Source organism: Gorilla gorilla, chromosome 7 (genome assembly GCF_029281585.2).
Source record: "Gorilla gorilla gorilla isolate KB3781 chromosome 7, NHGRI_mGorGor1-v2.1_pri, whole genome shotgun sequence".
Taxonomy (NCBI): Eukaryota; Metazoa; Chordata; class Mammalia; order Primates; family Hominidae; genus Gorilla; species Gorilla gorilla.
This window is the reverse complement of record NC_073231.2, coordinates 64,305,569-64,377,657: the sequence shown is the minus strand read 5'-3', so window position 1 is coordinate 64,377,657 and position 72,089 is coordinate 64,305,569. Positions and strand designations below refer to the sequence as shown.

General features: G+C 39.3%; 1 protein-coding gene across 1 annotated transcript; it reads right to left on the bottom strand.

Moving 5' to 3' along the window:
* Positions 1 to 17,572: 17,572 nt before the first annotated feature.
* LOC101124010 (short-chain dehydrogenase/reductase family 16C member 6-like) lies at positions 17,573 to 40,333 on the bottom strand. Its single transcript, XM_019032079.3, is given in 6 exon segments — positions 17,573 to 17,699; positions 19,223 to 19,348; positions 26,464 to 26,608; positions 27,011 to 27,131; positions 35,105 to 35,236; positions 40,013 to 40,333. Coding segments are annotated over 6 exon segments (972 nt in total).
* Positions 40,334 to 72,089: the final 31,756 nt, after the last annotated feature.

Below are 72,089 nucleotides of genomic sequence, written 5' to 3'. Positions count from 1 at the left end.
CTGGGTTGAAAATTCTTTTCTTTAAGAATGTTGAATATTGGCCCCCACTCTCTTCTGGCTTGTAGAGTTTCTGCCGAGAGATCTGCTGTTAGTCTGATGGGCTTCTTTTAGTAGGTAACCTGACCTTTCTCTCTGGCTGCCCTTAACATTTTTTCCTTCATTTCAACTTTGGTGAATCTGACAATTATGTGTCTTGGAGTTGCTCTTCTCGAGGAGTATCTTCGTGGCATTCTCTGTATTTCCTGAATTTGAATGTTGGCCTGCCTTGCTAGATTGGGAAAGTTCTCCTGGGTAATATCCTGCAGAGTGTTCTCCAACTAGGTTCCATTCTTCCCGTCACTTTCAGGTACACCAATTATACATAGATATGGTATTTTCATATTGTCCCATATTTCTTGGAGGCTTTGTTCATTTCTTTTTATTCTTTTTTTCTCTAAACTTCTCTTCACTCTTCATTTCATTCATTTCGTCTTCCATCGCTTTTACCCTTTCTTCCAGTTGATCTCATTGGTTACTGAGGCTTGTGCTTTTGTCACGTAGTTCTCGTGCCGTGGTTTTCAGCTCCATCAGGTCCTTTAAGGACTTCTCTGCATTGGTTATTCGAGTTATCCATTCTAGTTATGCATCTAATTTTTTTTCAAAGTTTTAAACTTCTTTGCCATTGGTTCGAACTTCCTCCTTTAGCTCAGAGTAGTTTGATCTTCTGAAGCCTTCTTCTCTCAACTCATCAAAGGCATTATCTGTCCAGCTTTGTTCCTTTGCTGGTGAGGAGCTGCACTCCTTTGGAGGAGGAGAGGCACTCTAATTTTTAGAGTTTCCGGTTTTTCTGCTCTGTTTTTTCCCCATCTTTGTGGTTTTATCTACCTTTGGTCTTTGATGATGGTGATGTACAGATGGGATTTTGGTGTGGATGTCCTTTCTGTTTGTTAGTTTTCCTTCTAAGAGTCAGGACCGTCAGCTGCTGGTCTGTTGGAGTTTACTGGAGGTCCACTCCAGACCCTGTTTTCCTGGGTATCAGCAGCGGTGGCTGCAGAACAGTGGATATTGGTGAACCGCTAATGCTGCTGGCTGATTTTTCCTCTGGAAGTTTTGTCTCAGAAGAGTACCCAGCTGTGTGAGGTGTCAGTCCACCCCTACTGGGGGGTGCCTCCCAGTTAGGCTACTCGGGGGTCAGGGACCCACTTGAGGAGGCAGTCTGCCCATTCTCGGATCTCAAGCTATGTGCTGGGGGAACCACTACTCTCTTCCAAGCTGTCAGACAGGGACATTTAAGTCTGCAGAGGTTATTGCTGTCTTTTATTTGTCTGTGCCCTGCCCCCAGAGGTGGAGCCTACAGAGGCAGGCAGGCCTCCTTGAGCTGTGTTGGGCTCCACCCAGTTTGAGCTTCCTGGCTGCTTTGTTTACCTACTCAAGCCTGAGCAATGACGGGTGCCCCTCCCCCAGCCTCGCTGCCACCTTGTAGTTTGATCTCAGACTGCTATGCTAGCAATGAGTGAGACTCCGTGGGTGTAGGACCCTCCGAGCCATGTGCAGGATATAATCTCCTGGTGTGCCATTTGATAAGCCCATTGGAAAAGCACAGTATTAGCGTGGAAATGACCTGATTTTCCAGGTGCCGTTTGTCACCCCTTTCTTTGACTAGGAAAGGGAATACCCTGACCCCTTGCACTTCCTGTGTGAGGTGATGCCTCTCCCTGCTTTGGCTCACATACAGTACACTGCACCCACTGTCCTGCACCCTGTCTCTGGCACTCCCCAGTGTGATGAACCCAGTACCTCAGTTGGAAATGCAGAAATCACCCATCATCTGTGTCGCTCACGTTGGGAGCTGTAGACTGGAGCTGTTCCTATTCGAACATCTTGGCTCCACCCATCTTTTGACTTTTTGATGTGGATGTTGAGCACTATAAACATTCGTCTTAAGATTGCTTTAGCTGTGTCCCAGAGACTTGGGTATGTTTTATGTTTGTTTTCATTCATTTTATAATGAAGTTGGTTAGTTGCTCCAAAGTTTACTGGACTCAGCCATGAAACAAAAGGATGAGCTGAGGGATTATGTCTCCTGGCTCCAGAAGCATATAACTTAGCCTCAGTTTCTAGGGGTGCCCTGGATAAGAGTCTTCTTTTCTGTAGATAAAGTGCTGAAATTGCTGAAAATCAGACACAAACTCTTATCATATAAGTGGCTAATCTGCAACAGAAGGTGTAACTCAGCCTTGCCAGGTGTCTACTGTTAAAGTGACATCAATGAGTCAGATTTGGTCTATTTATGTAATCCTATATTTCTCAAAGGTTTTTTTCATTAAAGAATATTTTTTCTTTACTTTTTTCTGACTTAGTTCAAATAACCAGTCTTTGAGCCCTGAGAGCCTTTCCTCAGCTTGCTCATTTTGCTGTTATACTTTTGATTGTGTTATGAAATTATTGTAGTGAGGTTTTCAGTTCTATAAGCTTGGTTTTGTTCTTTCTTAAAATGGCTACTTCATCTTCTATCTCTTGAATAATTTTACTGGATATTTTGGAATGGGTTTCAATTTTCCTCTGAAACTCAATGATCTTTATTGCTATCCTGATTCTGAATTTTATGTCTGTCATTTCAGCCATTTCCTTCTGGTTAAGAACCCCTTGCTGGGGAACTAGTGTGACCATTTGGAGGTAATGAGACACTCTGGTTTTTAGAGTTGTCAGAATTCTTGCACCAGTTTTTTCTTATCTGTGTGGGCTGATGTTCCATTAACTGTGGTGTAATTTGAGTACAGTCACTGACTTTGATTCTAGATATTTTCAGAGGGTCAAGACTTTGTCTAAGACCTTTATGTGTGGTTGAATTCTTGCTCTTAGTTTCACAGAAGGTATATTAGCAAAGCATTTTTGGTGTTGAAGCTTGGGCTGTGATCTAGTACATGGCACTTGAGCATAATGGCTGGTAAATAGGTTCTTGTTTAGTCATGTGGCTCCTTTGTATTTCTTTGAATTTGTAGCCATGCCCCCTCTCAGTCTTCTGAGAGTTTGGGCTCCTTTCCCACTTGAGGCCTGGAAGATCTTGGCTTAGGACTTTCTGGCATGAGCTAAGGCTCTTTGTTCCCTCCCCAGCTTGGGGCCAGCAGGGACAAGAACCTTGACAGTCACAATAGCAGAGGACCTTTCACTTTTCTCTTGGGACTCCACTTCAGAGAAACACTGAGCTGCTGTTAATTGGAAAGATAAGCCTGGGATGGGGCAATTGTTGTGGGCCCAATTCTGGGGGCTCCATCTGGTGATGAGCCAAAAGGATGGGGGCCTCACAGGGAAGACAGACCAGCCTCTTCTTTCTAGGGTGGCTGTGGCATGCTGGAGATGTGAGTATAGCACTTAGGGTCTTTGTTGCTTTCCAGGCTGAGGTCAATACACTGCAATGACAATGACAGAGGGGCTTTCAGTTGCTTCTGGGAGCACCAGCCCAGAGAAGTGTAGAGCTGCTGCCAATGTGAATGTTTATCTGGGTGGGGGGCTGCTGCACTGCAGGCCTGAACCAGGGGTTCTGTCTGGTGAAGAGCAGGGACCTAGGGGCTCACAGGGAAGAGTGACTGGGGTTCTTTCTGTGTGGCAGCTACAGCATGCTGGAGGTCCCAGTGAAGCAACCAGGTCCTTCCTTCCCCAGTCTGAAGGCAGTAAGGACAGTATTGCTGCAACTCCGATGACAGAGGAGCTGTGGGTTGTCTATGGGATTTCCTTCCCAGAGAAATGCATAGCTGCCAGTGACAAAACAAATCTGGAGGCGGCAGGATAGTTGTGCTGGAGACCCAGGTCAACAGGCCCTGTCCAGTGAGTAGTAAGGCCCAGGGACCCATATGGAAAACAGTCTGGCCACTTTTCCATAAGGCAGCTGCAAATATCATTTTCCACCCCTTTACTTTCAGTCTATATGTGTCTTTTCAGGTAAGGTGAATTTGTTGTGGGCAGCATGTAGTTGGATTTTATATATATACATGTATATATTTTGAAATGGAGTCTCGCTCTGTTGCCCAGGCTGATTGCAGTGGCACAATCTCAGCTCACTGCAAGATTCGCCTTCCTGGTTCACACCATTCTCCTGCCTCAGCCTCTGGAGTAGCTGGGAATATAGGCACCTGCCACCACACCTGGCTAATTTTTCATACTTTTGGTAGAGATGGGGTTTCATTGTGTTAGGATGGTCTCAATTTCCTGACCTTGTGATCCACCCACCTTAGCCTCCCAAAGTGCCAGGATTACAGGCATGAGCCACCGCTCCTGGCCGTATTATATTTTTTTATCCATTCCACCAGTCTGTATCTTTTAAGTGGAGCATTTAATCCATCTACATTCAAGGCTAATATTGATATTGAGGCCTTGTTCCTGCCGTATTGTTAATTGTTTTCAAGTTATTTCATAAATTCTTTGTTCCTTTCCTTTTCTCTTTTTGTCTTTGTGGTTTGATGAGACTTTGTTGTGTTGCCATTTGATTCCTTTCTCTATGTCCTTTGTGTGTTTGTTCTTTATAAGAACTGTGAGTTTATATTTCACTGTGTTTTCATGGTGGCGAATATCAACCTTTCTTTTCATATTGAAGACTACTTTGAGCATTCTTGTAGAGTCAGTCTGGAGGTGAGAAAGCCCCTCAGTATTTGCTTGTCTGGGAAAGACTTTATTTCTCCTTCATTGATGAAGCTTATTCTGGCAGCATATAAAATTCTTGGCTGACAGTTTTTTTTTTTTTTTAACATTTTGAAAATCATATCTCATCCTCTTCTGGCCTGTAAGGTTTCTGCTAAAAAGTCCACTGTCCATCTGATCAGGTTTCCTTTATAGGTGACTAGATCCTTTTCTCTTGCTAATTTTAAAATTCTTTTTTCACTTTGACTTTAGGCATTCTAAATGTAATATGCTGTGGTGAAGTCTTTTTTGCAGTGTATTTTACTGGGAATTGTTGAGTATCTGTATCTTGATGTCTGACTCTCCTGCTGGTCTTGGGGGAAGTTTTCATGAAGTATTTTCTTAAATAGGTTTTCTTAACATTGTGATCTCTCTTCATCCCCAGGAATACTGATTATTCATATGTTCTGTCACCTTATGCAATACCAGATGTAGGGAGACCCCTTGAGACTAGTGCTACTGAATAAAAGATGAAATGCTTTTGATTATTGTAAATACAAAGTTGCATGCAGGATTGTGTAAAGACAATGCCAGGTTGGACTGCCAGATGAGCCAACAGCATGTGATGTGCTTTCCCCTGCAGAGAGCCTATGAATGGACGTGCCGTCAGGGAGGTTTCACATCACCAAGATTCCTATCCCAGAAAAGCAGATGTTTATAGTTCTGGGAATGGAATGCGACCCTTGTGGAGAGCCTATAAATGGATGCATGGGGGGGGGGCTCCTTTCCATATGGATAAGATAGGGCTATAAATGCCCTCATCTTGCCACAGCTCTTCTAGGCCTCTTCAGGGTTAAGGCATACTCCCTTCTGAGAATTTCTGGTCTAACCGGTTGTCTAGCTTCATGTCCTGTTTCTATGGATTGTTTTTAATCAGCTTTTGCTGCAGCTGTTACTGCTGATTAATATCTTGCTAATCATAGGTTATGGAAAGACTGTGTTTCTGTTTTAAAGCTCTGTTAGAAATTACTGATGCACACACTATATTATAAATTCTTATCCCTGTATACTGTACTTCTGCATTCAGATGTTATGTTAAAGAATTACTTCATTCCCATGAGACCATCTCACCTCATAGTCAAATGACCCTAAATCCCTCACTAACCTACCCCCGCCCTCACTAAACTTAATAATAAATGCTGGTATATCCAGTGCATTGTTGGCACCGTGGGACCAGAAGGTGGTGACCCACTGGACCCAACTTTTGCCATCTTGTTTGTGTCTATTATTTCCTGACCTGCTGATCCACCTGGGAACAAAGAGACAGCCCCATTGCATTGCAGGCTGCGGGCCAGATCCCGCAATAACCAGACATCTGAAAGTCTTTTTAATTCCTGTTATCTTATTTTTGTCTGGCTGAATTATATCAAAAGATCTGTTTTCAACTTCTGACATTCTTTTGTCTGCTTGGTCTAGTCTATTATTGAAGCTTTTGAATGTATTTTTTCTCTCAATTAACTTTTTTTAATTCCAGAATTTCTTCTTGTTTTTTAAAAATATCTATCTCCTTGGTAAATTTCTCATTCATTTTCTGAATTGATTTTCTGACTTTGTTGTATTTGTTTTCAGATTTGTCTTTCATCTCATTGGGCTTCTTGAAAATCAATATTTTGAATTATTTATCTGGCATTTCAAGGAATTTTTTTGATTGGGATCTGTTTCTGGACAATTATGGTCCTTTGGTGGTGTCATATTTCCCTGCTTTTTCATGTTTTCTGTTTCTTTCTTTTGATATCTGTGCATTGGTTGTAGCAGTCACTTGTTCCAATTTTTTGAAATTGCTTTTGTGGGAGAGAATTTTTCTTGAAAATATATGTGGGTTGGTTGAGTAGAATACTTTGGATTTGATTTGGTTGCCTGCAATAGTGTGATCTTTGTATGACTTCTTTGCCAATACACAGGTCAGTGGTATCTTGGTATCTGTAATTTCCTTGGTGGCTTAGAGTTAGTTGAGATTGTGTTGAAGTTTTGCTGGGAACTTGGATGCCAATTGTGCCAGCCTTTGGGCCCAATAGTGGAAGCAATGGGATGAATATGCCTGTTTTTATGCCACAGGGTGGCTTACACTGGCTCCATTGTTAGTGGGTCCTAGAGGGCTTATTCTTGGGTTTCTAGATGGCTTGCTTAGAAGGTAGTATGGGGATTGGTGGGCCAAGTGTGTAGGTATGTTCTGAGGCTGCTGGACAGCTGTTGTCACAGCAGTAGTGGTGGAGAAACCCATGGGTATCCAAGTGGTCCATGTTGGTGTTCCTCGTAGCTGCAATGGGTTGGGCAGGCTAGTCCCCTGTTCCAAAGCTGCTCATAGTAGGGTGGTGAGTATTGTCCTAGGTGTGCTTAGGAGAATTTCATCCCCTCTCTCCTTGAACTGGCTAAGTGATGGCTGCAGCTGCATTAGCTTGAACTTGGTCCATGGGTGTGATAGAGCCCAGCATTAAACTCTCAAAATGGTGCCAACTGTGGGTTTGTGACCAGAAGGGGCAGAGCCCCCCTTACCTGAGCAGCATGGGCAAGAGGCTATGGGGATTGTGGTTGCTTGAGTCTCACAGCAGCTTGTGGCAGGGCAGTGGGTATTGTCCTAGATATGTAAAGAGGAACTTGATTTTTCTTTTCCTTCCTTGGCTGGGTGGTAGCTGTAGCCACATCAATTCAAACGACCTGAAGAGGGGGTGAAGCCCAGCCTTAAATTCTCAAATTGGCACCTTGGGCCTGTGGCCAGGGAGGGCAGTGTCCTCCTCAGCCAGGCAGCATAGGCAAAAAGCTGTGAGTAGTATGGTCTGCTCATTTTTCATTCTCACAGCAGCCTGTGGCAGGGCAGTGGATACTGTCCTAGATATGCATATGATAGCCTTGTTCCATGTTCCCCTTTGGCCAGGCAGCAGCTTCATCCATGTCAGCCCAAATGCAGCCCAAGTGTGGGGTGCAGCCCAGCATTAAACTCTCAAAATGGCAGCTTGGACCTCAAATCAGGGAGAGTGGGATCCTTGCCAGGCAAGCATGTGAGCAAGAAACTTTGGGGAGTGCAGTCCACTAATGTCTTTGTTTCAATAGGAGCCTATAGCAGGGCAGTGGGGACCCTCTCAGGGGTACATGGGAGCCCCCATTCTCCCCTCTACTTTCTTGGAGCAGTGCATCAGCTGCAGCCATGTCTGTAGATCTTCATTATCTAGGCTCTAAAAATGGCGGCTCTTGGAGGCTGGTCTAGTCACAGATGCCTGTAAGATTGTGTGTTGATTCCCTTTCTGAATCAACATTTCTGTGCAATCTTTAGCGAGCTCTGTATAATCGTTAGAAAGCTCTTTATTTCAGGCCCAAGGCCCAGTGGGCCAAGAGTTTCCCCATAGCTATATCATACAAGCCAAGGGGGTTTCTCTCTTACTGTTCCTTTTCATCCAGGAGACTCTCTTAGCTCTCAGTCAGTCCCTGGTTGGGTAACCTGCCTTGAACCCTTTCCTTCCTTACTTCTAGTGCTTCCTGTCTCTTTTCTGGTAAATCTTAGTGTTCTCTCCTAGATAATATGTCCAAAATGTGAGCATCTATTTACTATTCTGGTTCCTTTTTATGGAGGAGGCACATAGTACCTGTGTCTAGTCAGCCATATTGATCCTCCTCTGTCTCAAAAATATTATACACCACGATCAAGTGGGATTTATCCTGGGGATGGAAGAATGTTTCAACATATGCAAATCAATAAGCCTGATACATCACATCAACAGAAAAAAGAACAAAAACCATATGATTACCTCAATAGATGTAGTAAAGCATTTGATAAAATTCAGCATCCCTTCATAATAAAAACTCTTAATAAATTATTTATAGAAGGAACATACCTCAACACAAAAAGGGCCATACATGACAAACTCACAGCTAACATCATACTGATTTGAGAAAAGCTGTAAGCTTTTCCTCTAAGAACTAGAATAAGACAAGGACACTCACTTTTATCACTATTATTTAACATAGTAATGGAAGGTCTAGCCAGGGCAATTAAGCAAGAGAAAGAAAAGGGCACCTAAATTGGAGAAAAGAAAGTCAAATTGTCCCCTCTTTGCAGACTACATGATCTTATGTATAGAAAAACCTAAAGACTCCATCGAAAAACTCTTAGAACTGGTAAACAAAATCAGTTAGTTGCAGGATATAGAATTGACATACAAAATTTAGTGATCTTTCTCTACATCAATAATGAAATAGCTAAAAAAGAAATTAAGAAAGCAATCCTACTTATAATAGCTATAAAAATAAAAATATCAAGGAAAAAATTTATCTAAGGAGGCAAAAGATCTCTTCAATGAAAACTACAAAAATACTGATGAAAGAAATTGAAGTGGGCCAGGTGCAGTGGCTCATGCCTGCCCTCATGATTCAATTACCTCCCACTGGGCCCCTCCCATGACACATGGGAATTGTGGGAGCTATAATTCAAGATGATATATGGGTGGAGACAGAGCCAAACCATATACTCCTCAAAAAACTAAAAACAGAACCACCATATGATCCAGCAATCCCACTACTAGATATTAGCCAAAGGAAAAGATACAGGTATGTCAAAGAGATATCTGCACACTTGTGTTTATTGCTCCTCTGTTCACAGTAGCAGAGATATGGAATCAGCCTAAATGTCCATCAGTGGATGAATGGATAAAGAGAATGTATATATACACAATGGAATACTATTCAGCAATAAAGAGCAATGAATCCCATCATTCCCAACAATGTGAATGAGCCTGGAGGACATTATGTTAAGTGAAATAAATCAGGCACATAAATTAAATACTGCATGTTCCCATTCATATGTGGAACCTAAAAACGTTGAGCTCATTAAAGTGGAGAATAGGATCATAGTCATCAGAACTGTGAACCCCAAAAATCTGAGACAGGTCTCAGTTAATTTAGAAAGTTTATTTTGCCAAAGTTGAGGATGTGCACCCATGACACAGCCTCAGGAAGTTCTGACAAAATGTGCCCAAGGTGGTTAGAGCAGTTTGGTTTTATACATTTTAGGGAGATGACATCAATCAACATATGCAAGATAAACATTGGTTTGGTTTGGAAAGGTGGGACAACTCAAAGCAAAGGATGGAAGACTTGAAGCCGGGAGGGGGCTTCCAGGTTATAGATAGATAAGAGACAAATGGTTACATTATTTTGTATTTCTGATTAGCCTCTCCAAAGGAGGCAATCAGATATGCATTTATCTCAGTGTGCAGAGGGGTGAATTTGAACAGAATGGGAGGCAGGTTGGCCCTAAGCAGTTCCCAGCTTGACTTTTCCTTTTAGCTTAGTGATTTGGGGCTCCAATATTTATTTTCCTTTCACATTTTCCCCCTTTTCTTTTAAAAAGTCTTTTGAATAAAACATTTTAGAAGAAAATGAGTCTCTGGTCTCAGGTTTCATCTGATCTCTCATAGCTAGGATGGTTTATTTCTAGATGGGCAGGTCCTGAGTTATTAGGAAAGCTCAGTTTTAGCAGGTTGTGAAGTCTTATGTTCTATAAGAGAAAATAGGAGGAGGAAAGGAGAAAAACAATAATGAAGGAAAGGACAGTTCTGGAAAATCAATGTAGGTCACATTACTCTGAAGTCCATACATCAGTAGGTAGGTATGAAAGTGGCTTATGTATGTAAATAGGTTGCTGTTATTATTTTTCTGAAGTTTAAGTTGGCTAGCTTTAGTTTGCAAGACTTTACAAAAGCACAACTTAGTTTTTGGTGACTCCAAATTAGGAAAAATGAAGGAAAAGAGAAAAAAGTGGAAAACATTATTTTGCAGACTTGTAGCCAAGAAAAATCAGAATTTGGTCCAAAGTGTAGAAAATAATAAAAATTGAAAAACATTAGGCAAGACTAGAATCTAACATGAGGTGTACTATAGTTTTTGAAACATAATTTTTCTCTCTCCAGCTTCCCAATTTTACTAAAGACAAGTCATTGTAGGACTGATTTGCCTTATTTTACTTGGCCTGATTATTTGTATATAGTGCAGCAAGATTAATTTTTTTAACAAAGGTTTTAAAATTGACTGTGATCCAACTTTTTCCATAGAAGGAATCTCACATAACACTTTGTAAAAGCTGAACCCAGCCATGGACTTGTACCATCAAATACTTATGAAGGGTTAATTCCTCTTCTCTTTAGGTTCCAAGATAAACTTGGGGTCCTGGGCCTGTCAGAAAGTGACATTCTTTACTTAACACAGGTCAGGAACCCTGTACATGCATTGTGTAGAAAAGATATGAGGCCAGTTTTTCCAAGGGGCTTTTATTGGCTCCATAAGTCAAGTTTGATTTCCTTAGAGGAAAGCACACCATTCCAGTCAAAGCCTTGGTAAAATAACCAGCTTCTCTAAGTGTGTCCTGTTACAAATGAAAACAGATTCTTACTGCACTTAAGCAAATAACTATATTGCCATAAGTTAAGAATACTCACAAATAGTTTCCAAAATCTGTAGAAATCAGGTAGAAAGAAAAAAATATGCTCCAAATTTTGTTCATAGGAGTATTCTAAATTGTTAAAAGCTGTCAGTAGCTCAAAAGAAAGGTTTTCTTGACTTTGAAAAATAAAGCAAAGGATTAACAACATTTTAAGCAAAAAGTTAAAAAGATTACTTCAGTCATTTATTCAGTTCATGCAGTTAATTCCCATTCAGCCTGATACTCATGAACATTTCAGCTCTCCAGGAGTCCTGACAATTTTTTTCTTTGTTCTGATGTCACAATCTTGAAAGTTATCAGAAACCTCAATTCAAGAGCATCTGTTAGTTTTTATAGCTTATTATAAAACCACCTTCTAAAGAGGACATAAACAAGACAATTGTCAGTGGATGACAAAAGTTTTAGGGCAGCAATAATTAAAGACACAATTGACAAGGAAATTTATTACCTCTGTGGCACACAATAATTTAACGTGACAATTATAATAATAATTATTATTATTTTGAGACGGAGTCTCACAGTGTCACCCAGGCTGGAGTGCAGTGGTGCTATCTCGGCTCACTGCAAGCTCCGCCTCCTGGGTTCATGCCATTGTCCTGCCTCAGCCTCCTAAGTAGCTAGGACTAAAAGTTCCTGCCACCACACCCAGCTATTTTTTGTATTTTTAGTAAAGATGGGGTTTCACCATGTTAGCCAGGATGGTCTTGATCTCCTGACCTCATGATCCACCTGCCTCAGCCTCCCAAAGTGCTGGGATTACAGGAGTGAGCCACCATGCCCGGCCAACAATTATAATTATTACTAATAATGTAAACAAGGTCATATCAGAATTACAAAAGTTTCTCATAGTTTTGGAACACATACCAATAACATATTTATACAAGTACAGCCCCCCACCAAAACCAAACACCATTTCATATTTGATAATGCTTCGTATATAATTTTTGTACCAAATAAGCCAAATTATGTTATTTTTGGACTTTAGGGAACCTAATATCTTAAAGGATTAATTAGGTCAGTAAAAGGCATAATTTATAATTTGATTTTGAAAAGTCTGTCAAATATCAAAGGTTTAAAACACTTGATATCACCAAATAGAATCACAGATCACTGTAAAACAAGTCATTCATTTAACCAAAGTGATAACTCAAGGATTTCTAAAAACGTGAACACTCATTTTTTGAGAGAGGAGACTTACTTTTCCAAATGAGAAGCCCTAATAAAAACAGCATGAAGCCAATTAAATTTGTTCTTTAAAATTTTATAAACAATCTATAAAATTTTAATCTTGACCATAAGATATCACTTCCATAAGCCTTTTATAACCTTTATAACCTTTATTAAGGAGTCAGTTACTGCTTCAAGAAAACCTTGTTAATCTGACATAGGGGCCTGTATGCTGGTCTTACATCAGTATGCCTTTGACATTAATGATTAATTTATAGAGAAACTGAATTTATTTTATCAAAAATTGGCCCTTACAATCTCACATGCCCACCTCTTCTGCAATAGTCCCTGGGCCTTCAAGAGTTGAATAGCTTTAACTTCTGGCTCTGTGTCTCAGGAATCCAGTTTATTTTGATTTACATCTTCTACTGGGCCTGCCTTCAGATGAGGCTTTAATTGCTGTCAGTGTTTAAGATTTAGCAGGACTTGGTGTTCTTTTTAGACCCAGCAGTCAAAGCCCTGTAATTTAATGTCACAAGTACTTTAAAAGCCCGCACAGAGAGATATGTAGACATAATAACCTTGATTAAATCCTAGCTACTCAGGAGGCTGAGGCAGGAGAATTGCTTGAATCTGGGAGGCAGAGGTTGCAGTGAGCCACGATTGCACCACCGCACTGCAGCCTGGGTGACAAAGCAAGACTCCCTCTCAAAAAAAAAAAAATTAACCTCAGTTTTTTCCTAAGCAAACCAAAACTTAATAATAATGTCATAGGAATTGTTTCGATACCCTGTAAAATCTGTTAGGCCACTTACCAAAGGCAAAAGAAAAGACATTCTGCACTGCACAGAATATTATGTTGGAAGAAAACATTTCCTTTAGACCTTTAAGAAAACATTGCTAGCATCAGGCCACAACAAACAGAACTCAAGGAAAAAAACTTATATGAGCTGAAAATGAGTAAGGAGAGTGTTACTATTCTGCACCTTTGAAAGGAGGAGAGAAAACTGAAAACACTAAGATACAATAAAAGTTGAACTTTGCTTTTTAAAAAAAACTCTTGAAGCTGGGTGTGGTGGCTCACACCTGTAATCTCAGCACTTTGGGAGGCTGAGGTGGGCAGATCACTTGAGGTCAGGAGTTCAAGACCAGACTGACCAACACGGGGAAATCCCATCTCTACGGAAAATACAAAAGTAGCCAGGCATGGTGATGCATGCCTGTAATCCCAGCTACTCGACAGACTGAGGCAGGAGAATTGCTTGAATCTGGGAGGCAGAGGTTGTGGTGAGCCAAGATCACACCATTGCACTCCAGCGTGGGTGACAAGAACAAAACTCCGTCTCAAAAAAAAAAAAAAACTCATAATTTATTAAGAGCAAATCAATCCTTAAGAAAATTTCATTGTTCTATCCAATTATTTAGTGTATAAGTTTTTTTTACATCAAACCCAATCTCTAGAAAGACCTATAATTTCCCTTTAGTTATAGACAACTTGTTTCTTGGTTTTTTAAAAAGTATATCTGCTTATTGTGACTTACACAGACCATTCATGACATGCTTGGACCTTCTGGTTCCTTCTGAACATCCCTCTTTCTTAAAAAGCCAGTCATTTTATTCCAGCACTAAATCTGTACAAGATTATTTCTCATATAAAATTATTTCTCCTTCAGCTTTCTTACAAAAAAACTCTTTATTTTTATAAGTTTTTAAACTTCTCTCTTATTTTCTGGTTCCTTTCACCTTGTTTTATACATAACCCTTAAATAAGCTTTGAGGCTGGGTGTGGTGGCACATGCCTGTAATCCTAGCACTTTGGGAGGCCGAGGCAGGTGAATCACATCAGATAAGGAGTTTGAGACCAGCCTGGCCAACATAGTGAAACCCCGTCTCTATTAAAATACAAAAATTAGCCAAGTGTGGTGGCACACACCTATAATCCCAGCTACTCAAGAGGCTGAGGCAAGAGAATCGCTTGAACCTGGGAGGCAGAGGTTGCAATGAGCTGATATCATGCCACTGCACTCCAGCCTAGGGGACAGAGTGAGAATCTGTCTCAGAAAAAAAAAGAGCTTTGAATTAGACAAAAATTTTTCACCTTTTTAAAAAAGGACACAACTATTTTTTAGAAAGAATGTTTTTCTACAAATATATTTTATTGGAAAATACCCAAATAATGAAATAGCTATTGTTTAATTTACTATAACTTTAGTTTCTAAATTATGACAAGTTTTTCTACAAGTATTTATTCCATTACATTTACCTACTTATTTTATTTTAATCATTTACCTAGATTATTTATGAAAACTGCCATAGTCATTATTTAAAGTTATGAAACTGCCATTGCAAAATTATAACTGAGACAGTGAAAAAGATTTGATGTAACTGACTCCATCTTGCTTCTAACCTCCAAGCTGTCCTTGTTGATTTTTGGGCAAATTTGGGAGGAACTTGGTTTATAGTTTCACTTTGAAACAAAGGTGATAACAGTTCCTTCCCAAAACAAACCTTACTGCCTGCAGACTAGACTGCCTAAAGCCACAAGATTAGCAGTTATGGTAATCTTACTAAATTCAAAATGTAGCTATTTTTATTAAACTAATATCAATGTCTTATTTATTAAAGATTACACAGCAAAGATCATTCTGTCTTGAGCTGTGTTTATAGCTTTATAACCCCTATGCCAAATTTTGACACCTTATAGTATTTAGCAGGAATAAGTATGAAATTGCTTAATTAATAAATGCAAACAAAAATGTATGCTGGCAATTCTTAAGACATTTTCTAATATAATTATACTTTACCAATAATCTTAAAGCTAGCTTATTTATTAAAGATTTTAGTTAAGTTGCATAAACTTGAAAAAGCATTTGACTAGTCTTTTCTTTTTTCCACATAAAGTATTTGATTCAAGTGCTTTTATTTTCTTAAGCCAATTAATTAGAGCTTTCTTCTTTTTTTTTTTTAGCTCTTTTTGACTGATTTTTGTTTCCTTTTTAAAAATTATTATTATACTTTAAGTTTTAGGATACATGTGCATAACGTGCAGGTTTGTTACATATGTATACATGTGCCATGTTGTTGTGCTGCACCCATTAACTCATCATTTAGCATTAGGTATATCTCCTAATGCTATCCCTCCCCACTCCCCCCACCCACAACAGTCCTCGGTGTGTGATGTTCCCCTTCCTGTGTCCATGTGTTCTCATTGTTCAATTCCCACCTGTGAGTGAGAACATGCAGTGTTTGGTTTTTTGTCCTTGCGATAGTTTGCTGAGAATGATGGTTTCCAGCTTCATCCATGTCCCTACAAAGGACATGAACTCATCCTTTTTTATGGCTGCATAGTATTCCATGGTGTATATGTGCCACATTTTCTTAATCCAGTCTATCGCTGGACATTTAGGTTGGTTCCAAGTCTTTGCTGTTGTGAATAGTGCCGCAATAAACATACATGTGCATGTGTCTTTATAGCAGCATGATTTATAATCGTTTGGGTATATACCCAGTAATAGGATGGCTGGGTTGAATGGTATGTCTAGTTCTAGATCCTTGAGGAAACACCACACCGACTTCCACAATGGTTGAACTAGTTTACAATCCCACCAACAGTGTAAAAGTGTTCCTATTTCTCCACATCCTCTCCAGCACCTGTTGTTTCCTGACTTTTTAATGATCGCCATTCTAACTGGTGTGAGATGGTATCTCATTGTGGTTTTGATTTGCATTTCTCTGATGGCCAGTGATGATGAGCATTTTTTCATGTGTTTTTTGGCTGCATAAATGTCTTCTTTTGAGAAGTGTCTGTTCATATCCTTTGCCCACTTTTTAATTAGAGCTTTTTAAAGTATATTTTCAGTACTGAAACATTGTGTACACAACACATAAATGCATAGACATGTTAGGCATGCCAATAGAAGTCCATCTTATAGATTCAGCTTTACAAGTAGCAGGATACATTCTTGGCTGAGTGAAGCAAAAGCTGATATGTCAGGTCTTCTGACACCTGAGTGAGGGGTTGTGGATCAGTTTATTTAGAAGAAAATGGCCCTTCAAAAACCACTGCTGGGTGTCAACTGAGCTAGGCAAAAATATGTTAATGCTCCTGCAGCATGAAAGAAAAGTTAAACTGTGCTTTGAATACTTCATTTAAGAAGGCAGAGAGGTATCAAAATTTTAGAAAGGTTTTACTCACAAACCTGTTAAAAGATAAGTTTCATTTTCTTACAAATATTGCTTGTTTAGAATGTTCTATTTCTGTATTAAATTTTTTTCTCACTTTTTTTCATCTCAAGTTAAACTATGCTTTTTATTTGCATGAACATAGAAATATTATGTCCCTAATACTAAGATAGATCTGAAAAAATGAGTGCTCACTTTTTGGTTAACTGAATATGTGCTTTAATTTACTTGAAATTTCAGTTTTTGATGTTACCATTACTCAGTAGGTCTGGAGCCCAGTGGAGATAAAGCTAGACTATTGTATGGTGATTACAGCTCAAGAACTATTCCCAGCCCAGAGGTGAGATTGTTAGGAATGTTTGCCACATAGGTGGCATATGTTGTGCCCATTTCTCATGAGGATAAAGGATTTTAAAAGAAAGGTTATGTCATGTATTCAAATATATCAGTTAAAATGGCACTCTGTTGAATTAAGTATGAAAATGTTTCATTTTCAAACCAATAGTGTATATAATTCTAATTTGTACTTTTTTTTAGTGGAGTAAAAGAGCTAAAAGTTTGACATATTCAGATGCAAAAGAAATGATAAGTTACAGATATGTTTTATCAAATATTCAGGTTCAATCCCACTAAGGGTCTTGAAATGAACATCTAATTCTATCAGGAATGAATAGGCAACACAAATATGCCTTTACTTTGTGAGGCAAACATTATTTTTCTTAATTATGAAACTAATATGTACCTTTAAAGCTGATGTTTAAAAATTATCAAAATAAAAAACTGACTTATAAGGTCATTATTTATAATTATCTCTCTTCCAAAGGTATTATATATTATCTATTTTAAAATTAAATTAAGGTCAACTTGCATTAATATGTTTTTATAAACATATTATGTTCAAAGTCCATTGAAAAGACTGTAATGTCCTGATTTATAATGCTAAAAAGTGATAAGAAAAACTTGATAGATAACTTGAATGCTTAGAAAAATAATTGGTGTGTAAACTATGTCCAGGAAACACAATTGACACTTTTGAAAGCTTCAGTAATCCTTGGTAGACTGCAATCCTTTAAGCATTAGGACGAATTGCGAATAGTTTATCCTTATAACACTTTTTGATTCTCATGTTTGAGTCTTGAGCTACTGGTGTTTCCCTTCAGTTTCAGTCTGAAGTTCATTTGCTTTCTTTCTCCCTTTGAAAGAAGCCATGCAAGTGTCCACTCCAAGGTACTCACCAAAGGCAATCAACATTTTTGGAGATATTATTCTAGAAGAAAAGCAGAGAAAAAAATTATGATCCTTTAAGAGGAGTCAAATAAACTACTTTGCAAAGAGTAAGTGCAAATTATACAAAGTTCAAAATGTCACTTAATGGGAGGGCTGAAGAGAAAAGTGCTGTGTCATCCCCAAGTGCCATCACCGTCCTCAACACCAATGGCTCTCAACCCTGGCTACACCTTGGAATCACCAGAGCTTTGAAAAGCCCCAAAATTCAAGCCACAATTTATCCCTGTATCACACCCCCTGAGTTCTGTGGAAAGACTATATATATCCTTATTTACTAGACTAACAAAAGGTAGCAAAACTAGAAAAAAAACTGGACCAGTTAAAGCAGAATCTTTGGAGGGTAGGGGCCAGGAATCTGTAGTTTTAAATGTTCCCTGGGTGATTACAATGTGCATCCAAGATGAAGAACCATTGTTTTAGTTCCTTGAGGATAGAGGCTGTATCCAGCTCAGTTATGCTCAATTCAGCTCGATGTGGCAAATATTTATGGCATGCTAATTGCACGTTAGGTATTGTCCTAGGCTGGGGCAAGGAGCAGGAAACAATTCAGACAATATTTTCTGTTCTTAGGGATCATGCAAGGTAGCAAGTAACCACGGGTGAAAGGAGTGCACCAAAAACCGGGGTCAGGTGTGATGGAATGTACAATGTGGGACTTTGACCTAGCTGAGCAATCAAGGTAGCTAAGGATGAATAGGAAATATGTTAAATAGATATAAATAGTAAAGAAAGTGCTTTATTAATCAGTAACATAATTTTGTAATAGTGAATCTCTGCTTGTGCTTTCTACTCTGCTACTACTTAGAGCAGAGGAGGAGTATTTCTTGACGGTAAGACCTTAAGCTCTGTAATCAAACTGGAAACTTCAGTTTGAAACTTTGTTGCAGCACATATTATTAGTTGTTTAACCCTGCAAAAATTACTGTCTTTAAACCTCAGATTTCCTAAATTGATAAAATTCACACAAAGCTATTAGCACAGTAGCTGGCATGTAGTAGTCACCCCATAAATGCTAAATCTGGACCTGGGTGGAATCCATGAACAAATACCTGGAATTCATAGCATGGGCCTTGTATGAAGTTGCTGGAGCTATTTCGCAAAATAAAATGAAGAACTTGTAAAATACCCTTAATATTTTTCTGGCAACATACTTGTGTTTTTTTGTCCCTTGTTTTCAAAGTAGAGCTCTACACTAACCAAACTAAATAGTTGACCAAAACCAAAAACATAAAAAACAAACAAAAAACCCCAAATAATTTGTTACTTATTTGTGTTGAAACGAAAAATGTGTGTTTTGCAAGACCTAAATAATTGTTAAATTTAGTCAGTGCCTAAAGCAACCAAGACACAGCAATAGTCCGATAAGTTGTTTTTGCACTATTAAGGTTCTTCCTCTTACCATTAAGTAAATATATAAAGTTGCTTTCTATGCAAAAGAGGTAGCAGTGATTGGACAATTTGTTCACAATAACCAGAATGATAGTGAGGTCATTATTAACTTACTGTTTAAGAATCAATCCGATATATGCAAATTTGGGTATCATTAAATAAACTTATTCCTCTAAAATAGCATTTAAAATTGTTTTGGCCACATACTCCTGCTCCAGAATTGGTAACAGAAACAGATACCTGGAATAACAATAACAAATAGTGATATCATCAGACTGGTATCTTTTTGCTGTCATCATAGGGCATTGATTATGAAATTTCAGATATGGAACTATAACATACAGCTTTAAACAGTCAAATGAAGGCCAGGTGCAGTGGCTCACGCCTGTAATCCCAGCACTTTGGGAGGCCGAGGTGGGCAGATCACCTGAGGTCAGGAGTTTGAGACCAGCCTGGCCAACATGGAGACATGCCATCTCTACTAAAAATACAAAAGTTAACCGGGTGTGGTGGTGGGCGCCTGTAATCCTAGCTATTCAGGAGGCTGAGGCAGGAGAATCGCTTGAACCCGGGAGGCAGAGTTTGCAGTGAGCCGAGATCGCACCCCTGCACTCCAGCCTGGGCAACAGGGTGAGACTCCATCTAAAAAATAATAATAATAATAAAAAACAAACAAACAAACAAAATCTAGTCAAACAAAATGTAAATCTTAGGAATTGCCTTGTGTTTTCTCTTATGATCAGTAATAGGACTAGTGCTAATATATTTAATTTCCTGGAGTAAACTTCCTGCTTTTGTTGATTTTCTGCTGTGTGATGGTCTAAACATGGAAGTAATTGCTTTTAGATTTTTTTTGTTTGTTTTGATACAGAGTCTCGCTCTGTCGCTCACACTGGAGTGCAGTGGCACAATCTTGGCTCATTGCAAGCTCCACCTCACGGGTTCACGCCATTCTCCTGCCTCAGCCTCCTGAGTAGCTGGGACTACTACAGGTGCCCACCACCACGCTCGGCTAATTTTTTTTGTATTTTTAGTAAAGACAGGGTTTCACCGTGTTAGCCAGGGTGGTCTTGATCTCCTGACCTCGTGATCTGCCCGCCTCAGCCTCCCAAAGTGCTGGGATTAGCTTTTAGATTTTTTGCTTCTTTCTTCCCTCTCTGTCCCTCCCAAACATCCCATAGTTGTTTACTATTAAGAAGCAAAATTGCAGCCAGGCACAGCCCAATTGCTAATGCCAGCACTTTGGGAGGCTGAGGTGGATGGATCACCTGAGGTCAGGAGTTCAAGACCAGCCTGGCCAACATGGTGAAACCCCATCTCTACTAAAAATACAAAAATTAGCCGGGTGTGGTGGCCCATGCCTGTAATCCCAACTACTCGGGAGGCTGAGGCAGGAGAATCACTTGAACCCAGGAGGTGGAGGTTGCAGTGAGCAGAGATTGCCTCACTGACTCCAGCCTGGGTGACAGTGAGACTCCATCTCAAAAAAAAAAAAAGTAAATAAAGCAAAATAGCAAAAATTATCTTACCAAAAAAAAAAATCTCTTGATCATGTGTAATGTGTCAGTTTAGGTAGATCATTGTTACAACATTAAGCAGAAATAGATGTTTGTGAAATCAATAGTTGAAATGGATCAGAATATAAATAAATATCACATAAGGTATTACTTTGACATTTTATACTTTTATATTATTCTGCTTAATTAGTTGAACCACACTTCCCTCAAAAATTCTGTTTATCTCAGCTGATTTTGGGAATCTGATCAATTTTCCACAACTGAATGTTGACAGTTAGTCTTTATATTTTATTCTCCTAAAGTTTTCCAGAACTATAGCCTAAAGAGCTCTAATGATTATTTAAAAATAGAATCTACAGATCATTGTTTAATTCTCTACCATTTTAGGATTGTGAATCTTTCTTTTTCTGGAGACTGTTTTTTTTTACGTTGGTTTATCTAAGGACACCAATTTTATACAAGTTATCATTTAACATCACTGACTTCTCTGGCTACCATGCCCCCTTATCCTGGCTGGTCATATTCTTTCTGTGATCTTCACACTCGAGCTTTTAATAAGACTTAGTCACATATTAACAATTCTTACTAATATTATTTTAATAATAATGTTAGAAACAAGTAAATAGCTTAAAAATGTATATAAGTATACTTACATTAGATATAACTACATATGTACATATACATAAGTTTATTATAAATGTTACTGAGATAAAACATATATAGTACATGATTTATTACTACTAATAAAATATACATTACTTTTTGTTATAAACACCATATAATCAATTACTTTTCACAGAATGTTTTGTTAATTTTTGTTGAATTCTTGCATAACATATATATTCTGTCACATGGATGTGACACACTTTGGTTAACCATTCATCAGTTGATGGATATTTAGATGGTTTTTACCTTTCAGCTGTTATGAATAATGCTGCATAAACATTTGTGTACAAGTTTTTTGTGGGGACATGTATTTTCATTTCTCTTGGATATATACCTAGGAGTGGAATTGCTAGGCCATGTGGTAATTCTATGTTTAACATTTTGAGGAACTATCAAAGTATTTTCCAAAACAGTTGCACCAATTTACAGTACCACCATCAATGTTTGAGGGTTCCAATTTATCCATATCCTTACAACACTGTTATTGTCTGTCTTTTTTATTATGCCTTCCAAATTAATGTGAAGTTATTCATTGTTTTTAAATAACAGCTTTATTGAGAAATAATTCATGTACCATAAAATTCACTGCCTTAAAACATAAAATGTGGTGATTTTTAGTATATTCAGTAAATCGTTCATCGCTATCTAATTCTAGAATATTTTCATCACTCCCCCAAAAAACTTCGTACACATTAGCAGTCATTTTCTCCTTGGCCTTTCCTTTGGTCCCTGGCAATCGATAGTCTACTTTCTGTTTTTGTAGATTTGCCTATTCTGGCTATTTTGTATAAATGGAATCATACAATATGTGGCTTTTTGTGTCTGGCTTCTTTTGCTTAAAATAACGTTTTCAAGGGATATCCATGTGGGAGCATGTTTCAAATTTCATTGCTTTTTATGGTTGAATAATATTTAGTTGTATCAACATACCACATTTTGTTTATTCATTCATTCATCACTTGATGAACATTTGGGTTGTTTTCCCAATTTGGATATTGCTGCTATGAACATTTGTACAAAAAATTTCATTTTCATTTCTCTTGGGTATATGGCTAGGAGTTCAAATATGCTAACTTATTGTTTGGCTTTTTGAAGAATCGTCAAACTGTTTTCCAATGCGGCTGGAGCATTTTATAATTCCATCAGCAATGTATAAGGATTCCAGTTTCTCCATATTCTCATCAACACTTGTTATTATCTATCTATTTGAGTTTAGCCATCTTAGGGTGTTTGAAGTACTTTCTCATTGTGCTTTTGATTTGCATTTCCCTGGTGACTGATGATGGTGAATATCATTTTATGTACACGTTGACCACTGACCGCTTATATCTTTTTTTTTTAATGGAGTCTCACTCTGTAGCCCAGGCTGGAGTGCAGTGGCACAATCTCGGCTCATTGCAACCTCCTCCTCCTGGGTTCAAGTGATTCTCATGCCCCAGCCTCCTCAGTAGCTGGGATTACAGGCCTGCACCACCACATCTGGCTGATTTTTGTATTTTTAGCAGGGATGGGGTTTCACTATGTTGGCCAGGCTAGTCTCAAACTCCTGACCTCAGGTGATCCACCCACCTAAGCTTCCCGAAGTGGGATTAGACGCATTAGCCACCACGCCTGGCCATCTTTATTTGAAGAAATATCTGTTCAGAGCTTTTGCCATTCTTAAAAGTTGGGCTTTTAAAAATTGTTGAGTCATTAGGAATTATTTATATATTCTGGACACAAGTCCCTTATTAGCTCTAAGACATGCAAAAATCTTTTCTCATTCTTTGAGATGTATTTTTACTTTACCGATGTTGTCCTTTGAAGCATAAGAGTACTTAATTTTGATGAAACTAGTTTATTTATCTTCTGTTGTTGCTTGTATTTTGATGTCATAGCTAACAAACCATTGCTTAATTCAAGGTCATGGAAATTTACATCATTTTTCTTTAAGAGTTTTATGATTTTATCTCTTACAGATAGCTTTTGGATTTATTTTGAGTTAATTTTTGTATATGATGTAGGGGTTGAGGTTCAACTTCGTTATTTTGCATATGGCTATCAAGTTGTTCCAGCACTACTGGAATTGTCTTGACACCCTTGTTGAAAAGCAATTGAGCAAAAATGTAAGAGCTTATTTCTGGACTCTCAGTTCTATTCTGTTGATCTATATATGTCTATCCTTAAGAAAGTTTGACACTGTCTTGATTAGTATAGTTTTATAGTAAGTTTTGAAATGGGGAAGTGTGATTCCATCCAATTTTCTTCTTTTTCAAGATGGCTTTGGCTTTCTGAGTACCTTGCATTTCCACATAAATTTTAGAATCCACTTGTCGAGGCATGCAAAAAAAGCAGCTAGAATTTTGATAGGAATTACATTCAATCTGTAGATCAATTTGGGGAGTATTAGTGTCTTAACAATATTAAGTCTTCCAATCCATGAACGTGGGATTTATTTTTATTTAAGTTTTCTTTAATCTCTTTTGAAGATGTTTTGTAATTTTCATAGGATAAGTTTTGTACTTTTTTTGTTAAATTTGTTCCTAAGTATTTTATTATTTTTGAAGCTATTGTTAAATGGACTTGTTTCACTAATTTCATTTTTGGATTACTCATTTCAGATGTATGGAAATACAAATGAGTTTAGTACATTGATTATGAATATTGATCCTTTGATGAATTCATTTTGTAGATGTAATTGTGTGTGTCTGTGTGTGTGCACATATGTATTCTTCAGGATTTTCTATATACAAGATCATGTCATCTGAGAATAAAGATAATTTTGCTCCTTTTTTCCAATCTGAATATCTTTTTTTAATATTTTGTCTAAATGTTCTATTGAACAGTAGTTGAATCAGAGTGGTGAATATGGATAGCCTTGTCTTGTTCTTGATCTTGTGGGGAAAGCATCCAATCTTTCAGCATTAAACATGATGTTAGCTCTGGCTTTTTCATAAATGCCCCTTATCATGTCATGGAAGTTCCCTTTTATTTCTACTTTCTTGGTGTTTTTATCTTGAAAGTGTGCTGGATTTTGTCTAATGCTTTTTCTGTGTGTTTTGACATGATCATGCAGCTTTTGTTGTTCTACTGAATGATGTACTGTATTAAATTATCTTTAAATATTAACCCAATCTTACATTCCCAGGATAAATCCTCTTTAATCATTATGTCTTAATGTGATAGGTTGCTGGATTCAGTTTGCTGGTATGTTATTGAGGATTTTTGTGTTTATGTTCATAACAGGTATTGATCTTTGGTTTTATTTTCTTGTGATGTCTCTGTGTAGTTTTAGTATCAAGGTCATCCTGCCCTCATAGAGTGAGTTAGGAAATGGTCAGTCCTTTTCTATCTTTTTGGAAATTTTTGAAATTTTGGTAGCTATTCTTCTTAAAAAGTTTTATAGAATTTCCCATGAAGCCCTCTGGATCTGGGATTTTTCTTGTGGGAATGTTTTTTAGATTACTAATTTAATATCTTTAAGTCTATTCAGATGTTTTTTCCTTCATGAGTCAGTTTTGTTAGCTTGTGTCTCTCTAGAAATTATTCCATTTCATCTAAGTTATCTAGCTTCTTGGCACATAATTTTTCATAGTATTTCCTTATGGTCCTTTTCCTTTCTGCAGCATTACCAGTAGTGAGGTCCTCTTTTTTATTCCTGATTTTAGTAGTTTGAGACTTCTCTGTTTTTTCTTTCTTGGTCAGTCTAACTAAAGTTCTGTTAATTTTGTTGATCATTAATGTTGTTGGTTTCATTGATTTTTCTTAGTTTTCCACTCTTCTTCATTTCTGGTTCTCTTCAGCTCTTCCTGTGGATTTGAGTTACTATCTGGTATCGTTTACTTACTTCAATATAATTTTGTCCCCACTCATGTCCTTTGTGCTGTTATTTTCAAAAATATTACATTTCTATATGTAGTAGGCCAAATAAAACTATTATGTACCTTTTATTTATACAATTGTATTTATAATCAATGAAGACAAGAAAGGAAAAGAAATAGGCATTTATACTGTCTTTTAAAAATTACCTACTTTGTCACCTTTACTGTCACTTTATTTCATGTGGATTCAGATTACTCTCAGGAGTCACTTGTTTTCATCTTGAAGAATTTCCATTAATATTTGTTGTGAGGTAGTATGCTAAGCAACAAATTCTCTGTTTCGGTTTGCCTTCCTTTTGCTTTCATTTTTGGAAGAGACTTTTGCTGGATATAAGATTCTTGGTGGGTAATTTTTCCCCCAGTACTTTGAATATGTTATACCACTGCCTTTTGACTTTCATTATTTCTGTTGAGGTGTCAGCCATTAATCACATTTGAGTTCCTTTGTACATGATGAGACTTTTTTTTTTCCTTTTGCTGGTTTCAAGATATAGCTTTGTTTGTGTCTTTTAACATTTAAATTTTAAATGATTGTCTTTGCTAATTTTGACCAGCTTAATACGTGTCTCTTTGGGGAGAGCTTTCCCCTATACATTCTGTCAGCTCTTGACCACTTGTTTTGGAACTTTCTATTTAATTTTAAAGCTTCACTAGACTCTAAATAGTTTCATTGCCTCTAAGCCAGGCTTTCTGTTGGCTGTCTCCATGTCCCACAAATAAAGTTGATTCATGTCATTTGGATTGTGTCAGTCTCTTTTTTAATGATCGTAATGACTACACTCGTCCTCATATCCAGTTTACACTTTCCAATATACTCACTGACTGGATCCCTATGTAAAAGCTCTCATATCACATTTGCATCCTAGTTTGGACTGTTCTAGATAAATTTAACCTTCATACCAAAATGTCACTCTGCATTATTTACCCCCATATATTAATCAATTTTACAAAATATTTTATTTCAGAGGTTATTTATACCTTTATATTCTCTTTAGGAAAAAATTATCTTCTCAGTACTACAATACCAAATATTTTCAAAGTTCTCAGTATTAATTTATTTTATATTTTAATATACTGATTAGTATTTTAGGTTTAAATTTTTACTATACCATAAACCTCATAACTATATTATTGTCTTTAAATTGAATAAATTTATAAATGTCATACATATTGAAATTTTCTTTTACTAAATTAGTCATTCACATTGTTTCTTTTGTTTTACTCTCCAATTTCAAAACTTCAAAATGATCAGATGATGACATATAGTGGAAGTTTGTTATAAGAGCAAAGATTACTTTAAGAGTTAACTTACTTGCTTGTACAGCCCTCAAACATTCCAGTGTTGATGAAATGTGGGCACACGATGGTGGTTTTAACTTCAGTTTTCTTTATCATAGTTAATTCAAAAAAGAGAGATTCAGCAAAGCCAAAGGCTGCAAATTTACTTGCAGAATAATTTGAAAAAAAGTGAGGAACTCTTAGTAATAGAGCTTGACAAGTTAATTCTTGGAATTATTTTAAAAATTGAATCTCCTTCCCCTTTCTGTGGCTTGTCCTTGGGGACAAAGCATTCCTGTCAGTCAATTTATGTGGCCAAACACTCCACTCCTACATATCCACACTCTACACCCAACAAAAAGATGGAAATCATATCAGTGTTTCCTAACCCAAGAAGACCAAAGCCAATAGGCATATTCTGGCTGTTTTTTTTCTTTTTTAGAAGAGAATATATCTCCTTCTGGAAACAGAAGAGAATGCTGGAATTATAAATAGAGTTCAATATTCCAGAGATTTCCCCTTGGTGCAGGAACAGCTTCTATCTATCTTGGAAGAGTCCTAATTTCTGACTTCTGTGACACATGGTGAAACGAAGTATTCACCTGATAGTCCATTAATACCAACTACTCCTGCTATACTTGAAATACAAACCAGGTGACCATGGTTAGCTTTAATCATGGCAGGAAGGAAGGCCTTACAAGTCTGGAAGGTATAAATGCATTTTGTCAATATTTCATTCATTTATTACTATATTTGCTTCATAAGTATTTGATGAATTTACTAATTTAACGAATATTTATTTAACACCATAATGTGTTAAATTCTGTGGCAGTAGAAAAGTAGGTACCATATAATCATTGTTTTCAACGAGATTAGAGGTTATTATCTACTAATCTATGTTATTTGATTTCTTTTTCTTTTGAGGTAAACTATACTAATTGAATCAAATGAACATTTTATATTTGTGGTTGGCTAAAAATCTTAAAACCTAGTTTTTCTGGTATGCTGAACTTTTCCATGTAGTTTTTAGCAATTTATATTAAAATTTAATTGCATTTACGTTCCTGGCTTTACCCTAAACAAGATTTGCCCTTGCCCTGATGGTTTGGCAGAATGGGAGGAATTGTTTAAGGAAAAGTGAATTTCAGTGCAAGCTAAACACACCCAGGTAAGTAAAGCACTACCATATCTTAGATCTATTCTTATTTCAGCACTCCTTTTCTCATTCACTATGTAAATCCAAGTTTCTAATATCATTATCTTGTTGGCTGTGTTATTCTACTGGTTCTCTTATAAATGATTTCAACCTAACCTTGACAATGTTCTGATCTGTTTCTATGAGTTTGCAATGTTAACATTGTCAGAATTTGGTATGTATAGTTTTGGAGAGTGCCAAGAAGTGCTCACCTACAAGGGGCCAGTAGAATAGAAAGCGGACACTGGATCAAAGAATGACATATTTGTTTTTGAGATATTCTTTATCTCAGTAACCTTGTCCCAGAGCTGCTGAACTAATCGGCAAGTTTCTGCTTAGATGTGAACAATTGGCCTCATTTGACATTTTCTGTCCAAACGCAGTGGCAATTTATACATCTGTCTTATAGTTGTAACATCTTTGTCTTTCAAAAATTAAATTCTTGTTGCATCAGTCATGACTGTAGACTAGTTAGAAATGACAAGAGCTGGTTATTGTCTTTCAACACAAAAGTGTGAAAGATCTGGCCAGATGCCCAGAGGACATCTCAGTGACTCTCTGGTAGACCCAGTTAGGTTTAAGGACAGGAAGCCTAGGTATGGAGGCCCAGCAGTGGCACCACTATTGATATCTAAAAGTTTATGAAACTTTCAAGAAAATGAAGCTGAGAAATGGATTTGAAGGTGAGTGTCAGTGCTACCTTTGTAAGAAATCCCATGGCTGGGGACAGTGAAACTCCCCAGAGTAAGGGAGAGAAAGCAGTGACCTACAATAGTTTATCATACAGCTGAACACTGGTGAAATTATAAAAAACGATGACGGTGGGAAGTTACCTGTTCACAGGGATGTAGCCACTTTTAGGAGCTTTGGTTTTTGAGACAGAGTCTTTCTCTGTCACCCAGGCTGGAGTGCAGTGGTGTGATCTCAGCTCACTGCAACCTCTGCCTCCCAGGTTCAAGCCATTCTCATGACTCAGCCTCCCTAGTAGCTGGGATTACAGGCACGCACCACCACGCCTGGCTTATTTTTGTATTTTTTGCAGAGATGGGGTTTTGCCATGTTGATGAGGCTGGTCTCGAGCTCTTGGGCTCAAGTGATCCACCTGCCTGGGCCTCCCAAAGTGCTGGGATTACAAGCGTGAGCCACAGTACCCAGCCTAGGAATTCAGTTTTGTTTGCTTTTCTCTATCAACATTTTTTTTTTTTCTGCAAAGGTTTCTGTATGTGTATTTACTTTTGGCTGTGGCTGAATTTGTGGCTAGCTTCTCGTGTGTTCAGTTGAGAAAAAAGTTCTCCCTCCTAGAGGGAAAAGGAATAGGTAATGACAAGGGTCTGTTTGAATTTGCAGCCCTATGTACCAGTAGAGCACTTTTTTAGGACATTCTAGAAGATGAATTGCTCATAGGGACCCATACCTAGTGCTCACTAGATGTATTTCTATTACTAAAGGAAAGAAAAAGGAATATAATTAAGTGTTGAGTCAGCAATTAGTTGCCAAAAATGTATTTTACCTTTTGTAAAATATTTTTAGTGCCTGAGAAATTAATAGAAAATTACATATGGATCTAGGTTTGCACATTACTCCTAATCAAAGTAAATCTGTGAACAATTCAGATTTGTTTGCTAAACAGCTATATTCTGTTAATCAGGATTTCCTGATTTTATCACATGTGGGATGTAATGAAAACAAACATCAGATTTGCTTGATTTCATTTTATTGCATTTATGTAAGACTTGTTTTTTTTTCATGGAAAAGCCAAATTAATAAACTTTCTAAATTTTTCAATACTGGTTTATGGGTCAGACAGATTATCTTTGTTTCCACAAAATATTTCTGGTTACAAAGAATACAAATATGCATACAGTTAGATTGAACTATAATGAATGATGACTTTACTTTCAAAAAAAGATTGATGTTTTTGAACTTTAGTTTTGCAAGTTGCTTTCACTTAGTTACTGAACTTGCATTGCCTTTTATAATTTTTCAATGTCATCCCTTTGACCACCTTTTAATATCACCAGTGATTGTATTGCTCTGTAGTGTAACTTAAATGGCTTGAATATTTTAGGATAATATTAAGTTGGGTAAATTTATGAGAAATTTTTGGTTACCAATACAATTAAAAAAATTTAAATTCATAGAGAAAAGGTATTGAGTCACTCAGCACCATTTTGACCTGTTTTTTGTAAAGCTTCATTTGAGATAGTAAATTCAATGTAGTATACACCTTAACTTTTAATATGATAAAGTTGTTTATATTTTAAAGTGATCATTGAAAGCTAAAAGTGATATAGTTACATAGTGATACATTTTTTGTGTGTGTGTTTAAGCTCGTATACACATATAAGAGCATATTAAAACTAATGAACAAAAGAAACTTCAGTATGATAAAGATGATGGACCTGATAGCTTAAAATCTCTTGGAATATTCCAGTCTGTTGTAAACAAGAGGTATTGGAAGGTTATTTTTGACCTTTGTGTAGTCTGCCCAGAGAGCATGGATTCTTATCTTGTCAAAATATTCTTACTCTGAGCACTTGAGACCTAATTAACTTTTTGTTAAATCAAATAACCAAAACTTGCCACATCTGAAAGATCTAAAATCCCTTAATAATTATACTGTGATGTGCTGTTAGGTGTATTTAAAAATCAAAACAAAACTATTGTCACTCTGGCTCTTAAGGCAGCCAATTACAGCTATTCCATAGTTTTTGTTTAGAAAAATAAGTCTATAGAGGTGTTTTTGCATTCAAAGTAATCTTTGGTACTTCTTAGGTGACCAAATCACCCATGGTCTGTTCCCTTGGCCTGATTTCATGACATGGCAATTAGCAGCAGCAGGGTGGCTAGAGAAAATGAGGTACACTGGGTATGTTCCACATTTCTTCATTAGCTGAACCCTATTTAGGACCTGCCCTGAGAAAATGTGGGGAAAAATTGTCAACTCCAAAAGAGAAACTCAACATTTTCTTGGATGAATTCATTAACACAAATATATTTAACCAGAGATTGCACACTTGCCAGGACAGTTAGAAAGACCCTGAGGATTTGTAGTGCTCTTGCTATAATAAGTAACCAAATTCTTATAAAATAATTATGTCTTATACCCCAATACCAGTTTCTAGTTTCTTAATTTGGTATCTTTGGTTATTGAAATGAATTAACTAAAGCCATTCAGTTTTGTCATCAGTAGGTAATTTCTAGTCTTCCTGTTCTTGCCTGGAGGCTTCTAGAAGTACAAACTGGAAACTGTGCCTTGTCAAGACAGCCCAGAAGGACACACTCAGGGTCGCAGTGTGGCCTGGACCGTGCCAAGGATCGACTCATTGGAATGGGCTTCCCAGTGTGGGCTGACGTTGCCACAGTGAGGAGGCCCCTGCAAGGTCATGTCTGGGGCTGAGCCAGGTCCACAGAACCTGTTTAGTCCAGGAGTAGATGGCTATGTGAAAGCAGGCCCTGACCAGCATCAGGCAGAACAGAATTAATGGTATATGTCTGGGTCACAGCATCAGTGAGGGAAATTTAATGTGGTCAAAGTTCTATTTTCTAATGGGCATGTGAGCAAGCCCTTTTTCCTTCTTGATGTGTTTTCAGTTCTCTCTTCAGGAAGCTAACGCAAAGCGGAATGAAACTTTTTGAATGCTATCTTAATTCAGGGAAAAATATCTTATGGGGATCTTGATTTAGATTATAAAATGAGTAAAGATTTGAAGGAATGTAAGGATGATAATAATTTTAGTACTTGAAATTCAGATAAATGTTTTCACAATAGGTTAAGCTTAGAAAAATGTGTGGAATGAAATTTAACTTATTCTAATCATTGTACATTCATATACAATCAAACTAATTTTACAGATAATATGAAAGCTATTAATTGCCCTTGTGCACAAACCTACTGATGGCAGTCGGTAGATTCTATTATAATGACTTACTGAGATCCTTTATCTTTCATGGCGATGTGCCTATCTGTACATGTTCAATAAGTAGAGCCAGGCCTTCTTTTTCCAGGATATAATGAATAGTTTGATAATGCAACCAGAGCACAGGTGTGACCCGTTTAAGAATAAGTTTAATTTAATCATGTATGACAAGCCTATTCTTTAGGGATGATGGTTGCTATTCATATATTGAACCAGCTGCCTCCTCAGGAAATTGAACTGATACCTGCTTTATGGGTCACAAGTCCCCTTCCAGCCTTACAGGTATTAAGGGAGGTCACTTCCTGGTAGACCAGGAGCCTTGGCAGGTTTGGGAGACCTCAAGAAAAAAAAGCAAATCTCTCACTAGAAGAACTGCAGTACAATTTCTCCCCAGAAGTACTGCAGGCAGCACCTGGTGGAGATATATTTATTGGGTTTGGTCTCATAGCCTTGGAATAGATGAGCTAGTAAGAGCAGTAGAACAAAATTTTAAAAATCTCTCTAATTCTTGAGATGAATCAAGATTCTTTCCATCATCTTCAGATGGAAGTTGATTTCCTGGTTTCAGTGGTTGCTCAGTATCATCTGTCTCTAGGTTTGCTGACACACAACCAGAAGGCTTATATGTGTTTATTAATAGCTCTTACCACTACCTATGGAGCTGATTCAAGGCAAACAACAGAGCACATACACAACATAAAGATACAAGTTCAGAGGCTACATGAAGCCTAAAGAATGAGAAGGAGCTACTATGTGAGTGAGGAGAAAGAATATTACTGTTGGAGAGAGAACAGCTTGTGCAAAAACCCTCAGGTGGGAAAGAGCTTGATGTTCTCTGGAGTTTAATCAGGATCCTTGGCATGTAGAAAATTAGCAGAAAGTAGCTAGCTGTGTTGGCTCACGCCTGTAATCCCAGCACTTTGGGAGGCCGAGGTGGGCAGGTCACAAGGTCAAGAGATAGAGACCATCCTGGCCAACAAGGTGAAACCCCGTCTCTACTGAAAATACAAAAAATTAGCTAGGCATGGTGGTACCTGCCTGTAGTCCCAGCTACTTAGGAGGTTGAGACAGGAGAATGGCGTGAACCCGGGAGGCGGAGCTTGCAGTGAGCCGAGATCGCACCACTGCACTCCAGCCTGGGTGACAGAATGAGACTCCATCTCAAAAAAAAAAAAAAAAAAAAGTTAGCAGAAAGTAGAATGAGAGGTGAGGGACAGATAAGGGAGGCCATGACAGGCAACTGTATGTTACTCTAAGTGCATTTGGAAGTCTCAATATTTTTGAGCTGTGGAGTGAGATGATTATTGATGAATCTGTTGAAAAGGTCACCTTGCTGCCATATAAAGATGGGTTGGGCTGGGCGTGGATGCTCACACCTGTAATCCCACTTTGGGAGGCCGAGGCGGGCAGATCACGAGGTCAGGAGGTCGAGACCATCCTGGCTAATACGGTGAAACCCCGTCTCTACTAAAAAGACAGAAAATATTAGCCGGGCTTGGTGGCGGGCGCCTGTAGTCCCAGCTACTCGGGAGGCTGAGGCAGGAGAATGGTGTGAACCTGGGAGATGGAACTTGCAGTGAGCCAAGATCCCTCCACTGCACTCCAGCCTGGGTGACAGAGTGAGACTCCATCTCAAAAAAAAAAAAAAAAGATGGGTTGGAAGTCACCAGTCACCAGTGTTGAGGGTGGAAGGCCCTGAGGAGCTGTTGGTGAGAGATGAGGATGGCTTGATCCAGGGGCTGGCAGCAGAAAGGAGAGACATGCACTTGGGCATGTTGTGCAGGGACAGCCAAGATTGCTGGTGTTGAGGGAAGGGGAGGAATCAGGATGATTTATAGATTTGTGATGTGATTGTAATGGATGTACCCTAGCTCCATTTAACAAGATGACATTTCCCCTTTCTGAAGGAAATGTTTGGGGTAGGGTGGTACAGGGAAGGAAATCAATGGTTTTCACAAATGTTTCTGGAAAACATATTATACGGCAAGCACTGTGGTAAGTGCTCAAGGAATATTGGTTAAAACAGGTTAGTGGGGGTTCCCATTATCTTCCCAGTGACCAAGGAAGAAGACCAAGGAAATAGTTCTTAGTTCCATGGAGAATGGTATAAAAGTGTACAGTGGAAAGAGGGAGGAATCAGGAGACATGTAAAGGAAGCCCATTCCAAGGTCCTATTTTGGGAGACACAGAGAACTAGGGCCATACCTGTCCCCACTTCCCCATGTCTCCCAATGCCCTGGTTTCAGCACCTGTTTCTCCCACAGGCCCCATTTGCCGCTGATCCCTGTTCATTCCCTGGCAGCATCAAGTATGAACCCTCTTAGAGGAAACATCTCTGGTAACTCTTCTCTCTTTTAGCCTCTACCCACTTTCTAGAGTTGCACTGACCAAGGAGGTAGCCTGTAGGCATGTGTGGCTGTTTAAATATGCATTTAAGGTTGGGTGCGGTGGCTCACAGCTGTAATCCCAGCACTTAAGGAGGCCAAGGCAGGTGGATCACCTGAGGTCAGGAGTTCGAGACCAGCCTGGTCAACATGGTGAAACCCCATCTCTCCTAAAAATACAAAAATTAGCCGGGCATGGTGGCGGGTGCCTGTAGTCCCAGCTACTCAGGAGGCTGAGGCAGGAGAATCGCTTGAACCCAGGAGATAGAAGTTGCAGTGAGCTGAGATTGTGCCACTGCACTCCAGCCTGGGCAATAGAGTGAGACTCTGTCTCAATAAATAAATAAATAAATAAATAAATATGCATTTCAATAGATTATATGATATAAAGTTAAAAGTTTAGTGCTTAATCCCATTAACCACACTTCGAGTGCTCAGTAGCCACAGATGACTAGAGGCTTTCATATTGGGAAGCACAGATGAAGGCCATTTCCCCCATCAAAGACAGCTCTACTGGGCAGCATTGTGTAAACCACTCCAGGCCTCAGGAAAGACACTCCTGAGTCATGAATTAACTCATTCTTTTTCTGTAATTTTTCACTCTATACTTCTTCCTTCTGTAAGCATAGGCCACCATTTACCAGTTGCCTGACCTTGGGGAATTCATTTAAATACTTTGGGCCTCAGTTTCCTTATTTGTAAAATGAGAGTGAAAATGGCATAATGGCTGCAAGTACTCAACAAATGGTGGTGATTGTGATTCATCCCCCCCTTAATTCCTCTATTAGAATGCCCAGTCCTGCGTGCTCATAAACCACTCTAAAAATAGCCCATCTCTGCACAAGCTCCTTTTGCACTCCTGGCCATATTAAATCTCTCTTGTATAATTGCTGTCACTTTCAGTTTGTATTTAGGTGGGAAGATTTCTGACAGCCTAATAAGTCTTGGGAACAAACTGCAGAGGGTAGAGGGAAAAAAATTTCTCTGATAATTTGGAAGAAAACAAGATCGGGAAAAGCACAACAGATAAACCCTGCAAGGATTGAGACCCCACATCTTTCAATGGAAAATCCCCAAATGGTATGTTTATAAAGAAATGCATGAACAAGTGTTTATAGGACTGCATGGAATTTTCGTACTCACCAACAAAATAAAATGATAAAGAAAGAGGTTTACCCAGAAATGAGAGATGGCATTTACAAGAAAGGATTTTTCCACCATGTGATCTGGAATACCGAGGAAGGGCTTTCCCGTGACTAAGTCAGCATTGTTAACGAGGATGGTCACGTCACCAACTTCTTTCCTAACCTGGACAGAGGGAGGCAAGCATTGGTTCAGTTGAGGCATTGCATTTTGACATTTATTTTCTCAAGTTGCGATTTTTTTTTCTCATTTTCTTCATGTAGTTTCTCTGAAGCTAGATTTTTTTTTTTTTTTTTTTGAGACAGAGTCTCATTCTGTCGCCCAGGCTGGAGTGCAGTGGCGCACTCTCGGCTCACTGCAAGCTCCGCCTCCTGGGCTCACACCATTCTCCTGCCTCAGCCTCCCGAGTAGCTGGAACTACAGGTGCCCGCCACCACGCCCAGGTAATTTTTTGTATTTTTAGTAGAGACGGAGTTTCACCGTGTTAGCCAGGATGGTCTCTATCTCCTGACCTTGTGATCCACCCGCCTCAGCCTCCCAAAGTGGTGGGATTACAGGCGTGAGCAACCGCGTCCGGTCGAAGCTAGATATTTTTATCTTGCATGTAGAAATTCTTCAGCTTAAAAAAAAAACAGATTTAGCCAGATGCTGGATTTTTTGTGTGGAGACGACCTGCAGCATATTTTCCTCACCTCCCATTTCTGTTACCTGACTGCCCGTTCCTGGGTCACTAATGGCAGTGGAGTCTGAGTGACACTGCCTGCCTGCATGTCTCAGGACGGCTCCCTTCAGATGGCCTTCAGGTTTTCCCGCAGCACATCAGCAGGTGTCTGATGCCTGCTTCTGTGGGCGTCATCTCCCCTACTTCTCTTTGAGGAGGAAGGCAAGACATATCTCATCCCCTCAAGCCGGATGAGTTTTGCATGAACACATCCTAAACATGGATGCCTTTGATCCGCTGCCAATGGACTTCCATGTTTCTGTGCTCTTCTATCCAATGGACCCCGTAGAATCGAATTACTCTCTGTGACTGATGTTGCCTTGAGTTCCTCAGCTGTGCCGCTATTGTGCCTCCTAAGTCCTTATCATTTTCCTTCACCCTTCCCTCCTAAATTGCCCACCTCATCTGCCTGCACGAACCCCAATATACCACAAGCGCTGATCAGAGAAGAGTATGCTCCAGGGAACACCTGAGGGACTGGTTTCCTCTCTTCACCGTTTTGACTCACATTATTATGACTTTGTAGGTGACATTGAGAAAGGTGACCCAATGGCAAATCATGAAGTATGTTTAAACAGCAATTAAGACTTTCCTCCCCTGAAATGGATCTCTCAGCTGATACAACTATCTGTTTCTTTTTTTCTAAACAAGGAACACTACCTGCCCTGACTTTGTTTTCTAATTCCTGGTCCATGCACTGCTAGTTGAGCCTGCCAGATAACACGATTTGGAGAATAAGGTAAATATTGCTGCTGATGTAGTAGATTGGAATGAGCTAGGAAAGGAATAGTTAATACTGCTGAGCTGATGCTGGGCTGAGGAATTAGACTCCTCTACTAGGGAGAGAGGCAGGGCAGAGGCAAACATCCACAGGAGACTAACTTTTAAAGAAGGGCATCCCATTGGCTTGGTGAAGCAATCAGTGTGAGCAAGTGCTCAAGACCAATGAGGTGGTAACAGGGACCCAAGAAAGAGGTAGAATCTTCAGCTTAATACATTCCTGAACACTTAAGAAAAGCCCAGTGGCTGCTGTCATGCAGTTTAAGAAGCCTTGAGCCTTAGGGACAACAGGGACAAGAGAAATTTTATTTAGATCATGGGATTTAATTTTCACTTTATCTCCAAGAGGCAGTCTAGGGAGGCATCATTATCCTAGTATACAGATGAGGAAACAGGCTCTGAGAACTTAACATCTTGCCAAAAGACCCATAGCTTTTGAGAAGAGCAACAGTGATTCACACCCAATTTAAATATACACAAAAAAGCTGTTTTCCCCCCAAATTTACTACTCTTTCTAGTAAAAATGATTATTGCTGTAACAAGCCAGTCTCATGTGTGTGCACATGTGCACACACACACTCACACACATACAAATAAATATTAATCATTGATTGGACCTGGACATTTGAAAATAAATTGTGAACCTACTTATTTTAACAAAAGCAATTTATTAATATATTGGTTTTCTATGAATGTTACCTCGCTCTAATTTTGGGAAGTTAATTACCATGCACCTTTAGAATGCTGTTATTGCTATTCACCTTTCCACGAATTTCAAGGAGTCTGGTAAAGCCTGTGGTTTGTTGAAAGTCTTGAAGGACAACCCTAGTATTTAGGTTTCTTGGAAGTTGCTACATAATGGAAATAATACAAAAAACACATATAAAGTAGTTGGCTGAGAACAATTCTATTTATAGGAGTGCGGAAAAGAACATTTTAATATGAAAAGATAATTTTAGGTTAAAGTTTTAGTCTGGTTTCTACTAAGTAACAAGAAAATGTTAACCAAGAAGGAAAGATTTGTTAGGGGTTGGCAATGGGGCAAGAAGGCAGGAGATTACAATACTTTTGATCAAAGAAAGAGGATTATGAAGTGGTCTTTCGATTATGCACATATTGTTGATATCCCTTTGGGAATGCAGCATGGGGTCTGACCTAGGCAATGGGGTCCCTCACTTGTCTGTTCTATGGCCTGGGTAAGTTCCTTAAACTCTCTCTGCCTCTGCTCCATCACTAGTAAAATGGAGAAAATGATAGTACCTACTTCGTTGTGAAGATTATATGGGATAATACTTTGGAAGAAAACACTTTTTCCAGGGTCCTGATCTGGCCAGTTAGTGGTACTGGGACTGGAGCTCTGTTAGACTACTTCCCGAGCTCATCCCGGATATATTCGTCTACTAACTTTTCCAGCCATGTGTCTTTCCTTTTTACAAATGAGGACTAACTTTGATCCCACTTGCTTTGTGCTAAAATATGCCTAAGGATCTACAATACAATACTTGCATTAGCTCGTGATGAATTATAAAGAACAAATCCTATGGGACCACCGAATAAAGAAGAAGGCAATAGAAAATGAAGGTCAAGGGTGAAGAGGGTGCTTCAGAAGGTTAAGTGTCACAAAGTAGGACTCAATCAATATTTTTTGAATGGATCAATAAGTGAATTCCATATATAGAGCTTAGATTGATTGTCAAAGGGAAGGAAAATCCCTTGGAGATTCTGTTATCAAAGTGTTTGCACCCCTTTGGGCCATAGCATAGTGGATAAGAGAACAGACTTTGGCTTCAACCTGCCTGGGTTGGAATCTTGGCTAATCATTAGTTTTATGATCTTGGGCAAATTACATATTCATTCGGTCCTCAGTTTTCTCGTTTGTAAGTGGGGATGATGATAATGATGTATACCTAAGAAGGTGATATTGTGTTGATTAAATGAGTTGTGATGTGTGTAATGTGCTTAGAATAGTAACTATTTGTAATATAGTGGGCTTTTGGTTTTTTTCTAGTGCTGTCTTGACCAATCTGAGGCCACGGCTAGAGGCTGATCAGTTCCCCTTCCTGAGCAGCCAGTTAAGTCCACATATCCAAACACTTCACTTATTGAGTCCTCACACTCTGGGCTGCTCTATGCCCACCACAGTTACACCAGGGCCAGGTACCAGACAACCAGGGGCAGCCTCCATGCCCTAGAGCCCCCTGAAGTTATTCAAATTAACCAGTCCTGAACATGCTTACCCTGCCTTGCCCATTCCTTCCTGAGGAAAACACATAAAGGCCCCCACCACTGGCCCAACCTCCCTGCTTCATGAGTGACCCCAGTGCTCCCCTTCATGGTCCTGTAGGCTGTGCTGTGTTCGCCCCCGGGGACTGTGAGCAAAACAAAATGGAAATGCTCGATTCTGTTTCTTTCTCTCCATCTGCGTCTGGCCTCACCACACCGTACTCGAGGTAACATGGTTGAAACGCTACTCAAAAGCTGACCCATTGCTGTTAGGGTACCTGCTAGCTACGTAACAGATGGTAGCTGCAATTTAGAGTATTTGTCAATATTTAATGTGGAGTTAGAACAAATATCAACAGGCTAAGTCTAAGAGGAAATTTGATCTAAAATATGCTAAATGCATATTTATATTTATTTTTATTTTTGTTTTTACTGTATATTTCATATATAGCCTCAGTACATGATGATAATGGATATGATGCATTAGAATCACAAACCACTGGCCCGGTGTGCTGGTGCACGCCTGTAATCCCAGCACTTTGGGAGGCCAAGGTGGGCGGATCACTTGAGCTCAGGAGTTCAAGACCAGCCTGGCCAACATGGTGAAAACCCATCTCTACTAAAAACAATATATAAAAATTAGCTGGGCATGGTGGTGTGGGCCTGTAATCCCAGCTACTGAGGCAGGAGAATTGCATGAACCTGGGAGATAGAGGTTGCAGTGAGCTGAGATGGGCGCCACTGCACTCCAGCCTGGGCAACAGAGCAAGACTATGTCTCAAAAAAAAAAAGGATCACAAAACATAGAAAGTTAAGTTAAAGCTGGATATGATCTTAAAGATCATTTGGTTCAATCCTTTTGTTTTACAGACGAAGAAACAGGGACCTAGAGAGGGCCAGTAACTTGTTAAACATTGCACAACCAATGAGCTGCAAAGCCAGGAGTAGGCCGCTTTTCTACCACCTCCTGCCAGTGAATGAGTCTGCCGGAAACACAGCTGGGCAGCGCTGGGCTCAGGCTTCTCAGATCCCCACTTGCCTTGTTTACACTGTTCTCCCTTTTGAAGGTTACATAGTCTGATTTCTGACATGCAGAATCAAGCAGGAAACACATAGAGAGCTTGAGGGAAATTTATGACAAACTTCTATCTGTAAAAGTGCATACAAGATGCAGTATTTTCTTTGGGAACAGAAGCAGAGAACACCAGTCAGCTTACCTGATCAGCAACTCTGTAGACCTCTTGTCTGTTGCTACAGTCACACGTGTAGGGAAACACTTTCTTACCACCCTTTTCTTTGGCCAGTCGACACGTTTCCATATTGCCTTCTTGATTAACATCCCATAGAACTAAAATGGCTCCAAACCTGGCAAAATGTATAGCCAATTGCCTCCCAAGTCCACTTCCAGCTCCCGTTATAAGTACAATCTCTCCAGCAACATTCTTTTTCTCCTTGGGAATTATCTTGTAAACCAAAGATTCCAAAAAGTAATATAGAAATTTTCCCAAAAGTACCGAGGTGTCTGCAATCACATCCATGTTTATTGACTGCAGAAACGAATGTTCTAATAAGGAAAAACGTAAGTGATAAATCCATGATACTATGGCAACTATTACAGTACACAGATAGCATTTTGCACAAAGAAATTTACCTTTGAGATTTACCTTTCATTCTCCAAAACATACAAGTTAACAACAATTGACACAATCGTCAAACTTAAAATTTATATAAATAATGATTATGGAAATATTTTTTGTTAACAAGTACCTTTCCCTACAGGGCACTTGCTTACACTAATCTAATTTAACCCATAGGTAGGTCACAGATTACTAGGCCAATTTTACAGGTAAAGATATAAAATCTTTGAGCCTTGAGTTGCCCAGTATTATTTGACTAGCAAACTAAGATGTTGGAAGTACATCAAGTGCTCTCAGGGTTGCAGAACAGTTAAGTGGTGCCACTACAATCCCACAAAGGACTTGGACCCAGGGTTGTGTGGCAGGGAGTCTGGTTTTCAGTGGGATAGTGAAGACACTGAGAAAAATGGGCAGGGAGGATTGCATTTGAGTTTTAGCTAGAAGGCTGCCTCCAAGACAGAACAAGGAGAAAGGGTATTACAGCTGCCCCTTGTTAACTTATTGAAAATATTAACTATATTCTAAAAGGCATTCTCCTTGGAAAATTTTAGGGACTTAGAGTGTTCACTCAGAGATTTCAAGCTTACAATCATCAAAAAGATTAAGCCATGAAAAATTCACTCTCTTCTCTAAGCTTATATAGACTTTTCTGATTCAAGCACAACCCTAGAAACATATAGTATATTACAATGATGAAACGAAGCTGTATCTTATCACCTATAAAAAAATACAGGTATTATGGAGAAGGCATTCTGGGCCACAGGATTTTTGTGTGGAGAACAGGAGAGAATTGGGACTTTCCTCATAACTTTTCTGTATAAGAAAGTTTGTTTTCAAGGTAGATGATTTATCTTGAAAGAAATTCAAGTAGCTTGCTATGAAAATCACTAAATTTCAGCAACATATTGTTATGCTTTGGGACCACTTTGAGGACAAGAGTTTTGACATTTCTTCAATCCTGAACTAATAGCTCACACCCTCAGACCACTGAAAGTGTTCAATTTTGGAATAAAAGAAAAAAGTACAAATAAGCCTTAATAGAGAGAGTGCTGGCCAGAAAAGACAATTATTCCCATGCAGGTCCTGGGGCAGCTGTGGCAACCAGGCAGTTAGAAAAAAAAAAATCGTGAAGCATTCCCATGAGCAAACACTTAAGTGCTAAATGGCACCATGTGCTTATTTCATTCTCAGAATAGCCCTGTGGGGTAACTATGAGGCTTAGATGGGGACATAACTTGCTGAGGGTTGCACCATTTGTAGGTAGAAGTGGGATTTGAGCCCAGATTCTATGATTCCAGAACTCCTATTCTTTTGACTACTACACATGTAACTCCCCAAATGACTTCAGTTAACTGGGCCTTGAATCACAAGGATCGTCTTTCATTTTTCAGGCATGTACTGAGTGCTTCAGGTTGAAGAATAGGCCATGAGAATGGAGGAAGTATTAGTACCATGTTCACCCACATTATGCAGGGTGGAATGAGTAGGATTCACTTTGGAGACGTGGACTCAACTGCTGGCCCTGCCACCGACCAGTTGAGGGCTTTGGGCAAGGTTTGCCTTTGTGAGCCTCTGTGTATTTGCCTGCGAAGTTGGCATGATATTTAACTCCCAGGAATGCTATACATTTTCAAATATCAAATGTAACAAAGCATTTTATAAATTGTAAAATGCCATGCAAATATTAGCTTCTATCACTTGCACAGGAGCCTCTTTGATGATGACACTGAGTTTGCAGCCAGCTGGCCATAAAGATGCCAAACACGCAGGCATGGGAAGCTTTTCTCTACTGTTTAGCGTTGTGCCTCAACTATGAAATTGCTGAGGAGGGCATGGGAGACGAGTTTGTTGACAGGTGTAGGGCTCCAGTGAGGGGCCAGGACAGGAATTCAGGCACATGTGTGTGGCACACACAAGCACGTTCCCTCCACTATCTCTTGGCTTTCTCTCATGTCCTTAACCACCTCTTCTCAACTTGCCAAAAGCCACACTAGCGAACAACAATTAGAAAAGAGGAATAAAGAGATGATCCTAGAATGACTTCACACCCCTATTTAGAAATTGCACTAAATCATGCTCAGAGAAACTCATTCTCAGCTGCAGACACTTAGAATGTTCTCCCGAATGGCTAAATAAATGAATCTTACCTGCAGAAATGCTGCACTCTGGTAGCACGGGCGTCCTTACAGGGGCTGAAGCAAACACCACTCGTGTCGGTAGCTCGCTCTTAAATAACTTTGGGTTTACTATTTCTCCCACAACTTCTGAGATCTGTCTGTGTACAAGATAAAGGAGTGTCAACCATGAGAATTTGCCTGGGCTTCACCTGTGCTTGTATTAGTGCAATATATGGCATACGGCCTGCACTTTCAACTCCCAAAGTGGCCTGGAGGAAAGGTGCGTCCTGTGAAGTAATTTATAGGCATAACACTGCCTTTATGTCAGGCTTCCCGTGGGTGTCTTGAAATCTTTATTTCTACACTGAGGACACAAACACCTCCTTAGTTCTGTTAGGAAAATGTGAAACACAGTTGCAGCGTCATCTAAACAATTTGATTGTCAGGATTCAATATTTTCTCCCAATTTGTATTATGAAAACGTATCAATACAGAAAACTTTGGGAAATGGCGCATAAATGTTCTAAGAACCCAAACTTGAACCAAACAGTGAAGCCAAACATTTTACCTTTTTTTTTCAACAGATTCATCAATAATCATCTCACTCCCCAGCTCAAAAATATTGAGACTTCCAAATGCACTCAGAATAACATACAGTTGCCTGTCATGGCCTCCCATATCTCTCCCTCACCTCTCATTCTCTCTACTTTTCTGCTTTTTTTTTTTTTTTTTTGAGATGGAGTCTCATCTATCACCTGGCTGGAGTGCAGTGGTGTGATCTCAGCTCACTGCAGCCTCCACCTCCTGGCTTCAAGCAATTCTCCTGCCTCAGCCTCCCGAGTAGCTGGGACTATAGGCGCGTGCCACCACACCCGGCTAATTTTTTTGTGTTTTTAGTAGAGATGGGGTTTCACCATGTTGACCAGGATGGTCTCGATCTCTTGACCTTGTGATCTGCCCACCTTGGCCTCCCAACTTTGGGATTACAGGCATTAGCCACTGTGCCTGACTGCTTTCTTTTTTTTTTTTTTTTGAGACAGAATCTCACTCTGTTACCCAGGCTGGGGTGTAGTGGCCCAATCTCTGCTCACTGCAACCTCCACCTCCTGGGTTCAAGTGATTCTCCTGCCTCAGTCTCCCAAGTAGCTGGGACTACAGGTGCATGCCACCGCGTCTGGCTAATTTTTGTATTTTTAGTAGAGATGAGGTTTCACCATGTTGGTCAGGCTGGTCTGGAACTCCTGACCTCAGGAGATCTGCCCGCCTTGGCCTCCCAAAGTGCTGGGATTACAGGCATGAGCCACCATGTCTGGACACCATATTTGCTTTCTATCTCCTCCTCTCTATCTCTGGCTGAACCATTTGAAAATAAGCAAATATCATATTATACTGCAAATACCGAGCCCTCATCTCCTAAGAAGGAGTTATTCTATATAACCCCAATAAAATGATGATACCTGATAAAATTAACAATTTCATACTATCATCTAATCCATATTCAAAGTTCCCCATTTGTCTCAAAGATCCAATTAAGAGTCATGCATTGCATTTGGTTGTGATATCTCTTCAGTATCCTTTTGTCTGGAACAGCTCTGCTTCATCTTTCTAAAAAAATTATTGATTTATCTATTCACTGACTTTTTGAGGAGTCCAGGCCAAATGTCATGTAGAGTGCCCCATATTCTCGATTTGTCTTTCTTTTCTCATGGTGTCATTTAACTGGACTTCTGTTCCCTGTATCTTCTTCAAACTTCAAGTTAGAATTAGAGAGTTGATTATACTCAGATTAAATATTTTTATCAAGAAAATGTCATACATGATGTGGAACACTTTATTGCAACACATTAAAATATCTAGTGTCAGGCTGTTGTTCCATTATTAATGATGGCAAATTCAGTCACTAGGGAAGGTGGTGACCACAAGATTTCTCCATTGTTTGGGCACGTTTCCCACTTTATAATTGCTAGAAGTCTGCGGAATGGTACTTGGGCACCATGTGACTCTTGCTTCCCGTAATCTTTCACCTAATGGTTCTTTAAACTATATTCTTTATTTTTTAGAGCAATTTTAGGTTCACAGGAAATTGAAAGCACAGAGGTCCCACATAATCCCCACCTGCCCCAGTCCTCCCAACATCAACATCCCCCACCAGAGTGGTCCATTTGTTACAACTGATGAACCTACATTGACACATTATTATCACTCAAAGTCCGTAGTTTACATTAGGGCTCACTCTTGGTGTTGTATGTTCTATGGATTTTGACAAGTGTGTAATGACATGTATCCATGATTACAGTATCATACAGAGTAGTTTTATTGCCCTAAAAAATACTCTGTTCTCTGCCTATTTATCCCCACTTCCTCCTAACCCTGGGGAACCACAGAACTTTTTACTGTCTCCATAGTTTTGCATTTCCTAGAATGTCATATTGTTGGAATCATACAGTATACAGCATTTTTAGATTAGTTTCTTTCACTTAGTAATATGCATTTAAGATTCCTCTGTGTCTTTTCATGGCTTGATAGCTTATTTCTTTTTAGCACTAAATAATATTATTTTATCTGGATGTACCACAGTTTATCCATTCACTTACTTAAAGACATCTTTGTTGCTTCTGAATATTAACAATTACAAATAAAGCTTCTATAAACATCAATGTTCAGGTTTTTGTGTCAACATAACTTTTCAAGTCCTTTGGATAAATACCAAGGAGCACAACTGCTGGATCATGTGGTAAGAGTATGTTTAGTTTAGTCAGAATCTTCCAGACTGTCTTCCAAAGTGGCTGTAACCATTTTGCTTTCCTTCAGCAATTAATAGGAGTTCCTGTTGCTCTGCGTCTGCATCAGCATGTGGTATTGTCAGTGCTTTGAATTTTAGCCATTCTACTAAATGTGCAATGCACCTCAAGATTTTAACATCTGTTAATGACCCTTGCCTAAATCAGTGATTACACTTGGGCATGAAAATGCTGATTTTCTAGTTTAGCATTCTTTCTACATTTATTAACTGGCCTTCCTCTGTAACAGGTATCATTTTGCTGTATTTTTTTAATAGTCTTTCTTGCAATGGAGGATTCTAAAGAAAAGAATGACTCTCACCACGTGGATTTGTCTTGCTTTGTGCCTCTCAGGGACTCACAGAAAGCTACATGTAACTGACTGTTACTCCATCATTTTGTATGCCTCATAAAACTTAGCCAATATCTTGCATATGACAAGCATTCAGTAATTATTTATTGAATTTAATTTAATTTAAGAATGAGTCTCAAATGCTATTATGGATGTGGTCAATGAACTCTCAGTGTGCTTACAAGTTCCTGGAAAACAAAAATGATATGAATCAAATATATTATGGCAGAAGAGAAATATTTTGAAATACTTTTAAGATTAACATCCCATAATTACTGTTTTACATATCTCTCTCCTCCACTAGACTATGAATTTCTCAAGGGGAAGGACTGGACAAATTAACTTTGTATTTCTGGTACCCAATGAGGGGTATAACTCACAATCAATTCTTCATAAATATTTGCTGAATCCACGAAATAAAGCTGTAAGATTGGTTCATTGTTGGACTATTTTTTTTTCTTCTGTCATTCTAGTATGTCTTTTTAAGCCTGTGGCTTCCTTTCTCAGGTTCACCATGTGGCTGCTAGTGTTCAACAATCACATTTAAGTTCCAACCAGGAAGAAGGGGAAGGCAAAAAGCAAAAAGAGCATTTTCCCCAAAGCCTGCTTCTGCTACTTCTGCTTTTAGCCTCATGACCACTGTCATCTGCAGAGGAAGTTGAGAAATGTCATCTCTTAGCTGGGCATATTGCTCCTCCAATAACATTAGCATTCTGTTACTAGGTAAGCAGGGGTAGTATTCTGGCAAGATCAGTTTGGGGCAAAATTTCCTATTTTTCTATTTTGAAATCCTTGTAGAGTTGTCTTCCCTCTAGTTGAATTCATCCTTCCAATTCCTCTTCTGAGAAAATAATGCTTTGATACACACATCTATATGCACATATATGTACATATATACACATACATAGACACGTACACAAATGCATATATGTATATATTTATGTTATATATGCACATAGAAATATATTTTTCTATACATATGCACATAAAAGCATATATGTATGTATTTATATCCACCATCCCTGTATACACTCACATATACATACACACATATACACACACATACACACACACACACACCTTTTTGTCATAGCTCTCTGGGAGTTCTCTGGGATTGACTGGGATTGATGTTGAGGAAAAGGTGTGAAAGATCAGAACCAATAAGTGCAGGAGAATAGAATTAGACAGGACTCTCTTCTACAATGTCCAGGGGCAGTTTTGATTAGTACAGTACTAGATATTCTTACTCAGGTTTTTGCTTGTTTATTCAGTAATCATGAACTTACACTATAAGCATGTATTCCAAATAATCATTTTGTTTTCTCTTGTAATCACTGATGTCAGGTGCCAAGTGTCTGCCCTGCAATAGTGGGCATGACATTTGGGGAGCCCACTGTCCAGCTGCAAAGGAGGCCTGAGCTTAGCTAGGCCTCTGGACACTGCTGATCAGAAGAGTGAGAGCACAGGTGGATGCGCTATCTATGCACCTTTGTCTGTCTTCGTACCTTTGGCCATGGGAGGTTTGTTCTCAAAACCCCGTTCCTGCCAAAAACTTTTGTGTTTGCTACTGACAGTTTAATCATCAATTCATCATAGCACACCTACATCCCACACAGCCATGAGGAACACAAGACCCAGGTGAAGAAACAGCACTTTATTTCTCTAGAGTTGAATTGTCTTAGCTCTCAAGGCTCCATTTCTACTTACGGCAGATGATTAATCTTACCATTTCCAAGTTATTCCTTATGTCTTCTAGGTTAAAGCCTAGTCTTTTTTGGATAGATAAGTCAAAATTCTACACTCTGCCTCATTCCATTGGGTGGCATTAAGGCATTGCAGGAAGGCACAGGTCTTCTTGGTTGACTTTCTCTGTGGCTTTTGATGTTGATGTCACCCTCCTTTTCACTCTTTGTGGAATTCTACAGCACAGTGTCTGCTGCTGGGATTTCCACCCTGTTCTGCTTTCCAGGGTCCAGGTCATGCATGTCACTCTGCCTGCTCTGCCCATCAGCAATTTCTTTGCTATCCTCTCTGAGTTCCTGCTAGGCCTTTCCCTAAAAAATGTGGTGGTTGGCTAATGATGCCCTGTCCATGTAGTGGCCCATTGCACTTGCAGATTCTGTGTTCCTTCCTTTCCTTGGCTGAGTCTTCTAGGGTATACATTAAGAAGCTCATAAAATGTTTGTGTTTCAAATTTGTGTCTTCCAAAGTCTTGCTTTGCAACTCATATCCCTGTTTTTGACCCTTTGCTCTGGTTAATTTTTTAAATCATATTTTTGCTTGGTCAATACATCTCAGACACAGGACATCCCACTAGGAGCACTACATTGGGTAATGTTTCATAGGACCTTTCTGTGTAATCCCTTGAGAGTCAGTGGGTCATTGCTGGTCACCTGAGCAGGCATACACAGACTGACGGCTGACTTGACTATGCCTCTCAGATTTTACTATAATCTTTCAATTGTTAACTGTGAGGTAACATTTCACATGAAGAAAAACTTAGGAGCGACACTATGAAAGCCTCATTATGCTGACCTCTGCCCTAGCCCTGGAGTAGGAATGCAGAAGATTAAACATCAGAGGCAGAAACATTCAATGAAAGGAGGAATCCAAACCCAGATGAGGTTGTCTCCTGTCCAAAGAGGAGCCAGCATCCTCAGCAAAGCTTTTAGTTCCAGAGAATATAGAGCTTTTGACCCAGACCCAGATGCATTTCAGTGGCTGGGTTAGGAGTCTAGCAAACTTAATAAGGGTTTGGGGTTTGCTCTAAGCAGCTAGGGCTGTGCTTGCTGCTTAATAAAACAGCCAGTAGCCATCTGCTATGGTCTGAATACTCCCCAATATTTTTATACTGGTACTTAATCACCAAAGTGATAGTATTGAGGTGGAGGCATTAAGAGGTGATCAGATCATGAGGGCTCCACCCTCATGAATGGATTAGAGCCCTTATAAAAGGGCTCTAGAAAACTAGCTAACTTGTTTTTCGTTTTTGCCCTTTCTGTCTTTTCTGCCATGTGAGGACACAGCATTTATTTCCTCCAGAAGATACAGAACAAGGCACTATCTTGAAAGCTGAGAGTGGCAGCCCTCACTAGACACTGAATCTGCTGGTGCCTTGTTCTTGGGCTTCCCAGCATCCACACCTGTGAGAAAAACATTTCTATTATTTATCAGTTACTCAGTCTAGGATTTGTTATAGAAGCATAAGTGGACTAAGAGAGAAATTGGTACCAAAAATTGGGATATTGTTAACAACAAATACTTGAAAATGTGAAAGTGGCTTTGGAACTTGGTTTGAAAGTGCATGCTAGGCCGGGCACGGTGGCTCACTCCTGTAATCCCAGCACTTTGGGAGGCTGAGGCAGGTGGATCGCGAGGTCAGGAGTTGAAGACAAGCCTGGTCAAGATGGTGAAGCCCCGTCTCTACTAAAAATACAAAAATTAGCTGGGCATGGTGGTGGGCGCCTGTAACCTCAGCTACTTAGGAGGCTGAGGCAGAGAACTGCTTGAACCTGGGAGGCGGAGGCTGCAGTGAGCTGAGATCGCGCCACTGCACTCCAGCCTGGGTGACAGAGTGAGACTCTGTCTCAAAAAAAAAAAAAAATGCATGCTAGAACAAGGCTAAATTGCTGTGAGCAGAGTGTTAAGGGTGATTTTGGTGAGAGCTCAGCAGAAGAGGAAGAGGTCTTCTTAGAGATTGTCTAAGTGGTTGTGATCAGAATGTTGGTAGAAATATAGACAGGAAAGGCCATTCTGATAAGGTCTTAGATGAAAATTAGGAATATGTTGTTGGAAATTAGACAAAAGGTCATTTTTTTTACAAAATGGGAAGTAACTTGACTGAATTCTGTCTGTGCTTTGGGGAAAGCAGAACTTGCAAGCAATGAACTGGGATATTTGGCGGAGGAAATCTCCAAGTTAAGTGTTCAGGGTGCTGCATGGCTTCTCTTGATGGCTTATGATAAAATGCAAGAAGAGAAGATGAATTAAATATGGAATTTATAATCCTAAAATACACAGATATTAAAGAGTTGGAAATATCTCAGCCTAGCCATGTAGTAAAAAAAAGAAAAAAAAGGCTTGTTTGGGGGAAAATACTAATGGCGGCTGGCAAACTACAATATTATTCATCAAGACAGTGGGAGAATGACCCAAAAGGCATTTCAGAGATATTTGAGGCTGCCACTCCCATCACAGGCCCAGAATTCCAAGATTTTGAGGGCACAGTGGTTTCAAGGGATGGGCCCAGGGCACCAGTGGGACCTTACAGCTCTCTGTCCAGGCCTTCCTCAAGTCTCTGCTTCATATATTCTGGTGCAGCACTCCCAGGATGCCCCAGCTGTGTCTCAAGCAGGCCCAGATGTTGCTGGGGTTGCCGCTACAGATGGCTCAAGCAGTAAACCTTGGCAGCATCTGTGTAGTGCCAAATCTTTAGGTGGGCAGAGTATATGAGCTGTGGAGGCACGGCTACCTCCTCTTTGAAATAAATCTCTGTTGCTTGTAAATTACCCAGTCTCAGATAATTTGTTATAATGGACTAAGACATGAAGATCAAGCAATTTCTTTAGCTGAGTTTTAGAAGAAACGTGACACACAATTGGAAACGTTCAAGCATCAAGGCAGGAAGCAACAGTGCATGATACGAGTTCAAGGTGATGAAAACTCTTACTGTGCTGTGCAAATAGCCGCAGGATTTGAAGTGAATGTAAATAGAGCAATAGAAGAAATAGCTGGCTGGGAATGGGAACACTGCTATTATTGGAGAGACTCCAGCTATGTGTTCAGGGGAACTCAGTGAAGGGTACTTACCAACGTAAGTGAGGAAGGGGGTTGTGACAAAAAGGATAAATATGTCCCAGAGGAAATGATGCCATCAAAAAACCTCACATACAGAATTCTCAGAGGTAATTTTATGATGTCAAAAGCACAATGCATAAAATATTAAAAGCTGATCCGAACTTAGAAAGGTGTGGGAAAATTCAAGAAAGCGTAGGAAAGATGCTTTTCCCATATGGTAAGTAACATGATGAGAAGACAAGCATGGGTTGAACTTAATACATGCTTTACAAAGAAATAAAACACTTTAATTCTCAATGTTTCAAGTGTTTTAAATTACATTGTACAAAGTAAATACTAGTTCTACTATTTTTAAGTTTCTTCATACATTTATAACCAATGGTAATAGAGCTTTTAATGTTTTGGCAAAAATTTTTAATGGTTATGGCATAATTGTAATATTTCCCATTTACGGTTGAGATTGTTTTATATGCTTACAACTTGCACTGAAATTTTTTGGGTCATTTTTATGGTCTTGCACTACTTTTGCTATGCTTTCAATGTTTGTTGCCTCCCAAAATCATATTAAAATTCAATTGCCATTGTAATAATATTAAGAGGTGGGACCTTTAAGAGGCAATTCAGCTGCGAGGGGCTTTGCCCTCATGAGTGCATTAATGCCATTATCACAGGAGTGGAATTCTTATAAAAAGATGAATCTGTCCCCCTCTTGCCTCTCTCTTTCACTCTCTCTTTGCCCTTATGCCATGTCAGGATGAAGTAAGAGGGCCTTTGCCAGATGATGATGGCTCAATCCTGGACTTCCCGGCCTCCAGAACTGTGAGCCAATACATTTCTGTTTATTGTAAATTACCCACTCTATGGTATTCTGTTACAGCAGCACAAAATGAACTAAGGCAAATGGGCAAAATGAGGAATGTCATTATGTAATAATATTTCATTGTATGTTTCTATTTTTTTTAAGAGATGGAGTCTCACTGTAGTGTCCAGGCTGGGCATGAACTCCTGGATTCAAACAATCCTCCCACCTCAGCCTCCCAAGTAGTTGGGACTACAAGTGCATACCACTGTGCCCAGTGTGTTTTTTAAATTTTGAAATAATTTAAAACTTATAGAAAATTTGTGAAATTGTTACAGAGAACTCCCCTATCTCTTTCTTTCTATGTATATGTACATATATAATAACACATATATATTTTTCATCCATTATTATTTTTCTTTTTCTGCATGATGTCTCATTGCATTATTGCCATGTAATCCTCCACTGTATGTTTCCACAAAACAAGGACACTCCTGCAAAACCACAATACAACCATTTACATCAGAAGGTGAATATGTAACTCACAGTCTCCATTCAAATTTCTCCAAACACCCCAATGTTGTCTACTATTGTTTGAAAACATCGACTGGGCACAGTGGCTCACATCTGTAATCCCAGCACTTTGGGAGGCCAAGATGGGCAGATCACCTGAGGTCAGGAGTTTGAGACCAGCCTGGCCAATATGGTGAAACCCTGTCTCTACTAAAAATACAAAAATTAGCCAGGCATGGTGGTGGATGCCTATAATCCCAGCTACTTGAGAGGCTAAGGCAGGAGAATCGCTTGAACCCGGGAGGCAGAGGTTGTGGTGAGCTGAGACCACGCCATTGCACTCCAGCCTGGGCAACAAGGGTGAAACCCTGCTCAAAAAAAAAAAAAAAAAAAAAAAGAAAGAAAATATCAATAATATATATTCATATTGATATTATTTGAAAATATAAATGTCAAGATATTTAAAAAATATATATTACCTGGCTCTGCCGCCTAAAAGCCTAGAATTTATTACTGCCCCAGTAGTAACAAATTGGATTGTTTTTTTGCTTGTAGTTGACATTCTTTTTAATCTCCCTTACTCTGAAACCATTCCTCAGTCTTTTCTGGGTTTCCACGGAAACCCAGGAAAATTTTGGCTTTCCAAAATTCCATGACCTTGGCAATTTTACAAAGTGCAGTCCTTTTACTCTGTAGGAAGACCCTCAGCATGGGTCCATCCAATGTGTCCTCATGTCCAGATATAGGTCATTCAAGCATTTTTGAAAGGAATACCCAGAAATGACAATCCTTCCTCCACCTCAACCCTGACCCTGCCATCAACTTCTCATCTCACCTCACTCCTGGCGCCTCTGAGGGGAGGGAGAGGAAGAAGAAGAAGAAAAAGAAGAAGGAGAAGGAGGAGAGAAAGGAGGAGGAGGAAGAGGAGGAGGAGGCAGAGGGGGAAGGGGTGGAGGGGGAGGAGCAGGAGGAGGAGGAAAGTCTTGCAAGCTTTGGAAATGACCTTGCTTTCTGGCACAATAAGGTACCTCAGGCCCACCTTAAACTTCTATATCAGAACTCGAATTAGCTGTTTCTGTAAGAATTTTCATTCCTGGGTCGGGCGTGGTGGCTCACACCTGTACTTTGGGAGGCCAAGGCAGGCGGATCACCTGAGGCCAGGAGTTCAAAACCAGCCTGGCCAACATGACAAAACCCCATCTCTACTACAAATATATATATAAAAAAGATAGCCGGGAGTGGTGGCAGGCACCTGTAATACCAGCTACATGGGAGGCTTAGGAAGGAGAATCGCTTGAACCCGGGAGGTCTCCACCTCCCGGTAGAGGTGAGCCGAGATTGCGCCATTGCACTCCAGCCTGGGCAAGAAGAGTGAAACTCTGTCTCAAAAAAAAAAAAAAGGAATTATTTTTCCTTCCAGCAGAATATCAGACACCAAAATCTAGGATCTTAGGTTGCTCATTACTACTGAAGCAGCAATAAATTCTAAGGTTTGTTTTTTTTTTTAAAGTGGCAGAGCCAGATAGTATATATTTTAAAATATCTTGACATTGACATTTTCAAATCAACTTTAGCATTGAATCATTTTAACTTGTTTTTTATTCTACATACATCTTTTTCCTCTTACATTGAAAATCTTTCTTCCCATAGCTCTTCTTCATTTTCTTTCAATATAAGGAGAATAGTTACAAAACACATAAATATTACTACAAACAGCAAAACTGCTGAGGAAGTTCAAAATTCCCCTGAGTTTCTTTTTATTTCTAGAATGCCTTCCACTATAAGCACATGGTTAAAGTACTATGTTCTAAAGGAAATTGAGATACATGTTCCTGTGTTATTAACTTGATATACACACAAGTACATTTGTTTCAGTTTGTTTAAAATTAAAAATATTCTTTTAAGATTTAGTTTTAGTTATTGTTTGGAATAGGTAATTCATATTAATTATTCAAAGAACAAAGTTATATAGCCAGGTACTCATGGTGGATATCCTTCTATTCCAGCCATAACTACCCCATCCCATTTTTCGTGCTTTCTCTCTCTTTCTCTACGAATATATACATATATATATATACATATATATACACGTCCATATGAATTTATACACACACACACACACACATACACACAAACACATGATTTTGATGTACCTAAGTTTATCTTTTAACCCTACCGAACTCTGACATGGCCTGGAATCCTTGTCAACCCCTCCTAGAGATTAATCACACTTGGCAACTGGGGTGAAATCTAGTTGCCATCTCACAACATCGAGCAAAGCTATGCTCGATGTTGGCTTTCCCAATTACATGAGCTATTCAAATCCTTGTTGATCCAGCTGCATTCGGCACAAGACAGGGCAGAGACTACTCAGTGGTCTATTGCAAGTTCCAGGTGCCAGGAAATGAAGTATCTGCCTTGTTTACAATTGCATTCCTGGCACATATTATGTGCTTAATAAATATTTTCTGAATATGTGAAATAACAGTCACCATGAAGAGAAGTCTGCTGACCTGAAAACTTAGCTTCTAATGTGTTTGGGTTCTGCTCAGCATGCCCCATCAGATGTGGACACCAAGAAGCTCTCTACAAAGATTAGTGTGGGTCCTGGATGGTCAGTGGTGCTGAGGTGTTCCAAGTTAAAAGTCAACTGACTTCTCTGGCAGTAAGTTCATTGGGCTGCATATTTTCTACTCAGGTGAAGGGAGGGAAAAGATAGTGGCTCTCAAATTGTGGTCTCAGCAGTGTGGTCTCAGCAGCAACAGCATCCCCTTGGAACTTGCTGGAAATACAAATTATTGGGCCTCACCCCAGACCTATGGAATCAGAAACTCTGGGGAGCAGCCCAGCAATTTCAATTTGAACAAGGCCTGCAGGTGATACTGGTGCACACTCACGTTTGAGACCCACTGGGCCATAATCTACAGAGGACTGAGGATCTGTGCCAGGTGCAGAGAGAGAAAGGTGTCTGGCCAGCATCAGAGCATAGGAATGCAGGTGAGAGGGCTCAGGTCCTCCGACTGAGGTGTCAAGGAGGGATTCCAAACCTGTAGAAGGCGGGAGAGAACAAAACATGTCTTGAGCCTCTGCCTGAGCTTGGCATACTGTGTAGCAACAGGGATTCAGGTGGAAGGGTAGGAAATAAACAAGATCCTGGATTATGTTACAGAATCTTGTTTACAAATACAAACAACAACAACAACAAAAAAGTCGTGACCCAACTTTTGGAAGTGTAGCTTCACAATGGATTAGCTAAGAGTTTGACTTATTTTTATTTTACCTGAACCACTTGTCATGGGTTCGTTAGTTTACCCATGAATGTGTGGCAGGCAGAAGTCTAAGAGGGCCGCAAGGTTCCTGCCTGTGGTGTGCACACATCTTTTCCAAGTCATTCAATCAAACAAGAATCAAGGCATTGCTGTGAGGGGATTTTGCAGATGTTATTAAGGTCCCAAGTTAGTTGACTTAAGAAAAGGGAGATTATCCTCTGTGGATCACATCTAACCAGGTAAGCCCATTAGAGGAGACTGGGCTGACCGGGCTCTTGCTGACAGAAGAGACTAGAAGGATAAGAGGAATTCAGCATGAGGGAGATTCTCCATGCTGATTTGAAGGTGGAGGGAACCATGTGACAAGGAATGACTGTGAGTGGCTTCTGACAGCCAGCAAAGAAATAGGACTTCAGACCTGCAACCACAGGAACGGATCCCTGCTACTCCACATGAGCTCGAATGAGAAACGTAAGCTTCAGATGTCCTTGTCAGCACCTGGAGCAGAGGACCCAGCCATGCTGTGCTCAGGCTTCTGTCCTGTAGACTGTGTGAAATAAATAAAGTTGTTTTAAACAGCTGAGTTTGTGTTACTGTGTAACATCAAACATAGGAGATCAAGAATCCTAAATTAAAGGGAGAAGAGGACTGCCTGGTGGTTATCACACATCCTGCTAGTCTCGTCCTTGCCTCCATCAGCACGGTGAAACCTTCCTGATAGGGACTGGTGACCTGGAGGTTGCACCCTCAGCAGAACTGAGGACCCGCCTGAGCAGGCCAAACGGGCAGCTTTGAAAATGGAAAGGAAGGGCAGGTATCAGAGGCACTGTAGAAAGAAGTGACTATGTGACCACTGTGACTGAGGGATCCAATGGTGGACGTAGTCTAAATGCCTTTGCCTGACATTTAATGTCTTTGTAATTTGATTCTAACTAGTTTTTCTGGATTTTTTCCCAGTGACTTAAGTTCTGTGCCACCTAGCTTACCCAGAGTCCAAGGAGCAAGCTGTTTATATTCCCAACTCTCTCACTCGCTAGCACTTTTCCCAGCCTGGAATGAGCTCTCTTCTCTTCTTCCACAATTGACAATTGACAGTCCCAACTGACAGTTTAGAGACAGAGAGAGGCAGTGGCCCTTCCATGTGTTGTCTCTACTAAATACTGAAAAATGAAGAAATGCCAAATAAGAGTCACCACACCTGTGGCTTTAAAAATTGACTGTTACATTTTTAACCCAGAAAATACACTGTAGTATAATTTTGATAATGACACAACTACAGGATTTATTTTTTAAAAAAGCATTAACTCATGATGCTTGCTATGTATTCTATAATGAGCATAGTCTTCTTCCAGAACTTTGAGTGGACTCTACGACAATGTATGTAAGATTTAGTAATGTGAGGCCCAGGCCTGATTCCCACCTCCCAGAGCCCTCTTGGCCCCATCCTGCCTAAACACCACATTCTTAGACGAGTGGGTCCTCCATCCCATCACAGCTCTGATTCCATTTTCTCCATCGCAGTGCACAGTGACAGCACTTTTCCTGAGTTATTGTCTGATCTGTTTATTTTTGCCTTCTATTGATAATCAATTTTAAGTACATATGCCATTTGTGTGCTATCCATTCAGCTGATTTTTAAGCCATTCATTTATTTAACCAACATTTTTCTTTTTTAAATTTCCAACTTTCATTTTAAGTTCAAGGGTACATGAGCGGGATGTGGAGGTTTGCTACGCAGGTAAATGTGTGCCATGGTGGTCAGCTGCGCAAATCAGCCCACCACCTAGGTATTAAGCCCAGCATGCATTAGCCATTCTTCCTCCCACTCCCGACCCTATGGCAGGCCCTAGTGTGTGTTGTTCCTTCTCCTTGTGTCCATCCATGTGTTCTCATTATTCAGCTCCCACTTATAAGTGAGAACACGCAATACTTGGTTTTCTGTTCCTGCATTAGTTTGCTGTGGATGACGGCTTTCAGCTCCATCCATGTCCCTGCAAAGGACATATCTTTCCTTTTTATGGTTGCATAGTATTCTGTGGTGTATATGTACCACACTTTCTTTATCCAGTCTATTATTGATAGGCATTTAGGTTGATTCCATGTCTTTGCCATTGTGGATAGTGCTGCAGTGAACATATACGTGCATGTATCTTTATAATAGAATGATTTATATTCCTCATGGTGTATACCCAGTAATGGGATTGCTGGGTCTGATGGTATTTCTGGTTCTAGGTCTTTGAGGAATCGCCACACTGTCTTCCATGTGGTTGGGCTAATTTATGCTCCTGCCAATAGTGTAAAAGCATTCCTTTTTCTCCACAACCTCACCAGTATCTGTTGTTTTTTGACTTTTTAATAATAGCCATTCTGACCGGTGTGAGATGTGGTTATCTCACTCATTGTGGTTTTGATGTGCATTTCTCTAACGATCAGTGATGTTAAGCTTTTTTTTTTCATGTGTTTAACAAACATTTTTCAAATACCTGTTTTGTTGAAAGTTGTATACTAGGCTCTAGGGATTACAGCTATGACAAAGCACCGAGGATTATTTTTTTCATAGTAAGTCTAGTGGGAGACAGATAGAAAACAACGAATTGAGTAAAAATATTTAATTCCAGTTATATGTCATGGAGGAAAAATGCATTGCTCTCAGAGAATCCAAAATAGGTCTTACCTAGAGAGATTGATGTGCTTTGTTACCCCATAGTGTTTCACATTATAGGGATACAGTAGCTATTAATTAATTGCTTAATGAGCAAACCAGGATTTCTGCCATTCATAAAGTACATAAAACCTTACTCTTTGCATGAAATAGATGAAAAAAATCACAGTAGATTTAAAGATAAACACTTTGATAGTTTTTTATATTTCAAGTTTATTGTGGATAGATACCTGGTTTCCTTTTACCTTTTGGAACTTACTGAAATATATCCATGGTTCTGAAATAGAGTTGTAGGACAGTAATGGATCTTTTGAAGTTATTTGGCCTATTGCCAGAATTTTGACATCAAAGTAAAGTTCAACAGTGAGCCTAACACTAAGAAACTACATTGGCTAATAAAATGGCCTGGAAGACTTGATAGAACACTTACCATTTGGGGCTGTTGTGAAATTTTCTTAATTGTACAAGCCATCTTTGAAATTTTTACAACATAATAGGTACAAGGTTAATTGTAACAAATGTAGTTTGCCCAGACTATTTAGACTAGATTAAAAGTGATAGCAAAAAATTAATAAAAGTGATTTTGAAGAAATATTTTTAGTTGAATATAGAAATGCAAATCGGATCCACTATCATAAAATTTACAAAGGTGTTTCTCCCTTATTAGATATTAGGTTTTGTTTTTACATAACATCCTATTTTATGCAGAGCACAACATGCAGCCAGTCTAGGCCTGCAGAGCTCGTGAAACTAAAATAAAGACATCCATTTCAATAATGCCCCAAATGAGATTGATGGCTATCATCGCTCCCCAACTGATCAAAAGGAATTGGGGCTTCGGGAGGTCATGCATAAGTCACACAAGTGACCCAAAGCTAGACCCTGTCCTGGTACTCTTTCCACAACATCACATCTGAAAAATTTATACAATTAAATATATATATATATAAGTAAAAACATACACATAAATAAAACCAACTCTAACAGAGCAAAATCCATTTAAGAGAAGTAGGAGTTGCAGAACACAGCTTCCTTTATTGATTCTGTCAAACTCCAAGGACTTAGGGGTGCTAGAGAGTTATACTTTATTAAAATAATCCACGAAAATTACTGTGTGTGTGTTTTCATTAATAAAATATTGTCTCTTTCCTGGAGTTGAGTCTTCCTTCCTGTAAGCAGATTTGAATGTTGTTATAATATATTTTGAGGCACTCTAAGAAGGGAGGAAAGGACACAGAGTGGAAATGGTCACAATTCTGGTTGTCTGAGGAATGTGAAATCCCTCTGACCCTGCAGTGATTTCACCAGTCCCATTTTTCTGCTTGTAGTTCTGCAAATGGCCAACCATACTGAACAGCTTGGTCTGACTGCAGGTGCCAGTCTCCCCATGGAGCTGCTTCTGAGATCTTTTTTTCTTCTGCAATCTCAGGGATTTTTATCTGCTCATTACTACATGCTGGGTCTCAGCAACCACACAGGGTCTTCAAGTCGAGTTTAATCAAGAGACTATTTACGGAGATGTGGACAGGGCATGAGGAAACTGCATGGGAGAATGAGGTGACCAGTGGCTGGTGACAGAAGGCTGCCCTGGGTCTGAAGGAGCAGAGGCAGGGAGCATTACCAGAACCGAAGGCAGAGAGGAAAGATGGAGAGGAATCTGAGACCTTTAGTTCGGGGGCCCAGTTAGCCAGTGACAACCCTGCAGGGAAGAAGCTGGAGGTATAAATAATTCATAACTTACTCTTTAATCTGCAGGTATGTCCACTCAGTCAAACCCAACAGGAAGCCAGAGAGCAATGCAGCCCATCCATGTAATCTATTTAGGTAGCTTCTGGCAGGTGTGGAGCCAAGTAGATGCTGTTTATCAGACAGTTGCTCACAAGCCTGTAACACAACCTGGCCACTTTAAGAAAGCCAAAGCGTGGCCATCAGTTCAGGCAAAGCTTGACTTTGCTTCAAGACAATGGGTTTTGAGCTCTTAGTAGAATTTGCTTTATTTCAGTCTCCAACTTCAGCAGTCCCTCAGCCCTCCCTCCCTCAATATCTGCTGAGTGAGCTTGATGTTGGTTTTGTAACCTAGAACTTACACTTTGAATATCTTTTCAGGTGGACACAACCTAGAAGAATGTCTAATAACTATTTGTTAGAGAAATGAATAGGCATAACTCGCTTGACCCTGTCTCAACTAATCGTCTGTTGAACTTGTCTCTGGTTTGGTCAGCATGTTTGTTTTCTCACAACCCAAGTGCTCTATTTGATTGACAGCCCTCACTGCCTTCCAAGGCTAGAACCTGTTCCTATCCTGTTGGGATGGGACAAGAGGGAACTTCTTGGCAAAGTGCACTTGAGAATACCAAAGTTTGGAAACATTGACTTTTCCACCTTCTTTCCTACTCTTTTAAGAATTTTTGGGGAGGAGCCAAGACGGCCGAATAGGAACAGCTCCGGTCTACAGCTCCCAGCGTGAGCGACGCAGAAGATGGTGATTTCTGCATTTCCATCTGAGGTACCGGGTTCATCTCACTAGGGAGTGCCAGACAGTGGGCACAGGTCAGTGGGTGCGCGCACCGTGTGCGAGCCGAAGCAGGGTGAGGCATTGCCTCACTTGGGAAGTGCAAGGGGTCAGGGAGTTCCCTTTCTGAGTCAAACAAAGGGGTGACAGACGGCACCTGGAAAATCGGGTCACTCCCACCCAAATACTGCGCTTTTCCGAAGGGCTTAAAAAATGGCGCACCAAGAGATTATATCCCGCACCTGGCTCGGAGGGTCCTACTACTGCTAGCACAGCAGTCTGAGATCAAACTGCAAGGCGGCAGTGAGGCTGGGGGAGGGGCGCCCGCCATTGCCCAGGCTTGCTTAGGTAAACAAAGCAGCCCAGAAGCTCGAACTGGGTGGAGCCCACCACAGCTCAAGGAGGCCTGCCTGCCTCTGTAGGCTCCACCTCTGGGGACAGGGCACAGACAAACAAAAAGACAGCAGTAACCTCTGCAGACTTAAATGTCCCTGTTGGACAGCTTTGAGGAGAGCAGTGGTTCTCCCAGCACGCAGCTGGAGATCTGAGAACAGGCAGACTGCCTCCTCAAGTGGAGGCACCCCCCAGCAGGGGCACACTGACACCTTACACAGCAGGGTATTCCAACAGACCTGCAGCTGAGGGTCCTGTCTGTTAGAAGGAAAACTAACAAACAGAAAGGACATCCACACCAAAAACCCATCTGTACATCACCATCATCAAAGACCAAAAGTAGATAAAAAGACAAAGATGGGGAAAAAACAGAACAGAAAAACTGGAAACTCTAAAAAGCAGAGCGCCTCTCCTCCTCCAAAGGAACGCAGTTCCTCACCAGCAACAGAACAAAGCTGGATGGAGAATGACTTTGATGAGCTGAGAGAAGAAGGCTTCAGACGATCAAATTACTCTGAGCTACGGGAGGACATTCAAACCAAAGGCAAAGAAGTTGAAAACTTTGAAAAAAATTTAGAAGAATGTATAACTAGAATAACCAATACAGAGAAGTGCTTAAAGGAGCTGATGGAGCTGAAAACCAAGGCTCGAGAACTACGTGAAGAATGCAGAAGCCTCAGGAGCCGATGCGATCAACTGGAAGAAAGGGTATCAGCGATGGAAGATGAAATGAATGAAATGAAGCGAGAAGGGAAGTTTAGAGAAAAAAGAATAAAAAGAAATGAGCAAAGCCTCCAAGAAATATGGGACTATGTGAAAAGACCAAATCTACGTCTGATTGGTGTACCTGAAAGTGATGGGGAGAATGGAACCAAGTTGGAAAACACTCTGCAGGATATTATCCAGGAGAACTTCCCCAATCTAGCAAGGCAGGCCAACGTTCAGATTCAGGAAATACAGAGAACACCACAAAGATACTCCTCGAGAAGAGCAACTCCAAGACACATAATTGTCAGATTCACCAAAGCTGAAATGAAGGAAAAAATGTTAAGGGCAGCCAGAGAGAAAGGTCGGGTTACCCACAAAGGGAAGCCCATCAGACTAACAGCGGATCTCTCGGCAGAAACCCTACAAGCCAGAAGAGAGTGGGGGCCAATATTCAACATTCTTAAAGAAAAGAATTTTCAACCCGGAATTTCATATCCAGCCAAACTAAGCTTCATAAGTGAAGGAGAAATAAAATACTTTACAGACAAGCAAATGCTGAGAGATTTTGTCACCACCAGACCTGCCCTAAAAGAGCTCCTGAAGGAAGCGCTAAACATGGAAAGGAACAACTGGTACCAGCCGCTGCAAAATCATGCCAAAATGTAAAGACCATCAAGACTAGGAAGAAACTGCATCAACTAACGAGCAAAATAACCAGCTAGCATCATAATGACAGGATCAAATTCACACATAACAATATTAAGTTTAAATGTAAATGGACTAAATGCTCCAATTAAAAGACACAGACTGGCAAATTGGATAAAGAGTCAAGAACAATTAGTGTGCTGTATTCAGGAAACCCATCTCACGTGCAGAGACACACATAAGCTCAAAATAAAAGGATGGAGGAAGATCTACCAAGCAAATGGAAAACAAAAAAAGGCAGAGGTTGCAATCCTAGTCTCTCGTGAAACAGACTTTAAACCAACAAAGATAAAAACAGACAAAGAAGGCCATTACATAATGGTAAAGGGATGAATTCAACAAGAAGAGCTAACTATCCTAAATATATATGCACCCAATACAGGAGCACCCAGATTCATAAAGCAAGTCCTGAGTGACCTACAAAGAGACTTAGACTCCCACACATTAATAATGGGAGACTTTAACACCCCACTGTCAACATTAGACAGATCAACGAGACAGAAAGTCAACAAGGATATCCAGGAATTGAACTCAGCTCTGCACCAAGCAGACCTAATAGACATCTACAGAACTCTCCACCCCAAATCAACAGAATATACATTTTTTTCAGCACCACACCACACCTATTCCAAAATTGACCACATACTTGGAAGTAAAGCTCTCCTCAGCAAATGTAAAAGAACACAAATTATAACAAACTATCTCTCAGACCACAGTTCAATCAAACTAGAACTCAGGATTAAGAAACTCACTCAAAGCTGCTCAACTACATGGAAACTGAGCAACCTGCTCCTGAATGACTACTGGGTACATAACGAAATGAAGGCAGAAATAAAGATGTTCCTTGAAACCAATGAGAACAAAGACACAACATACCAGAATCTCTGGGACGCATTCAAAGCAGTGTGTAGAGGGAAATTTATAGCACTAAATGCCCACAAGAGAAAGCAGGAAAGATCCAAAATTGACACCGTAACATCACAATTAAAAGAACTAGAAAAGCAAGAGCAAACACATTGAAAAGCTAGCAGAAGGCAAGAAATAACTAAGATCAGAGCAGAACTGAAGGAAATAGAGAAACAAAAAACCCTTCAAAAAATTAATGAATGCAGGAGCTGGTTTTTTGAAAGGATCAACAAAATTGATAGATCGCTAGCAAGACTAATAAAGAAAAAAAGAGAGAAGATCAAATAGACACAATAAAAAATGATAAAGGGGATATCACCAACAATCCCACAGAAATACAAACTACCATCAGAGAATACTACAAACTCCTCTACACAAATAAACTAGAAAATCTAGAAGAAATGGATAAATTCCTTGACACATACACTCTCCCAAGACTAAACCAGGAAGAAGTTGAATCTCTGACTAGACCAATGACAGGATCTGAAATTGTGGCAATAATCAATAGCTTACCAACCAAAAAGAGTCCAGGACCAGATGGATTCACAGCTGAATTCTACCAGAGGTACAAGGAGGAACTAGTACCATTCTTTCTGAAAGTATTCCAATCAATAGAAAAAGAGGGAATCCTCCCTAACTCTTTTTATGAGGCCAGCATCATTCTGATACCAAAGCCAGGCAGAGACACAACCAAAAAAGAGAATTTTAGACCAATATCCTTGATGAACATTGATGCAAAAATCCTCAATAAAATACTGGCAAAATGAATCCAGCAGCACATCAAAAAGCTTATTCACCATGATCAAGGGGGCTTCATCCCTGGGATGCAAGGCTGGTTCAATATACTCAAATCAATAAATGTAATCCAGCATATAAACAGAGCCAAAGACAAAAACCACATGATTATCTCAATAGATGCAGAAAAAGCCTTTGACAAAATTCAACAACCCTTCATGCTAAAAACTCTTAATAAATTAGGTATTGATGGGATGTATTTCAAAATAATAAGAGCTATCTATGACAAACCCACAGCCAATATCATACTGAATGGGCAAAAACTGGAAGCATTCCCTTTGAAAACTGGCACAAGACAGGGATGCCCTCTCTCACCACTCCTATTCAACACAGTGTTGGAAGTTCTGGCCAGGGCAATTAGGCAGGAGAAGGAAATAAAGGGTATTCAATTAGGAAAAGAGGAAGTCAAATTGTCCCTGTTTGCAGACGACATGATTGTATATCTAGAAAACCCCATTGTCTCAGCCTAAAATCTCATTAAGCTGATAAGCAACTTTAGCAAAGTCTCAGGATACAAAATCAATGTGCAAAAATCACAAGCATTCCTATACACCAACAACAGACAAACAGAGAGCCGAATCATGAGTGAACTCTCATTCACAATTGCTTCAAAGAGAATAAAATACCTAGGAATCCAACTTACAAGGGACTTGAAGGACCTCTTCAAGGAGAACTACAAACCACTGCTCAGTGAAATAAAAGAGGATACAAACAAATGGAATAACATTCCATGCTCATGGATAGGAAGAATCAATATTGTGAAAATGGCCATACTGCCCAGGGTAATTTACAGATTCAATGCCATCCCCATCAAGCTACCAATGACTTTCTTCACAGAATTGGAAAAAACTAAAGTTCATATGGAACTAAAAAAGAGCCCACATTGCCAAGTCAATCCTAAGCCAAAAGAACAAAGCTGGAGGCATCACACTACCTGACTTCAAACTATACTACAAGTCTACAGTAACCAAAACAGCATGGTACTGGTACCAAAACAGAGATATAGATCAATGGAACAGAACAGAGCCCTCAGAAATAACGCCGCATATCTACAACTATCCGATCTTTGACAAACCTGAGAAAATCAAGCAATGGGGAAAGGATTCCCTATTTAATAAATGGTGCTTGGAAAACTGGCTAGCCATATGTAGAAAGCTGAAACTGGATCCCTTCCTTACACCTTATACAAAAATAAATTCAAGATGGATTAAAGACTTAAACGTTAGACCTAAAACCATAAAAACCCTAGAAGAAAACCTAGGCATTACCATTCAGGACATAGGCATGGGCAAGGGCTTCATGTCTAAAACACCAAAAGCAATGGCAACAAAAGCCAAAATTCACAAATGGGATCTAATTAAACTAAAGAGCTTCTGCACAGCAAAAGAAACTACCATCACAATGAACAGGCAACCTACAAAATGGGAGAAAATTTTTGCAACCTACTCATCTGACAAAGGGCTAATATCCAGAATCTACAATGAACTCAAATTTACAAGAAAAAAACAAACAACCTCATCAAAAAGTGGGCGAAGGACATGAACAGACACTTCTCAAAAGAAGACATTTATGCAGCCAAAAAACACATGAAAAAATGTTCATCATCACTGGCCATCAGAGAAATGCAAATCAATACCACAATGAGATACCATCTCACACCAGTTAGAATGGCAATCATTAAAAAGTCAGGAAACAACAGGTGCTGGAGAGGATGTGGAGAAATAGGAACACTTTTACACTGTTGGTGGGACTGTAAACTAGTTCAACCATTGTGGAAGTCAGTGTGGCGATTCCTCAGGGATCTAGAACTGGAAATACTATTTGACCCAGCCATCCCATTACTGGGTATATACCCAAAGGACTATAAATCGTGCTGCTATAAAGACACATACACGCGTATGTTTATTGTGGCATTAATCACAATAGCAAAGACTTGGAACCAACCCAAATGTCCAACAATGATAGACTGGATTAAGAAAATGTGGCACATATACACCGTGGAATACTATGCAGCCATAAAAAATGATGAGTTCATGTCCTTTGTAGGGACATGGATGAAATTGGAAATCATCATTCTCAGTAAACTATCGCAAGAACAAAAAACCAAACACCGCATATTCTCACTCATAGGTGGGAATTGAACAATGAGATCACATGGACACAGGAAGGGGAATATCACACTCTGGGGACTGTTGTGGGGTGGGGGAAGGGGGGAGGGATAGCATTGGGAGATATACCTAATGCTAGGTGACGAGTTAGTGGGTGCAGTGCACCAGCATGGCAAATGTATACATATGTAACTAACCTGCACAATGTGCACATGTACCCTAGAACTTAAAGTATAATAATAAAAAAAAAAAGAAAGCAAAAAAAAAAAAAAGAATTTCTACCTTCTCTCCAAGATTTCTACTTTTGGAAGCATAGTTTCAGTGTAGCCAATTTTCTCTCACAACAAACGTAATTGAGGTAATAGTATCATCCCATTAACACCCTAAAGTTTAGGTAACTTGCGTAAGTTTACAATGTTGGGATGCCAACATTGCAACAATACTCTTATCTATTGCAAAAGAGAGGAAACCTGCCTCAGCCTTCTGAGTAGCTGGGATTACAGGCGCCTGCCACCACACCCGGCTAATTTTTTGTATTTTTACTAGAGATGGGGTTTCATCATGTTGGCCAGGCTGGTCTCAAACTCCTGACCTCAGGTGATCCACCTGCCTCAGCCTCCCAAAATGCTGGGATTACAGGCATGAGCTACTGCGCCCGGCCTGAAAACAGTTTTGACTCTACCACTATTTTTACCCACTGAATTTTCTGCCTCTTCTCTTCCTCATTATTTTTGTCTGGAAATTTTATTTTGCTTTAAAAATACATAAAATTTGCTTTTTGAAACCGTCAGTACTAAATTAATATTAATGTTTCCAGAACAGAAAAGAGCTAAGTCTAAAAGAGTCTCTGTGTTGATTATACTTAATTTCTTGTTTACCTGTTTCTGGATTTATCTTATTTCTTTTCCCTCTTCTTTTCTTCTCCATTTGCTATTCTTTCTGCTGAAGTATATCCTTTAGCATATCTTCTAGAAAGAGTTACAAAAGTTCTTAATGTTTATATTATTCAAAACATCTTCCTTTTTTTACACTCTTAAATGCTGGTTTAAAAGGATGTAAGATTTGGGCTTGAATCTATTCCCCCACTCCATATCCCTCTTTTCCTCTACTGCCTTTAAAAGATAATTTCCTACCGCTTCTAGGATGTATTGTTTCTATTATAAAATCTCCAGTCTGCCTGTTATTTCTTTGTATTTAATTTTTCTTTTATCTCTGGTAGTTTTTAAGATTTTTCTCTTTCTTGATGATGTTACAAGTTTTACTATAGTGTACCAGGTATGGATTTGCTTTTATGTAAACTGCTTGGCACCGTCTTCATGCTTCCCATCTTTGGATTAAAGTTTGTCTTCAATCCCATAAAATTTGTAGCCACTATTTTAAAAAAACAACAACTATATTGAGATATAATTGACATGCTATAAAATTCAGTTTTTTAAATTGTGTAATTAAGTGGTTTTCTAGTATATTGACCAAGTTTTGTAACCATCACAACTATTAATTCCGTGACATTAAAACACTTTTTAAAATTATTTATTTATTTATTACACATAGCATCTGTCTCTGTTGCCCACGCTGGAGTACAGGGGGACAATCATAGCTCACTACAGCCTTGACTTCCTGGGCTCAAGCAATCCTCCTGACTCAGGCTCCTGAGCAGCTGGGACTAGAGGTGCACACCATCATGCCTGGCTAATTTTTAAATTTTTTGTAGAGATGGGGTCTCACTATGTTGCAATGGCTGGTCTTGAACTCCTGGCCTCAAGTGATCCTCCTGTTTTCGCCTGCCAAAGTGCTGGGATTCCAGGAATCAGTTACTGTACCTGGCTTCAGAACATTTTGATCACCCCAAAAGAAACATAATAACCATTAGTAGTGACATTCTATTCCCTTTGTCTCTGAGCCACTGACCATCACTGATCTGCTTGCTGTTTCTATGGATTTATCTATTCTGGATATTTGCTATAAATGGAATTAAATTATACAATATGTGACTTTTGTGTCTTATTTTACTTAGTATGATGTTTTCAAGTTTCACCCATGCTGTAGCATGTGTCAATATTTAATTTCCTTTTATTGTCAAGTAATATTTTATTGTATGGATATACTACATTTTATTTATCCATTTATCAGTTGATAGACATTTGGGTTGTTTTCATTTTGTGGATATACTACATTTTATTTATCCATTTATCAGTTGATAGATATTTGGGTTGTTTTCATTTTGTGGCCATTATGAATAATGTTACCATGAAAAGTCATGAAACCGTTTTTGTGTGGACATATCTTTTCTTTCTTTTTTTTTTCTTTTTGAGACAAAGTCTCCCACTGTCGCCCAGGCTGGAGTGCAGTGGTGCGATCTTGGCTCACCGCAACCTCCGCCTCCCAGGTTCAAGCAATTCTCCTGTCTTGGTCTCCTGAGTAGCTGGGATTACAGGTGTGTGCCACCTTGCCCGGCTACTTTTTTTTTGTATTTTTAGTAGAGACAGGGTTTCACCATATTGGCCAGGCTGATCTTGAACTCCTGACCTTGTGATCCGCCCACCTCAGCCTCCCAAAGTGCTGGGATTACAGGCGTGAGCCACCGTGCCTGGCCTATATCTTTTCTATTCTCTTGGGTATATATTTAAAAATGAAATTTCTGGGTTTTATGGTAACTTTATAACTAACTTTTTGAGGAATTGCCAAACTGTTTTCTAGCAGTGTGTAAGAGTTTCAACTTCTCCACATCATTGTGAATAGTGGTAATTATTCATCTTTTTTATTATAGCCATCCTCATGTTCTTCAAGGGCTACTATTTTTTTTTTTTTCACTATTTCTTCTCTGCCATTCTTTGTAGTCTCATCTTAGGGAACAAGCCACTCGATCAATTTTTGTCACTTAAAAAATCTTCATTTTGTTGTGGGTTAATTTCTCATCACTATCTTTTTATTAATGAATGCAGTCTTTAATTCTGTCTAGAGTAGAATAAATCCTGTTTAAACACACTTTTTCCAATGACTGTAGACATAATTTATTGCTAACACATTTTAATTTTATGATTTCTTGCTTCTTCTTAATGAATGGCCTTCTTGTCTTTATCGCTTTGAAAATACTGAAACACTTGTTTTAAACTTTCTGTTCAGATTCCTTTAATATTTGCATTTCATCAGGATTGAAGTCAATGTTGCATTTTTGGCTCTTGTTTTTGATATTATTTTCCTTATGTAATTTAGAATTTTATAGTGTTGCTCATATCAAATAGATATATTTGTTTTTCTCTCTTTCCTCACTTTTACCTGTTTAGTAGTTTTGCACTTTTGGTTCAGAAATACATTTTACATTGGAGGTTTGGGGTTACTTCCCCATAATGGTGTAAATAATATTGCAAATCTAATGGTAAAGCTGGCAAGTGGCTTTGGCCAGATCTTATTCCTCAACTGTGTCTTCTTACGCTTCCTGTTGCTTTCAATACATGCAAGAGGACTGTCTCTATCTGAGGTCATTGGCAGTGGGGCTGTCTCTTACACCTTGCCACTTGTTCTCAGCTATCATGAAGAAGGAAAGAAGGCTGCCTGCATCAGACAGGCACCAGCCTCAGAGCCCGGGAGCCCACAAGCCCACCATTCAGCTCTAACTTAGTGTGGTGCTTACCTATTCTGTTTCTTGGCTGCGCATGGGTTCATTATCTCTAGGCATAATTATGTCTTTTAAATTAAAACAATTTACATATCTTTGCTATGAGTTTGGACGGGAACAAGGGCTCATAATGATGCTTCTTGAATGCCTATGACAAGCAAAATAGACACAGTTCCTACTTGCCTGGGGCTTTCTACTTGTTGAGACATGAATTAAGAAATAGTTATAAAGTGAACCAAGTGCTGTGACAGCCCAAAATCCAACAAACCGCCAAACAAAAAAGAGTGTTGTATGAGAGCTATGATGAAGAAAGGGAATCCAAGCAGGGAGGAGTGCGGATGTGGACCTCTGGAAGTCATCAATAATAGAGTATACCAGTAAGTAGCTTTTTAGAGCAGCTGACTGGTAGTGCTTGGCTGATATAGAGTGAAATGTTTTATTTTAGTGGTTTTAAAATTCTGATCAAAAGTCTGTAGAGTTTTTCCCTTGCTAGAATACCTTGATATTAAGACCTTGAACAGCAATAAATCAGTCATATAAAATCCAGTTTTTGTTTCATTTGAAGACTTCCAGGTATAGTAGATGCTCAACTTGACAAATATTCCTGTGATGCTTCAAGGAGGAGGGCAGGATTCAATTTAGAGATCTCTAATCACATAAAACCATTTCTGCTTGGTACTCTTTTAACAGCTCAGTATTCTTCTGTCCAAAGGCTCTACGCCTTCCATTTGCTACAGCAGTCATTACTAGACCATGCTACAATTTGGGGAGGCTGATTGGGCCAATAATTTAATGCATAAGTTAGTGGTTGCCACATTTTGAAAATGAGATTCCTTATGCACAAAGGAGTTTCCACATGATGTATTCCAACTCTCAAATGCCTCCCCTTTTTATGCTTTATTGTCCAAAGGATGATTTAATATTAAAGTTGTCAGTTTACTATCAGGAGACAGGCTTGTTTTCTATTTCGAGTAGCTTCCCACATATAACAAAATTATGTGATTCCAGGAGTTTTCAGAAAGTTAAATTCACAAGATTTTTCAAGAGACTTGCAATTTGAGGCATTACATATATAGCTTAAGATACACTGTGATGGAAAACTTTAACTTCTTAGTTACATAGTACAATATACAGAAAAAGGATTATTTGGTACATTCCATTAAAAGTTATCTATATCTCAGTAAGAAAAATGCAATCAGATAAATGGTAAAATACATAAAAATTTATAGAATGTTCAGGAAACAAAAAATGAAGCTCAGACTCACTAGTGCAGAGAGACTTAACACAAATTAATGCAAGATACTATTTTACCCATCATTGTGGCAAAATTAAGTAACTGAAATTATTTAACACTGTCAAGAGTCTGAGGAAAGGACACACATGTATTGTAGCTGGGAATATAAATTGGTACAGTACTTTAGAAGTATGTGGCAATAACTACAAAATATTAAACATACATGTCCTTTGATCCAGCAATTTTAAAAAAAATTTATGTATTTATTTTTAACGTTTATTTTAGGTTCAGAAATACATGTGAGGGTTTGTTATGTAGGTAAATTGCATGTCACAAGGGTTTAGTGTACAGATTATTTTGCCACCCAGATAATAAGCATAGTACTAGATACGTAGTTTTTCAGTCCTCACCCTCCTCTCTCCCTTCACACTCAAGTAGGCCCTGGCGTCTGTTGTTCCCTTTTTGGTGTCCATATGTACTCGATGTTTAGCTCCCACTTATACATGAGAATATGAAGTATTTGGGTTTTTGTTATTGTATTAGTTTGCTTAGGACAATGGCCCCAGCTCCATCCATGTTGCAGCAAAGGACATTATCTTGTTCTTTTTTATGGCTGCGTAGTATTTCATGGTGTATATACACCACATTTTGTTTATCTAGTCTACAATTGACAGTCATTTAGGTTGATTCCATGTCATTGCTATTGTGAACAGTGCTGTGATAAACATACGCATGCATGCGTCTTTATGGTAGAACAATTTATATTTGGGTATATATCGAATAATGGGATTGCTGGGTTGAATGGTAATTCTGCTTTGAGTTCTTTGAAAAATCGCAAAACTGCTTTTCACAATGGCTGAACTAATTTATGTTCCTTCCAGTAGTGTATAGGCATTCCCTTTTCTCTGCAACCTTGTTGCCATCTGTTATTTTTTGACTTTTTAGTAATATCCATTCTGACTGGTGTGAGATGGTATCTCACTGTGGTTTTGATTTGCATTTCTCTAATGACTAGTGATGTTGAACATGTTTTCATATGCTTGTTGGACTCATGTATGTCTTCTTTTGAGAAGTGTCTGTTCATGCTCTTTGTCCACTTTTTAATGGGGCTGTTTTTTGCTTGCTGATTTGTTTAAGTTCCTTACAGATTCTGGACATTAAGCCTTTGTTAGATGCGAAGTTTGCAAATATTTTCTCCCATTCTGCTGGTTTACTCTCTTGATAGTTACTGTGGTCAGATGCATAGTTTGCAAATATGTTTTCCCATTCTGTAGGTTGTCTGTTTATGGCTGTGCAACAGCTCTTTAATTAGGTCCCATTTGTCAATTTGTTGTTGTTGTTGCAATTGCTTTTAGTGTCCTCCTCATAAAATCTTTGCCAGATCCTATGTC